The sequence below is a fragment of the Chelonoidis abingdonii genome, chromosome 20, assembly GCF_003597395.2.
Source record: "Chelonoidis abingdonii isolate Lonesome George chromosome 20, CheloAbing_2.0, whole genome shotgun sequence".
NCBI classification, from domain to species: domain Eukaryota; kingdom Metazoa; phylum Chordata; order Testudines; family Testudinidae; genus Chelonoidis; species Chelonoidis abingdonii.
Window position 1 is genome coordinate 12644985 of NC_133788.1, and position 70455 is coordinate 12715439.

Here is a 70455-nt window from a genome sequence, read left to right on the forward strand (position 1 = left end):
CTGTGCGTGGCTCGCGGGGGGTTTAGACGGGGTAGCGGGAGGGGGCTGTGCCTGCTCACGGGGGAAGCGGGGGGGCTGTGGCGTGGCCCACGGGGGTTACACGGGCCGGGGTAGGGGAGGGGGCTGTGCCCGGCTCACGGGAGGGGAGCGGTGTGTGTGTACGTGGATCACTGAGAAGGGAGTTAGACGGGGCGGGGGGGGGTAGACGAGGGACCAGCGGGGGGGCTCCCTCTGGTGGCGGGGGCGCTGTGCCCAGCAGGGCGAGGCAGCGGCCCCGGCACTGAGGTCACTGCGGTGCAATCAGGCACGGGGTGGGGGGGCCGGGCCGGCCGGTGTATTTAAACCACCCTCTGCAGCCAGGTCCCTCTCACTCGCTCGCTGCCCTCCTCCGCTGCCGCTGTGCTGGGCTCGGACCCCGCGCCCCCACGCCGTCGGACCCCCTCGCCGGACCATGGCCCCGCCGTGCCTGAGACCCCTGCTGAGGTTCAAGTCTTTCGTCGTCCTCTTCTGCACGCCACTGCTGCTGCTGGCGCTGCCCCTGCTCGTCCCCACCAAGGTAAGCGGTTGGCGGGGGCGGTCCGGATCGCTAGGAGCTGGTGCCTCGGGACCGGCCAGCCAGGGGTCTATGTGTGTCCGCGCATAGGTCACTTTTCGCTCTCCAGCTTTCTCGGGTTTCCCTCCGGGAGAGGGACCCCCCCCCCTTTGTTAATTGCACTCGCGATGCCCAAGGGGATGCTGGAGTCTAGTGCGGAACAGCTGTTTGCTCCCCCATTTCAGCTCGCTATGGGGGCTCCCCCTGGGGCTGCTCCTTGCCCATGCCCGCAAAGCCCCACAGGGCAGGCAGGGACTTCAGATCGGGCCAGGACCACGGCCCGGCTGGGGCCACGTTTTCAGAAGCGCTCAGCACCCAGCAGCAATTGAGGAGACCAATACTGCATCCCTTCCAGCACCAGCCAGGACTTCTGGCCACCTCGCCAGGGGTGTCTTCACTAAGTGGATGCCAGCTCCCAAGTTATCTCACAGTCCCTGTGTTACTGCAGCCTTTCATTCACTGGAAGAACAATGCATGGATTTCTGCCCAGAAATCTGGAGCGGAATTTGTTTAAATAAATCCAATTAGTTGACTCAAACAGTTCAAATGGAGGGAGGGAGAGGGTTGTTTTTTACCTTTTACTTCCTGAAATATAGTTCTTCTTTGGGTGATCAGGTTAGTAAATGTCAAGTTTTAAGGACTGGATTAGGATCACTTGCAGGGTAACCTTTAAACAAGAAAAGGCATTGATGTCCCAGGCTATAGCTCTGTCTAGGCAGTAAACGTTACAAAAAGACCCTCTGAAGTAGAATGAATGCAGTCACTGAAGGATTATAAGAAACCTCTCAGGGCCAGGAGTGGGTCACCCACAGACTCAAACGTGAAACACACCATTTTTGCCTCTATAGTCTTACAACTTTGATACCACAAAGACATTGTTTCAAGTTCAGGCTCATGTGTGTTGATTTTTGTCAGAAGCATCCACCTCTGCTAATGGTTAGACTCCTGGCTTTACCATTGACGTGCTGTGTTGACACCTCTGTGCCTCAGTTTCCCCATCTGTAAAATGAGCATTACACAGGCATGTTATAAGGTTTGAGATTTGTAAAGTCCTTTGAGATCCTCTCATGAAAATATCTGTAGGTGCATTATTAACTTGGTGCAGCGAGAAGTAAAACGTGCCTGATGATTCAGTGCTGTCACACCAGTTGTACCCTGATGTAATTTGATTTCAGTGGAATTATGCCAGTGCAGAGCTGGAGTAAGACCACGTAGGATCAGGCCTTTTATGTTTTTTGTCTCTTTTTGGTAAAATTTGAAACCCATGTTTGCAGCAAATATTCTAGTCTGGCATAGCTTTTAGGGTCTGTTCTAATAATAGTGTTACAACTATTCATTTGTGATTGACCTACATTGCTCGGCATATTTTAAACTCCAGAAAAACCTCAGGCATGTTTGTCAACAAAAAAAGGCACCCTTTTTGGTTTACCTGTCTAATAACAGTCCTGCCTTTTGGTCAGCTCGAGAGACTCCAGTGGAAGAGAAATTCCTATGAGTTGGGGGGGGGTGTGTGTGAGGGGGACTTCATAGATGTGGTTTAAAAATTAAAAGCTCTAGATAGATGGCAAATATTGTAGGATCAATGCCAAAGCTTGTGATGGGGCCGTGGTATGCAGGCGTAGCAATACAGACTTCAATAAATAAGTTTGTAATTATAAAATTTATAATTTAATGAGAGTCCAGTGAGGTATTTTGTATTCAGGTATCTGTATTCAGCTGAAACATTGTGTCATCTTAAAAGGAGCTTGCAGGATTGCGTAACAGTTTACTAGAATTCATTAGTGGTCACTTTCACAACTGTCCTGCAAGAGGACAGATTGTTATGTTTTTTTGTCTCTGTTCAAAGAAGCAAAATCAACATTCTGCAGTTGTTAGCGTTAATCATGACTATATTTTTCTAACCTTAGTGCTTGCTTTTCAGTTTCCTAAACCGGACTGTGCTTGAATTGCCTGTGTCTATAAGAGTTAATTTATAAGCATTGTTGTCTTCTTGAACTTTCAGTAAATTATTTACTTCACATTCTAAATAACCAGTGCTTCTATTGTGAGATTAATATTCTCCTTCAGGCCCTCAGAGCTCTTTCTATTTTTCACACAGTGGCCAAATGCAATCACATATGATAAATTCTAACACTTGGCTACTGCTGCAAAATCTAGAATCACATTATAAAGTCATAGAAACCCTAATTAAGTCTATTCCCTTGATATCTCTCCTGTACTCTAGCCTATGCAGAATTGTTCCTTACAGAGCATACTCAGTAGCTAACCTCCTTCTAAGTTGATCATTATTTCCAATTACTTGTAAATAACATTTTCTGCTCATATAAAGAGCTTCTCAGCAAAAATGAGCAACACATGCCAGCTTATAAAAACACCTTACAGCACATTTGTGAATATCAACTTCCAGCCTGTTTGTTTTGTGCCCTCCGCCCATCTTTAAGACTCTACAAACTGTTATTTTAAACAAAAGCAAATTGTGAACTATGGAGCATTTACACCTGAGCCAAAATAATGTTTGCAGTCAGTTAATAAATACTTACTTCTCATAAGAAAATTGAATTTACAAACCCTAACATCACTAGGCTATAAAAATGTCTCAGCAAGAGTTTAACTGGACATGTTTAGACATTTCTAATCCAGACAACCCTAGGGTGACCAGATAGCAATTGTGAAAAAACGGGACAGGGCATGGGGAGTAATAGGCGCTTACATAAGAAAAATCCCCAAAAACGGGACTGTCCCTTTAAAAATGGGACATCTGGTCACCCTAGACAACCTCCATGTTGAGAAAACATTATAATTTCAGAGAAACAGTTTAATACCTATAATATAATGATCCTCAGTCAGATGAAAGATTTTTTCAAGTGACTACTAGTGATTTTTGGTACCTCAATTGTCACGTGTCCAACCTGAGACACCTTAAGGAGGCCTGATGTTCAGAAAGTCAGCATCTGCCCTGTGAAAATCAGGCCCCTTTTTAAGTGTCTTAAGATAAGCACCTAAAAACAGACATCCAAAATCATGAATTGCTTCTAAACATCTTGGCTAGTAGGCATGGAAGCTCCTGCTTGAATCAAATGCCAATTGAAAGCTGAACATGTAAGTTAGCCATGTGTTTGCATTTCTATGGAAATTCTGGTTTTTCCACACCCTAAGCTTTGGCCTGAAGTCCTTGTGCATTTAAAACGCCCCTAGCTTTGCCCATGCATTGTTTTCCAGGCCGGGTTTTAGGATGTGATGTGAATGTTCACTTAAGCTAGTTTCTGAGTAACTGGTTAAGCTGTAAAGATCAAATGCCTCTTTCAGGATTTGGCTTCTTGTGGAGATGGGCCTGGATCCAATTAAATCCAATGGGGAGTTGAAGGTATTCGGCACCACTCAGGATCAGGCCCAAAATTCACTTTGGGAGTGAAATCCTGGCCCCATTGAAGTCTGTGGGAAAACTTCAATTGAGTACATTTTTACCTTTAAAATTTACCAGATTGCACCAGCTGGGTGTCTAAGAATATTTTCTTGGAGCAGAAGATAACAACATTCCTATTAAAAAACCTCTTTTCCCTCCCCTAAGAGACCACTTGATTAGAGCGCTGCTATTTATATCCTGGGATCTATTGGGGGACCCTGTGCATTCAGCACTCACTTGATTTCCTGTGCTTAAACCCTTGTTTGCTTGTATTCCAGGAGGCCAAGTGTGGCTATGTCATCATCCTTATGGCTGTGTACTGGTGCACAGAGGTCATCCCTTTGGCTATCACAGCTCTCCTGCCTGCTATATTGTTTCCTATGTTTGGAATCCTGGAGTCTAAAAAGGTAAGAATTGATTCTAGATCAGCCTCGATTTAATCATAAACTTCAGGGGCCCAGACCAGACTAGACCAGCGTACTCCAATGCACCAATGTTTCTGTGCCTATCACATTTGCTGAGTTGCTTTTCATCATGAAAGTAGCACTGATAACATCACCTTGTGTGGTTGACACTGCTGCCCCTAAATTCTGGTGCAGGTAAGGATCTGGTTAGATTTCATCTCCTTACCAGTTTTACTGAGAAGATTTGAGCTGGAGTGAGACTTTAACAGTCAAATCCTAGAAGTAAGATTTTAAAATGACATTCTAGCAATCGTATGCAGTGTAGCTGTGTTGGTCCCAGGATATTAGAGATACAAGGTGGGTGGGGTAATATCTTTTATTAGACCAACTTCTGCTGGTGAGAGAGACAAGCTTTCCAGCTAGACATGTGGCTTGAACAAGGGCGGCTCTAGGCATTTTGCCGCCCCAAGCATGGCAGGCAGGCTGGAGAAGGTCCTCAGTCCCGCGAATTCGGCGGCAGCCTGTGGGAGGTCCGCCGAAGACTCAGGACCAGCAGACCCTCCACAGGCATGCCGCCAAAGGCAGCCTGCCTGCCGCCCTCGCGGCAACCGGCAAAGCACCCTCCACAGCTTGCCGCCCCAAGCACGCGCTTGGTGTGCTGGTGCCTGGAGCTGCCCCTGGGCTTGAATGCTTGTCTCTCTAACTGACAGAAGTTGGTCCAGTAAAATATATTATCTCACCCACGTTGTGTTCTAGCTTCACTCTCTTTGGGTCTTTGGCGGCGGGTCCTTCACTCGCTCCAGGTCTTTGGTGGCATTGAAGGACCCGCCGCCGAAGACCCGAAGCAAGTGAAGGACCCATCTCCGAAGTGCCACTGAAGACCTGGTAGGGAACTGGTTGTTAAGATTTTGGCAGCTCATCACTGGCTGAAACTCCTGAGTTCAAACTTCTGAAAAGCCAAGGGATCATTTCAAAAGCAACTCCTGATCAGGGACTGATACTTTGGGAGATCTCAGATGCTTGAGACAAGATACTTTTAGCATGGCATGTATGTAACATGCTGCCAAAGAGTTTGCTGTGTCCTCCTTTAGTAGCTGATTCTCATAGAAGATAACAGCCTACTACTTTTGCCAGCTAAGGGGCATACATTTGAGCTGGAGTGGTGGAAGTCTGTGTTTTGGTTCTGAAAGTGCCAGGTTCAGTCCCTGCTGATGATCTATTAGGTGTAGGGTTATGGGGCTGATTTTTAGAGGTACTGACTGCCCATCTGGGCCTTAACATCTCTGAGAATCAGACAGCATACATGCAATACTTAGAGCTACTATACTTCAGCAGTTATTTATATTTCATAAGCATCTAGTGGCTTCAACCATTGGGGCCCCTTTGCACTAGGTGCTGTGCAAACTAGATAAGAGACAGCCCCTGCCCAAAGCAGCTCAGCATCTAAATAGACAAATGGAACTGAGAAAGTGTACAAGTCAATGGGAGTGGAAAAAGGGCCAGAGTACCTTGGTTGTTGACAAATCCAGCCACCCACTTGTGAATCAGACACTAACAGGCAGTTCCTCTCATTGCAGGTGTGTATGCAGTACTTGAAGGACACCAACATGCTGTTTGTCGGGGGGCTGGTTGTGGCAGTAGCCGTGGAACACTGGAATTTGCACAAACGCATTGCACTGAGGGTCCTACTGATCGTCGGAGTGAAACCCCCACTGTAAGAGGCCCTGTTACCCCTGCCTTCCTATTGGTCTGTGATCAGGAGCAACCAAGCTTAGCAGAAGTGTCTTCAGATGCCAGGAGACTAGGGGGATAGCGTGAGAACTGTGGCGCACAGAATGAAAGCTACAAAAGCCTCAGTTGTTTGGCTTGCTCTAGGAAGGGCATCCAGAGGTTGTGTACACCCAGAGGAATGATGCAATGTTTGAAAGGCCAGGATGGCTGCAGAGGAAGACACTCATCATTCAGCTTCCATTGAAGTCAATGGGGAGTCTTTCTGTTGAATTAATGGCAGCTTGGTTCGGTTCTGTTCTAATCTATATAGGTTCTTTTATTACACTCATCACTATAGAATCTGCTCAGGCCCTTAGTGCCTAGGTCAGTGTGAGTTTCAAGTGCCCAGTTAAGCTCCTAACGCTAAGTGTTCGTGTTTCCCATTTGGTGACATGGTGCCCTTGGATTTGAAGTTCGCTTCCTGTTTGAATCTGACTCTTTGGGGAGCCAGTGTAAAACCACCACAAGCAATAGACTAGAGGTCTCCTCTAGGCCCAACTTGGGCATGAACCAGACCCAAACCCACCTTGAGGGGGCTAAGTCATTTTCCAACCTGGCCTGACCCTTCCCACAAACCTGAGACAGTGCCACCATGGGTCAGCAGGGTGGTAGCTGCATGCACTGGTGGCTGCATGCTCTGCTCCTGCCGGCTGCCACTCGCTGCTGTGCTGACTGTGCTGCAGAGTAAGAGGTGCTGCACTCCTCAGCTCATGTGGCAGCTGAGAGGAGCAGGTCACCTAGCCACCGCCCTGCCAACCCCACAAGCAGGAGGAGAAGACCTGACCCAAGCCTGAGAGGGTCCAGGAGTTTTCCCACCTGTCCTGCCCCAGACTTGACGCTGGTAGTCAGGTCCCGGTGTGTTCAGCTGTGAAGGGCTCTAGAACAGATCTTGTAAGTGTGTGGCTGAATGCCTTGATAATCTGTTAAGGCTCAGATCCTGCCCAACTCCCACCCCCATGGCTCTGAAGTCTCACAGAATTGTTGTACAGGGGAGGCAGGCAATGGAGAGTTCACTCAGGGGAGCTGCCTTCCAAGGCAGCTCCTTCTTCATCTGCACAGAGGGGGCAGATGGCAAATGTTGAAGCCCCAGAAGGGGCAAGGACATGCCCAGTGGGACCAGGGCAGCATAGGAGGAGTGCAGGGGTAACAGCTGCTACTAAAGCCACGGGCAGTAATAATGGCTATAAAGTGGCTGTGGCAGTGCTACTCAGCCTAGGGGGTTGTGGGGATGGTTTTATTCCCCTGACACCAGCAGAGATCATCTGTGCAAATCCCCTGTGCTCAAGACACCAGGATTTGGCCCCAGTATTTAATCAGCATATCAGTGATACTGAGATTCCTGTCGCCATTTTCATGAATGCCAAAAGCCCGCACCCTGCTCCAGCCAATTATTAGCAGAGAGGAAGCCATAAGTGGCGCCCATTCTGTGGCTTATTAACTCTGGTGCTGATGTTAGTGAGGGAGCGGCCGACACCACAGCTGTTCCTTGTTAGCCAGGATCCACAGCACAAGTCGAGCTCACAATACCAGAGACTGCAATTTTCCAGATTTCCAAGAATAATCAGAAGAGAGAAAGGCAACCTCGCTTGTGGTTTGCTGTTGTGAAATGGCTTTTTTACGCTGGCTAAATGATAGGTGTTTACATGACAATGGAGTTACTCACAGGGAGTTGCATGGGGCTAACTACTCTGCTGGAGTGACTCCAATGAAAGCAATGAAGCTGCACCAGCCAAAAATTGGGCAATGGTTTCCTTTCCTGGAACAGGTAGTACACACCAGAGTGGGGCCTGCTGTACAGGGTTGCCTGAAAGTAGATTGTGCTGGCTGGAAAGCCCAGAAAAGCTTTCATGGTTATTTTTCTTCCCTTCCCTCTGTTTCTCCACGTGCAGCCTGATGCTGGGCTTTATGGGAGTCACAGCCTTCTTGTCCATGTGGATAAGCAACACAGCCACTACCGCCATGATGGTTCCTATTGTCCAGGCTGTCTTGGATCAGATGAACAGCACAGAGCAGGACCTGACGATTACGGACCAGCCTAATGGACAAGTGAATTCAGCGATCGAGCTGGAGGAGAAGAACTCAATGAGCCTGACATCAGTGCAGGGTAAGGTTCCTCCGAGCAGGCCTAATCAGAGTCTGTTTCAATTGCTGTATAAAAGCCTGATTCAGAGCCTGCTGACTTCCGTGAAAAGACTTGTATTGATGTCACTGGGCTTTGGCCCAGGCCCTAAGAAAGCCAGGAGTGTTCTTATCCAGAAAGAAACCCACTAAATACATTAAGGCCCAAATTTTCATAAAATGGCCCCAGTTCTGGGTGCCTCCCAGCTTTGGATGCTCAGCTCTCGACAGCTGGGGCTTAATTTTCAACTGTGACAAACACCTCCTTGACCTCACTGGATGTTCAGAGCCTCTGAAAATTACAACCAATGGGTAATATTTTCAAAAGCACCTAAATGACTTAGGAGTCTAAGTCCCATTTTCAAAAGTGACTTTGGCACTGTGGAGCCTAAGTGTCATTGAGAGTCAGTGGGATTTAGGCTCTTAAGTCATTGAGGCACATCTGAAAACTTTACTGCTCTCTTTTTGTTTTGTCCTTGATCAGTGGCTGTTCCTTTATCAAGCAAGTTGTGAGGGAAATGATTAAATAATAAAAAACTGGCCGAGCATCGACTGAACAGGAGCTGCAGCTGGTACCTGCACCCCCATGAAATGTATTCTCACCCTCATGGGGATTCTTTGCCTCTCCACATTTGACAGTCTCTTTCTTTGTATTTTGGGAATTTCTGAGACCCTGATCCTGCAATAGGCAGGATTTTTTCTGCGTAGGCAGAACCCTGCACCCTTACTGAGACCTAATGTCTTCGCAGGCACAGAGGACCAGCCATGCAGAGCTCATTGTAGGATGAAGACCTAAAGTGCTTTTCAGGGGAGGAAGGACGGTCTACTCTAGAGGATAGGGCACTAGACTGGGACTCAAGAAACCTGAATTTAATTAATCAGAAAGCGAATCGGCCCCAGATTCTCTATCTGACCTCGGGTAAGTCACTTAATCTCTCCTGTGCCTCAGTACTTCATCTGCAAAATGGGGTTAGTACTTCCCTGCCTCCCAGGGGAGTTGGGAGGGTAAAATCCATGAATGATTGTGAGGTGCTCAGATACTGTGATGCAGGACATGTAAATGCCTACGCAGATTTCACCTGGCGCTTTGTAATAATGCTGCCCATTTCTAACTTCAGAGCTGTTGTAGTGGCAATGGGGTTTTTTTTGGTGTTCAGTGATACACTATTAATATGGGTGCTGAATAATAATAATAAAAAAAGCTACCCCTCTACTGTGGGGTCAGTTGCTCTCTGTTTCCATGGTGATTTTATGCAGTCCAACAACATAACATGTGTTTCCAAATTAGGCCCTCCTTCAAAAGAAGCAACAAGATGGACACAGTATTACTAGAGCAAATACAGCAGACACGACTCCGTTGATCCTAGTGGTTATTCCAAGAATGAATTGGATCCTATGTTTTCTTTGGATATATTAGTTGTGAGTTTCTGCCCTGGTATTTGAATAGCACCATCACTATAATATCTGAGCACCTCCCAGATAGTAATGAATTTACCTCACAACTCCTCTCTGTGGTAGGGAAGTATTGTTACCCTCATGATACAGAGCAGGAAACTGAGGCACAGAGGGTATGTCTATATTGTATTGTAAACCAGGTCTGTGTGACCCGGGCTTGAGGGTCCACCCTGCATTGTAAGCCTAGGTTTACCATGGCTGGACCCAAGTCACACAGCCACACTAACACGTCCATTGTTCACTACACAGATCTTCTGACTTGGGTCCGCAGCTTGATCTATGTCCACGCTGTAGAATGGCAGAACTTGGACCAGAGTTGCAGTGGAACTTGGCCTTTGACCTACCCCCACTAGCAGGATCCTGGAACCTGGGTCCTGAGCACTTGCCGACCCGAGTCAGATTGATTTGTGTGTAGATGGAAGGAGCGTTTGGGCTCAAACCTGAGTCGGAGCCCAGGCTTATCATCCAGTGTAGACATACCCAGAGAGGCAAAACAACTTTCCCAAGCTCTCACAAAGTCTGTGGCAGAGCTAGGAATCAAACCCTAATCTCTAGAGTCCCAATTCAGTGCCATAGCCACAGGATCATCCTCCCTTTTCTTTGCCATATGTATTATCATAAGATGATATGAGGACATAATCAACATAGCTTGGCATTAATTAAGATAAGAGGCATAGACAAATTGCAGCACCAAGAACATTGCCCCTGTGCTGAGCTTTTGGTCTCCGCTGCAAGTTCATATTTGTTATTTTCAGTCATAGGTAATGGTGATGTTCCTGAGGAACACAAACCTCCTGGTGACAGGGAAGTGAAGAAAAGCATCAGTAAGGGGATGATGCTATGTGTGTGCTATGCTGCTAGTATTGGAGGAACCGCAACACTCACTGGAACGGGGCCAAACCTGGTTTTGAAAGGCCAGATGAATCAGTAAGTTGTTCTTGCCATTTGTCCTTCAGCCTCTTAAATGGGCTCACTCTTCTTTTTGACCAGCACAACTGAAAGTCTTAGTTGGTGGCTGCTGATGTTGGCTCGAAGAGTTACCTGTTTGTATGTCATAATGAATAATGTATATGACATGCTTTGCCTCCTCATCTTCTGCTCCAGCACTAGTCGGTAGGTAGAGCTCTAAATCAGTGTTTCACAGTCTGTCATTGTAGCCCACCAGGGCTATGTCTACATTACATCGTAAACCCAGGTCTGTGGGACCTGGGCTTGTGGACCTGGTGTTTCCAAGCCTGTGCTTGAAGTGTCCACACTGCATTGTAAAGCTGAGCTCGCAATTCGTATACTAGGTCCCACAGTTGTGCTAATGCACCCATACTGCTGTACACACACCTTCTGACTTGGGTTTGCAGCTTGAGCTGCATCCATACTGCAAAATGTCAGGGTTTGGACCCAAGTCACAGCGAGAATTGGGCTCTGATCTGCTCCCTGGCAGGGTCCTAGGACCTGGGTCCTGAGTGCTCGCTGACCCAAGTCAAACTGATTTATGTGTGGATGGAAGGGGGACTTGGGCTCAAACCTGAGTCAGAACCCAGACTTAATGTACAATGTAGACATACCCTGAGAGTCTTTGGAGTGACTGCTGGTGGACTGCAGAGAACAGATTGGTCACATGGTGCTGGCTCCTCCTTGTTTCCATCTATAAGGGAACGAAGGGAAAATGCAATGAGAAACAGGAGGCTGTCATTAACTCTTTTCATAATGGACAAAATATAAAAAAGCCAGATAAAATACAGTAAATATTTCTGTAATATGATTTCTCCTTGTAAGCAGTTGCAGTAGAAGCCACAGGCATGTTATGGAAGAGGAGAGGTGGTATCTACAAGATGCTCTTTCTCTGCTAAGATGTTGTCTTGACTATGCAATAGTTTGGGAATCCCTCATCTTAATGCTACAGTCTCTGTAGGGGAAATTCCAACAGACTCCACTGCTGTCCTTCAACTGATTTCTGCTGGAGATCCAGTAGCCCCAGCAGTCAGTAGACCAATAGGTTTCAAAAATGCTATCTGCCCCAGATGGAACCAGTAGAAAATGTACAACTGATATTGACAATAGAGTCACATCCAAAACTGACACTGAATGCAAAATTCCAGGCACAAAGTTAGAGACTGTTTTTCAAAAAGTGTCCTAACTCTTTAGAAACTGCGAGCCAAACCTCGGTCCCATCAACGTGAATGGAAGTTTTGTTACTGGTTTCAATAGAAGCAGGATCATGCCCTAAATTCCTACCTTCTTGAAGCTCCGCTTTGTTCTACAGAGTTCGGGGAAGGGAATGCTGAAAGCATAGGTGGGTGAGCAAACTTGTTGCAAGCAGAATATTTCCCCAAGTTTTTGATAGGGCACCTGTGGGTCTTTAAACTGAGCTTATGTCATATGGGTCCAAAATAGACAAACACAAGTTATTTGGGCTCAATAAATGGGTCACTGGATGAAATGTAATGGGCTATGACATGCAGGTATTCAGACTAGGTGATCTAATGGTCCATTGTAGCCTTAAGCTCTATGAATTATGAAAAATAGCAACATGGGTTTCTGTGTGCAATTAATGCAAACCATTCTGTAAAGAACAGTGGAAAGTTCAGTCAAGGCATTTAGGGTACAGTCTGAAGTCCATGGGAGCCTTCCCACTGACTTCAGTTGGCTTTGGATGAGACCCTTATGGTGAGCAATGGATGAGCCCTGAGGCTCTTATATTATTCCAATTAGCACATATAGAAGGGAGAATATACTCAAATGGTTTGACCTTGATACAGAAACCGTTGTTTTCTCTCCTCAGACTGTTCCCTGAAAATGGTGACATCTTGAATTTTGCTTCCTGGTTTGGATTTGCGTTTCCTAATATGATTCTGATGTTGATGTTATCTTGGTTTTGGCTCCAGTTTTCATTCATGGGGTTCAAGTAAGTATAAAAATATAATGTCATGGGACAGATCCTCAGCAGGTGTAAATCAGCTGTGAATCTGGCCCTCCTGGTTTGTCCTTTTATCATCAGGTACATGCCTAGGTCTACAATCTGGAAGAAAAGTACTGTGTAGACAAGGAATGACGTACATCACATAACATCATATCTTAGTAGAACTTCACATATGTAAAACCGTCTGTAGTGAGATTGAACTCTGCTTGTTACAACCACCTTTGTAATTAGTGTTTGTTTTCCAGTAGAATCTAGAGGCCACAACTGAGATTGAGGCCCTATTGTGCCAGGCACTGTACACACACCTAGTGAGAGACAGTCCCTACCGCAAAGAGCTTATAATCTAACTAGGGGAGGGGAAACAGAGGCATAGAGAGGTGAAGTGACTTGCCCAAAGTCATACAGTAGATCTGTGGCAGAGCCAAGAAAAAAATCTAACTTTTCTGACTCCCACTGCAGTGCCTGGCCCCCAGACTGCACATCTCAGCAAGAGATGGTAACCAGTGGCAGCTATGTGCAAAGGATAAGTCAGGTGTTATTCACTTTATAATATTCTGCAGCCATTCTAGGCAGTTGCTAACATAGTTCTGTGCTCCACGTGGCAAGTGTCAAAGTGGATTCACTGGTAATTTTCTCTTGCAAGCAAATATTTACAACTTTCCTCCTTTTTTTTTTTTTAAGTTTTAGGAAAATGTGGGGCTGCGGGATGGAGAGAACTGACAAAGAGAAAGCCGCTCTCAATGTGCTCAAGTCAGAACTCCGGAAACTAGGCTCCATCTCCTTTGCTGAACTCAATGTCCTCATGCTCTTCATTCTCCTGATTCTGCTGTGGTTTAGCAGAGACCCAGGCTTCATTCCTGGCTGGGCCACCTTCCTCTTCAATAAAGATGAAGAGTAAGTTTGAATCCTCCAGTGTTTTGGCTGACTTAGTAATACTTTATCTGGTTCTACTCCTGTTTGATCCTTAGGGGCCTTTCATTCAGATCCTGTCTCCAGTCACACATGGAAGTTGTTTGATTGGTCTGATTTCTAGTTCTCAACAGCGGCAGCTCCAGGCACCAGCGCTCCAAGCGCGTGCCTGGGGTGGCAAGCTGGAGGGGGTGCCCTGCCGGTCCCTGCGAGAACAGCAGTCAGGCAGCTTTCGGCAGCTTGCCTGCAGGAGGTCCACTGGTCCCGCAGCTTCGGTGGCAATTCAGCGGTGGGTACGCTGAAGCCGTGGGACCTGCAGACCTCTCGGAGGCATGCCACCAAAGGCTGCCTGCCTACCGTGCTTGGGGCAGCAAAAAAGCTAGAGCCGCCCCCTGGTTCTCATTTGTTGCACAGCACCAAACCACCAGATAATTGACAATCTCTGCTTTAAAGAGGCACAGCTGGCAAGGGTGCCGCAGCTTAAGACTGGCCCAGCCAACGTGAGGGGAATTCATGCTGTTTGTGTCTCAGTCCAATTTGTTTGGTCATTTCTATTAGCCCTTCAATTTTCTGAGTTAGGATCAGATTGAACATCATTTTAATATGCAGTAATGTCATCTGCAGAGAATCTATCCAGCACCCACAAGGAAATTGACTCAGTGATTTGAAAGGCTTCTCCATCTTCCTCCTATGCTCCTAACCTTGCACCAAAGTTTTCAATATAAGAGCATTTCCTGGCACACCCCACCTGTGCTGCAATGATTGAATTCATTTGGCTTCCTGTTGAGAAGTGTCTTTACTCATCCCACATGCACCAGTCTCACCTGCGACCTGATGTTGTTGTTGATGATGATGATGATGACTGGTCACCTGCAGTTGCTTGTTTGTTGGTTGTTCTTTTATTTATTTGTATTGAGGAAGCACGTAGGAGTCCCAGTCACTCCACTGTGCTAAGTGCTGCACAAACATAGAACAAAAAGGCTGCCCCTACCTCAAAGAACTCACTAGTGAGGTTCAAAATTCCAATCTCTAGAGACTAGTGTTTAGGATTTTTTTTTTTACACTTGAAATCTTTGCACATAAACTAACAAAGAGAAAAATGCGTCAACTGCACTAAATAAAATATATGCATAAGTGAGACTCTTTTCTTTGAAATATGAAGGAAACATGTTAAATATCTGTGCCCTGGGTGTTGTTTTGAGGACTTGGTATTTGCTACAGTATAACATTTTTAAAAGTACATGAGTTACTTTGGAGCCTAAATCCATTTTCAAAAGTGATTTAGGACCTCCCAGCTTAGAAGCCTAAGGGTAGGTCTACACTGCAGTTGGAGGTGTGATTGCACCATGGGTAGATATATGCAAGCCAACTTTAATCTAACTAGCTTGGGTACCAATAGCAGTGAAGCCAAAATAGCTTGGACTTGGGCACAGCCTAGCTGCCTGAGTAAGTACCCATGTACAACATGTGTTGCGCTCACACCTCTGATTGCAGTGTGGATGCACACTAAGTCCCACTGACTTTTGGTGAGACTTAGGGCTTGTCTGCACTTACCGTGGATTGACACTGTGGTGATCAAGCCACCGGGGTCGATTTAGAGGGTCTAGTGAAGACTTGCTAAATCGACTGCTGATTGCTCTGCCGCCGACTCCGGTACTCCACCAGAACGAGAAGCGTAAGGTAAGTGGATGGGAGAAACTTGCAATACTCTAGATACCTCAATAAATTGACCTAAGCTATGTCAACTCCAGCTACATTATTCATGTAGCTGGAGTTGTGTAACTTAGGTTGACTTAACTCGGTAGTATAGTCCTGCCCTTAAACTTGTTAGTCCCCAAGTCATTCTTGAAAATGAGACTTCAGCTCCTTAACCACTTAGTCTGTAAAGGAAATATTTTCAAAGGGCCTAAATCCAAGCAGGGTTCTGGTCCTGGCATTCATTCAACTTTTGACCTTTGGCAAGTTAATTAGCATTTCGTGCCTCAGTTTCCTCTGGATACAAGGAGGATGATAATACTTCCCTACTTAACAGAAGTATGGTAGAGAAGACACTTTGATATCTTTCAATGGAAGGCACAATGGAATTGCAAAATGATGTTAAGTAAGATGTTACAAATGTGGATATGTAGAGTTTTGCTAGTCTGGATATCAGAATCTGCAATATGAGGGTACAAAATATTGCTACATTCTTAAAGACCAAATAGAGAGATTATACACAAAGGTAAATAGGACTTATGGTTACCATGTACTGGGACAATGATGTGTTCTGGACGGATGCCATGTACTGGGACAATAGTACACATGCTGGAGGCATGCCATATGTTGAGACAAAGGTGTACCATATTCTAACTTGCCCTCTGCTCTCTCTTTTAGGTATGTTACTGATGCCAGTGTAGCTCTCTTTGTTGCACTCCTACTGTTTGTAGTTCCTGCCACTAAACCCAAATTCAACTGCTGTAGTCGAAATAGCTTTAGCCCTGAACAGAACAGAGAAGGTAATGGAAAGAAAAATTAACAATACTGATGCTTGACTTGGAGTTTTCCCCCGGCCAGTCCAGCTGTATAATTCTGTGGTGAGATCACAACTCACCGTGCTGAGATGGTGAAGCCATTTCTTAGGTCCAGCTGACGGTGCCGGAAGAAGCACTCCTTTGTGACTTAGGGCTCGTCTGCAGGAACCCTGAGCATGCGGCAGACTCGGGTGTAAATTAACCCTAGGCCAGCCTGCCCACACTGTCTGTGTGGACCCTGCTGCAGCATGCTGAAAGTTCCCTAGTGTACATGGTCCTACTCCTGTTTCAAAGCAAGGTAGATCAGAGTGCACTGCGGAACTTTTAGTGTGTGTCCGCATGGAGCCTGGGGACAGCAAGTGTGTGAAAGGGGGATGCCAGGCAGATTTACACTCCAGCTTGCTGTGAATTAAGTGTTTGTATAGACAAGCCCTTAGTGTGTACAGTTCCTGGGAACTAATCCCACTTCTTAGTTACTGCTGGCACTTGACCATAACCCATGTATATCCCTGTGCACCTGAAATGAGCAGTTTTCTCACTAGCATGCCTGTCCTGGGCTATCACATACACTGTGTGTCATTGACTTCCTTTGTACTGGGGTGGTAGCTACAGTAAGTGCACATCTGCGTGTACAGCCTTGAACGAAGTCGGTATCGTCTTTTCCTCACAGCATTCTTTGCTCTGCTTTTATCTTTTTAGCGATGGAAGAGCCCTTTTTCCCAGCCCCGTTGCTGGACTGGAAGGTAGTTCAGAGGAAAATGCCCTGGAACATCGTGCTGCTGCTAGGAGGAGGATTCGCCTTGGCCAATGGAAGCGATGTATGTCCTCACCTCTAGCTGCCATTGAATCTAAGGGTTACCTTTCTGCTCTGCTTTCTGGTCCCGTGTTAGTAGTAACAGGTCCATACCAAACCAACATCTGAATCAGTGCTTAATTTGTGCCAGTGCGGAGCCCTGGCACCTCTAGGCTTGGCAGTTCATAGTCCCAAGCACCTCTGGGCTTGCTGCCTCAATTGTGAATGTAAAAAAAATTGCTTGAGAGATGGCATTACAAATTTCATTACAAATTAAGCACTGGACAGTAACTTGAACAATTTAACAGCTCAGCCTGTTCTCTATTTACTAGCATAATTGCTCTCCGGTTAGGATGGGTGACCCTCAGGGATTGAACTCCAGGAGTTCAAGTGCTTAACTCAGGCTTCTCCAAAACACCTGAGCCTCCAGAATCTGCAATATTGACAGGAAATCTTCCTTGAGATTTCCTTAGTGCAAATAGCAGGAGAGTGGCCTTCCTTGCTGTATATTGTCTCACCCAGTTCTACTCCAGTCAACAGAAGTGCAGCAATGTATCTAAGAGTGTCAGAGCTGTTTTGGGTTTGTTTAGAAGGGATGTAAATCCTCATACTTCAGGGCATAAAGCAAACACTTACTGAAGGGGTTAAGGAAGCAACTCTATCTATGGGCAGGTTACTCCATAATCATCCACTAGGGGAGCAGTTCTCAAACTTTAGCAACCCGAGGACCCCCATTTTGATTTACATTTTTTGGGGACCTCTACCCCTCCCGCTCACCCCCAAGGCCCCCACTCCTGCCCCACCTCCTCCTGCTCCCCCACTCACTCCATCCCACCTCCCCCTATTGCTCACTCTTCCCTACCCTCACTCACTTTAACCAGGCTGGGGCAGCGGGTTGAGGTGCAGGAGGGGGTGTGGGCTCTGGGAGAGAGTTTGGGTGCAGAAGGGGGTGCATGTGCAGGCTCTGACTGGAGGGAGTTTGGGTGCAGGACAGGATGCGGGCTGTGCATTCTGGGGGGGAGTTTGGGTGTGGGAGGGGGTGCAGGGTGCACATCCTGAGAGGGAGTTTGGGTGCTGGAGGGGTTACGAGGTGTGCATTCTGGGAGGGAGTTTGGGTGTGGGAGGGGGTGCAGGGTGCACATCCTGAGAGGGAGTTTGGGTGCTGGAGGGGTTACGAGGTGTGCATTCTGGGAGGGAGTTTGGGTGTGGGAGGGGGTGCAGGGTGAGCATCCCGGGAGGGAGTTTTGGTGCTGGAGGGGATGCGGGCTCTGGCAGGGAGTTTGGGTGCGGGAGGGGGTGAGGGGTGCGGGCTCCAACTGGGCCGCACTTATTGCAGACCCTAGTTTGAGAAATGCTGCGCAAGGGGGTTTCTTGAACCTTTCTTTGAAGGGCTGGTAGTGACTAACATCAGAAATAGGACATAGGACTCACTGGACCACTTCTCTGATCCAATGTTCCTAACTTCAGAAAAGGTTCAATTCAGCTCTAGAAATAGGCAAGGATTTGCAAGAATCCTGACTCCATTAAAACTGTTTCACGCACCCCTGTTGAGATGGTCTGAGTCAGAACCCCAGATCCCCAAACTGCCAAGCTTTGAGGAAATTCACATCCATCTCCCAAACTTTGTGGCTGGGCTGTTCTTAAATGATGGGCCAAACCAAAGCCCTGGATTGGACTGTTGCCCAGACATTGGATCTGGAGGATCCAAAGTACTGTATGGTGGTTTTGGACTGCATAGCAGAAAACTTTTGTAAGCCACTGAGTTCATCTCTGATAGTATTCATGAAGGAAAACACAGTCATTCAATTCAGTACCTTCAGAAGCCTTAGCAATTCTTTCAATGATTCCTCTGAGCAATTCATTAAATGTTTGCAGTTGTGTGGCTTCCTTGGTCTCTGGTATAACTCAGTATTGAGCTTCTACTTGGCAAAAATGTAAGTACTTTCTGACCAGAATGAGAGAGAATAAATCTGACTTAATTTCCAACTGGCAAGGAATCGCCTTTGTTATTCTTATTACTATTTTTAAGGAAGATCACATTACTTGTTCTATAAATGACCTGGTTTGTTTGCTCTTGAATGATCTAATCACTAATGTCGATGGCCTGTTTTCATGTGTGTACTTGGATCTGGCAATACATTACATGCAGTATGAGCTACTATGGATGGCCTAGAGTTCGTGTCTTACTGAATTACCCCTCTTGATTTTGTCAGGCTTCTGGTCTGTCGAAATGGCTGGGTGATCAGATGACCCCACTGCACACTGTCCCACCATGGGCCATTGCAGTGATACTTTCACTTGTTATTGCTGTCTTCACCGAATGCACCAGTAATGTAGCTACGGCCACCCTCTTTCTACCCGTCTTTGCGTCCTTGGTAAGATTTTTTTTCTTATTGGGTTTTTTCACTGCTGATCTGGAAAATTGACTTAAAAAATCAAGGAAAAGGGATAAAGTCTTTAAAAATGGAGCAATACCACACTGAGTGCCATAAGCCAAGGGACTTTATATGCAAATAGGGTTACTCCAGAAAGCATCTAGCAAACAACCCATCAGATAGCAAAGCTGGCTCTAGTGCTGGGGGGAAAAGGCCAGACTTGCAGCTCTGGAGTCCTTTATTTATCCACGGGATAGGTATCAAACAGGCAGCGGTGCTGCAGAATTCCCTGGCACTGCCCTGCTACTGGCCATCAACCTTGATGGTCCAACTCCCGGAATGAGAAAGTAATTCATCCTCCTTGGCCCCCTCCTGAGATTGCCCATCAGGCCAGTTAATGCCAACTGCGATGGTGGTTTGTGTGATGTGGGCACTTGTCCACTGGAAAGTGGACTGAGCCATCAACTCATTTAAAATAGTTTACCCAACACCAGTCAGCTGGCAAAGATTTTTGGTCACTGGAGCTGTATTCAGCCAGCAGCCTGGAGGCTAAAAGTTCTATCTTGCATTTCCCCCATACGCTAGGCAGTGCCCACCAAAAACATTTCACCTCTTTAGTCTCTCATTCAGGGGAGCATCACTGAAGTCAATAGACCCTAAACACAAGCTTAAAATTAAGCACATGTGAAGTACGTAACCGTATGAATATGCTTAAGTGCCATCAAAGCCAATAGGGATAGACTTTAGCATGCTCATAAATGCTTTCCTGCCTTAGAGAAGGGCAAGTTTAGTACCGAGGGCTTGGTTTTTTTCCATTGCCTTGCACCTTGTGTGCTCATTTACCCCAGTGCAAAGTGAATACAAAATGTGTGTAAAGCCCCACCATTCTGAGTTTAACATTTTACCCCCACTTTGCACAGTGTAAATGATGACCCAAGGTGTAGGGCAATGGAGCCCTGAGCCGTGAATGTATATAGTTGGTGAAACACTTTAGGATCCCTTGGGATTACAAATGCTGTACATATGTAAAATGTTATTTTTTCGCTGCTGTGACAGTCTTCCTGCAGGGCTCTAGATTTTTGTTCTCCTTTGTTCAGATCCAGCACTCTTCATTCATTTCCTTGGATGTTTCAGCCATCTCTGTCTCTTTTGCTAGAATACCGAAGACAAGAGCATCCATATAGGGTTCATTGTGCCATTTCTGCTGAGTAAAACAGAACATTTTTAAAATCTAAGAAGACACATAAGGAAAGGAATAAAAATGGTCACAGCCTTTTTTGAGCAGAGTTGGCACCACAGCGAATAGATAGTTTTTTCTTTATTTGTAAAGAGTTTTAGTCTCTTCTTTCAAGTAAAATTATCCCGACCCAGGCTGCTTAGCTGGCAGTGACTTAAATTGACACACAAGTTCTGGGGACTGGAGAATCCCACAAAACAGGCATAATGTTTAAAAATTTTGTTCTGTGAGCCTAGTAATTATAATCAAGTCCCTGTGTCACTCTGACAAACTCTTTCAAAGTGTTGTTAGAGATCAAACAAAAGAACTCCATATAAATTTGACCAGAACCCCAAATTATACGTGCAGAGGGAAAAAAAGAACCAAGTATCATTTTTAAATGTTACTTTGCATCTGCAGTCAAAAGTGAATTGTGAAGTGAAATAAACTGGCCATGCACCAAGCCGTGTTTAGGAGAAAAAATTCCATGTGTGGGAACGTAGAAGTTAATGGAACCTATCCAGTGCTGGCAGCTCTTTAAATACAAAACTGAAGAGAATACCTAGAAGATCCAACAGAACAGAGCAGAGCTATAACTAGGAATTTTAGCATCCATATTTGTGCCCCACGTGGGGGGGTTTCTGGCATTTCTCTGCCCCCATGGCTTTGCACCCTGCGCAGCTGCCCTGCTCACCCTGCACTGAGTTATGGGCCTGGGACAGTCATTGTATATGTTTGATTTAGAAGAGGTGGTCAGTAGTAAAATAAGAATGGAAAGCCAGCATGAGAAATACTGATTCATCAAATGCATAAACAGCTTTTTAAAATACAACAGATATTAAATGGTGACTATGGAGATATTTAGTTGAATGCAATTTCAGGACAACAAGACTATACCACAGTATTTCTCAAACTGGGGCTGCCGCTTGCGTAGGGAAAGCCCCTGGCGGGCCAGGCCAGTTTGTTTACCTGCCCCATCCGCAGGTCTGGCCAATTGCGGCTCCCATGGGCTGCGGTTCACTGCTCCAGGCCAATGGGAGCTTCTGGAAGCGCCAGCCAGTACATCCCTGAGCCCTCACTGCTTCCAGCAGCTCCCATTGGTCTGGAGCAGCAAACCGCAGCCCGTGGGAGCCGCGATCAGCTGGACCTGCGGATGGGGCAGGTAAACAAACTGGCTTGGCCCGCCAGGGGCTTTCCCTACACAAGCGGTGGCCCCAGTTTGAGAAACATTGCTATACCCCGTGTGAAACCTGTCGGTACAGAATTCATATAAAATGAGAGTCAATGTATAGTGAAGTAATAATGAAATTTGGCACTCTTTGGACCAGATCCTCATCTGGCTTAAATTAAAGCATCTTAACTGAAGTCTGTGAAGCTATGCAGATTATACCAATTGAAGGTCTGGACCTCAGACCTTCTTTCCAAACTTCACAGGGAGGATGTTGAGGATAAATACATGTAAAGGGCTATGATTAAGAGGACTGTCACCAATTGTCCTCTATTTTCACTGAAGGTAGGATAAGAAGTAATGGGCTTAATCTGCAGCAAGGAAGATTTAGATTACATAGTAGGAAAAACTTTGTCAGGGTAGTCAAGATCTGGAATAGGTTTGCAAGGGAGGCTGTGGAATCCCCGTCATAGAAGGGTTTTAAGAACAAGGACAAACACCTGTCAGGGATGGTCTAGGTTTGCTTGGTCCTGCCTCAGTGCAGGGGGCTAAACTAGATGACCTCTCGAGGTCCCTTCCAGCCCTACATGTCTAAGATTCTATGACTGAGGCACTCGGATACTATGCTAATGAGGACCGTATAAGTACCTCAGATATACAGATAAATTATCTTCAAAGGGCTTTGAAAATGTTATGGAGCCAAAATTCTGCCCTCAGATATACCTGTGCAGCCACCTTTGGATTGGATCGGAATTGAGTGCCCCACTAAGGGGAAAATTTATTGTTATTGTAGTGCCTAGGAGCCCCAGTTTTGGACTAAAGCCTCAGTGATTTAGATAATGGCACTTATAAAGTTTGAGGACCATACCAAGTTGGGAGGAGTTGCAAGTGCTTCAGAGGATAGGATTAAAATTCAAAATGATCTGGACAAATTGCAGAAATTTTCTGAAGTAAATAGGATGAAATTCAATAAGGACCAATGCAAAGTACTCCTCTTAGGAAGGAACAATCAGTTGCACACACACAAAATGGGAAATAACTGCCTAGGAAGGAGTGTTGCGAAAAGGGAGCTGGGGGTCATAGTGGATCACAAGCTAAATATGACTCAACAGTGTAACGCTGTTGCAAAAAAAGCAAATATCATTCTGGGATGTATTAGCAGGAGTCTTGTAAGCAAGATATGAGAAGTCATTCTTCTGCTCTACTCTGCACTGATTAGGCCTTGACTGGAGTATTGTGTCCAGTTCTGGGCACCACATTTCAGGAAAGATGTCAACAAATTGGAGAAAGTCCAGAGAAGAGCAACAAAAATGATTAAAGATCTAGAAAACATGAGCTGTGAGGGATGATTGAAAAAATTGGTTTAATCTGGAGAAGAGAAGACTAAGAGGGGACACGATAATAGTAAATACACCTCTACCGCAATATAACACTGTCCTCACATTATAGGTGAAACTGCATTACGTTGAACTTGATTTGATCTACTGGCGTGCACACACACACACCCCCCCCTGGAGCGCAGCTTTACTGCGTTATATCCGAATTCGTGTTCTACTGGGTGGCGTTATAACAGGGTAGAGGTGTAAAAGGTTGTTACAAGGAGGAGGGAGAAAAATTGTTCTTCTTAATCTCTGAGAATAGGACAAGAAGCAATGGGCTTAAATTGCAGATTGAGCAGTTTAGGTTGGACATTAGGAAAAACTTCCTAACTGTCAGAGTGGTTAAGCACTGGAATAAATTTCCTAGGGAGATTGTGGAATCTCCACTGGGGATTTCTAAGAGCAGGTTGGACATACACCTGTCAGGGATGGTCTAGATCAGTGGTCCTCAACCTTTTCCAGGTGGCGGATGCCAGACAATGAGCCACCGAGGACCGTGGCCCGCGACAAGCATCGGCCAAAACGCTGCTGAGAAGCGGCAACGTCAAGAGGTGTCACTGCTGAAATGCTGCTGAAAAACAGCTGCATTTCGGTGGCGCTGCCTCTTGGCGACACTGCTTTTCGATGGCATTTCGGCGGATGCTTGTCCGCTGGCCAGTACGTAGGTGCACATAGATGCCCTGGTGGGTGCCATGGCACCCACGGGCACTGCATTGTGGACCACTGTTGTAGATAATACTTATCCCTGCCATGAGTGCAGAGGACTGGACTAGATGACCTCTTGTGGTCCCTTCCAGTTCTATGATTCTATGATTGTGGTAGGTGCTGTTAAAACTTATAACAAGAAAAATTAGCCCTAATCCTTTACCCTAATCCTCATAAATACCTGTGAGGTAAATAAGTGTTTATTTTACATTTTTACAGTGGTGTCCCCATTTTACAGATAGGGAACTGAGACAGAGTTCTGGAGGGCCTGATTTTTTCCAAAGGTGCTGAGCACCTAGAGCTCCCATGACTCCAGCTGAAGTGTTGGGTGCTCAGCAGGTCTGAAAATCAGGCCTTCAGGGTGGGATTTTCAGAAGAGGTCAGTACTGGCCTAGAACCACTCCCCTTGAAGTCAATGGTGAAATGCCCATTGCCTTCATTGGGAACTGAGCTAGGCCAATGCTGAGCAATTCTTTAAATCCCACTCCAAATGACTTGCCCAAGGACAGAGTCTGTGCCAGATCCAAGATTAGACCTGAAGACTTCCTATCATCTAGTCTTGTGTTCAAACCATTAACCCATGTCCCTCTCTCTGGAAATAGGATGGAAGCCTTGACCTATATCAGTAACATGCAGTGTGCAATACACAGGTCTGGTTAGAATGAACTTTCTGCTTAGAGAAGCAGTCTTTTGCTAGGAGAGGAGTCTAGTGCATCATGAATTTACGGTTCAGAAGTGACTTATATGGGGGGATGAACTGACCTGTTGTGTCTGTGGGATCTCACAGACACTTCTGCTTGCTTCTATTTCTGAACAGTACTAACACTATGTCTGTTCTCTTTTCCCCCAGTCACAATCAATCGAGGTCAATCCCTTGTACATCATGATCCCTTGTACTCTCAGTGCCTCTTTTGCTTTCATGTTACCTGTGGCAACACCTCCAAATGCAATAGTGTTTTCCTATGGTCATCTCCAGGTTTTGGACATGGTAAGATGATGATGACGATTCCCTGGCATTTTGCCTAAGCTTCCATTACCCTCTTCCATAAATATCATGGATGTAGGTTAGTTTTATGGTCCTGCATTTCCAAAGTTCCCTTGGCTGTCAATAGACACATGTAAACAACCTCAGCCTCTAATGCTACTACCCCATTTTGTGGTCACGTTGTAACAGGAACTCATACATAAAAAGCAGTGGCACTTTGCTCCAAGTAATTGCCACGCAGGACTGATTCTGCAGTCTGTCGTTTTGTCTTTTATATGTACCGGGTAAAACGTCTCACTGCAACCTCACTGTCTTCAATGGGTTTGCATCAGCATAGCAGGGGGCCGGGGCCTGATCCTGGCCCCATTGTGGACAATAGCAAAACATCCTCCTCAACATGAATAAGATTGATCCTGCAATTGATGGTGTGCCAGCAAACTGCTGCCCCATGCAGCGCCATACTGAGGTCAATGGGGCTCTCTGGAGTCCACCCATGTGCTGGATTGGCGTCTAATCTGCACCGATGCAGCTGTAAGGTCTCTAATGTAGACGCTCTAAGACAACGGGAGAGAGCTCTCCCATAGGCTTCATTACTCCAGCCCCTGCGAGTGGCAGTAGCTATGTTAGCAGGAGAAGCTCTCCTGCCAAGGTAGCACTATCCACATCCGTGCTTAAATTGGCATAAATTATGTCGCTCAGCGGGGTGGCTAATTCACACCTCTGAGCAACAGAACATGTCAACTTAAGCTGTAGTGTAGCCATGGCCTCACTGTGGCAGAATCTGGCCCTTAGCCAATAAATGCATCTTGTTTGACAGACCAGGTAGATGAGGCAATAGCTTTTATTGGACCAGCTTCTCTTGGTGAGAGAGACAAGCTTTCGAATTGATCCAATACAAGAAATTACCTCACCCATCTTGTCTCCCTAATACCCTGGGACTGACACTGCATACAACGGTGGACGCGATCTTGTTTGACAGTCTTTCAAGATTCCAAACTAATTACAGAGCTAACAGTTTGCACCATGTTCCATGGCAGTTCCATTTATGGAAGAACACAGAACAGCCAGCCCAATGGTTATCTCTCTGCTTTAATAGGAGGAGGGGTTTAAGAACACCTTCAAGTTTCTTCACTGCGTTTATGCTCATGAGTTCTGGCAGGTCTTTTGAGGCTCATTTGTCCTGGTGTTTTGTTTTTTGTTTTTCCCCTCCAGGCTAAATCTGGAATAGTGATGAACATTATTGGAGTCCTCTGCATCACTTTGGCCATCAACACCTGGGGACGTCCCATGTTCAGCTTGGACACGTTCCCATCCTGGGCCAATGCCACAGCTGGAAAGTGAGCAGTAAAGAATTTATCAGAAAACCCAAAGGAACCCTAGTACTGTTTCCTCCTGTCTAGAGCCTATCAGCACCTCAGATGCTGGGTTAGGATGAATGCAACATTCTGAGGTCTAAATTTCAGGTCAAATGCAAATCAACTCATTCCAGCCATGGCTGAGCAATAAGTGCTGCTTCCACACCCAAGTCTGAGGAGCTGTATCCGTTTCATGCCTGTGATCTCTGGGTCTCTCCAAGCAAGATGGGGATGTAGCTCAAGATTTTATTTAACTTTATTAAATGGAAGAGAGGCTGCGCTACAAAAACTGAATCGAACCTCCGTGTAACTAGTGTGCACTTGGAAATCATTAGCATCGGACACTTCATACAGTCTGAGGCCTGCTGCAGTTCCTTAATGTCCTCCAGTGTCCACCAGTCAGCAATTGCACTGAGCGTCCTGACTGTCACTTGCAGGCTAATGCAATTTAGACTGGGCTCAGCAGTGTGGTGAGAACTATTCCTTCCAAGTACAGAGACAGCAATGTTCCCTGAGGCCTTGTCATCACTCCCAAATCCACACAGTGAAGAGTTGGGTTGACTAACACCAGACTGATTGACCATGACTTGGCATCAGGATGAATCATGGTCAGCTTCATGTTGGTGCAGGTTGCACTCAGAAGTATGTGTTGTTTCAACAGGGCTAGTACTTTATTAGACAACATGGAAGTGATCAAGATAGGCAGCAAGACTTCCAGCTGTAGTTAAACCTCCGAGGTTAACCCTTTAAGTGCCTACCAGCAGAGTGCTAGTTAATTAATTCTGGGGTGAAGACAAGGCCTCAAAGACAGGCTTTTAAGTAGGAACACACTTCCAACTTGTATCAAAGTATAGCAATAACCAGAGAGTGAATTTAAAGCTATTTGTGGACTGAGTCCTGAAATCCTTACGCATGGATCCCTGTAGGACTGGGTCCCGGGGCTCCAACAGCAGTTTTGTCTGATGAAGGTCGTGTGTGTAAAGTGTTTTGTAGCACCTGGTTTATAACTGGAATAGCACTATAATTTCTCTCAGTTTTTCTGAAGCAGCTGGTGGCAGAGAGCTACAGATGTATCTGGTCATACTTCTATGCCACTGTCGTGGGGAAGGTTTTAATTTAGTATTTGGAGACTAAATTACTGGAAGCCATGGCCATGTAGTCTCGTGGAATGGCCATAGAGCTGGATGCCAGGCACCTCCTGAGTTCTCTTCCCAGACTCACTATGTGGCCTTGACCAAATCACTTCACTGCTCCGTGCCTCAGTTTCCCCAGCTGCAAAATGAGGATAATGATACTTACCTACTTCACAGGGGTGTTGTGAGGCTTAAGAGCCCATCTCCTGGAGCCCTGGGAGATCAGCCTGAATAAGGGCTTCAGGATTTGGTCCCTAATGAGTTAATGTATGTAAGATATTAAATGTTGGTGTTGTTTTGACTTTCTTTATAGAACTGGAAAAAATAATTAATTACTGCTTTGTCTTTAAAAACAAGGAAAATATTTATCTACAAAAACCTCTCGTGCGAAAGCAAGAGGCATGTCCTGAAGGGAAAACACTTTAATAATGATTTAAATTCATAGTCTAAGGGTCTGATCCTGTAAGGTGCTGAGCACCCTTAACCCCATTGACTGCAGTGAGAGTTGCATGTGGCCTCTCCAAAGGACATGTTCAGCAGCTCAGGTAGGGTTGCCAACCCTCCAGAATTGTCCTGGAGTTTCCTGGAATTAAAGATAAATCTTTAATGAAAGGCTAAGTCATGGGATGAAACCTCCAGGAATATGTCCAACCAGAACTGGCAACCCTAGGCTTAAAGAGTCTGTAGTGTGGCCAAGGCCCAATGCAACCTGAGTGGCCCTCTCCTTATAACTGCAGGGTGAGGACAAGGCAGATTAGCTGTTGGGTTCTGTGGCTGGTGAACTTCACCTAACAAGCAATATCTGTCAATCTGTTAAGGAAGATCCCAGTCCAAGCAAGAAATATTATGGTTGTGGGCGTTTGATCAACATTTGTGTAAACAGATAACGCAAACTCAATGAAATCAATGGGTGTTTGGCACTTACTTTGCTCAGGTGCTTTTGTAAATCCCACTTTGAACTTCTCTGTATCTTTTGGTGCCTAAATCCCTTTGTAAATCTGGCCCAGTGTCCCTGCCCAGAGATGCTGATTGCCCTCAGCTCACAGTGACTTCACAGGAGCTGGTCCAAGGACCTTTTTGCTGGAGAGTATTAACTCACAATTCTCATTTTTGACTGGTGAGATGAGAGCTGGGTGAGACTTTCCAGTCAACTTGGTGACACCAAAACTTGAACATTTCACCATTTTCAAAATGAAGCATTTCAAGTTTTCAGTTTGCAACAACTTTTCCTTTCCAAACTTTCCTTTCTTTTATTTAAAAAAATCAAATAAAATTCAAAAGAATTTGCAAATGGACAAAATCAAAACAAAACCTTTCCTTCCACCCAGAATATTTTTCATGACTTTTCAAAATTTGCCAATGAACTGAAAAGAATCATTTCATTCATTCCGCTGTAGCTGGGATGTAAAATCTGGTAGCACTAGAATGCTAGGGCTAGTTCTTAGTTTTCCTGTCTAAATTAACTGAATTAAAAACTTTGCTCTGAGATGTAGGTTTCTGGGAAGGGCCTTAACTTAGTCATTCCCCAGCTCTGTGTGCAGGAGTGAGCTGCGGGGAATTTTTGTAAGAAGAGGAAATGAAGTTGTTACTTGAGTTCTCATGTCAGTCAGGGCATCTTTTTCCTGTATTGCTGCAGAAGTTGAAATTAAACTTTATTTTCCTATACGGGCATACAAGACTTTTTTTTATTGGGGGGGTGGGAGGGGCAGGAGGGACAGGAGGAACATATAGATGTGAAAAGAAAGAACCTGGTTTCAAAGAGTTTGGTCCCTTTTTATTGTAATCATTGAGTCTTCTTCATACATGTCATGGCCCTTTAAATAGCAACCCTTTCTTTCTAAGGCAACTTAAATGGAAAAGTCACAGGATGTGAACTTGCCAAATAACAAGTGGGTGAACTCCATCTTCTTTCCAGCATGGCTGGTTTTCCTAGTTACCCAACACAAGGCTTGATGACATTGCATTACACTCCACTGCAGTACACTGTAAGTTGATGTCTGTGCACTGAAATCAGTGGAGGTAAATGTGGTGGAGAATCAGTTTGGGGGAAGGGAGCAGAAGCGGAATCCCAGGCCTTGCCCGGACTAGGATTTCAAGGTGTGTTAGCTAACACCTGCTAAAAAACAGTGTAGACTTCAACGCATGCTAAACTGGTCAAATTAAAGCCGAATTGCCTCAGACACATGAGTACCCTTAATTGCTGAATGCACACTTTACATGATACATATGTCAAGGCTGTCCCCTCTCCCCCAAGCGGCAAAATTAGTGGCTGATAATCCAAGTTTACACTGATCTGAGCAGCGATATGGGAAATAAATTTTTATTTAGTGCCCTTCTGGCACCCATATTTGTGTTGAGTAGTACCTTGTTCCACAAGAAGTGCCATTCATTTCAGTGAGATGACCCCATAGAGTAAGGTACTATCTAATCCAAGTATAGGTGTCAGAATCTGGCCTTGTACAATGTCTGCAATGTAATAGGCACAAACAAGCTTTTCTTCAGCATCAAGCACGAGTATCGTCTTGTTCCAGTGCCTTGAGTAAATATATACTGGCAAAGCAAGGAGAATTGCACTCTGTTTATGTCAGTGCTAGGTTATGTCTGCTGCTAGATTTCCCGGGTACAAATTGTTATAGAAATCCATGTTGGGAACATTTCTTCGTATTCCTTCTGTCAGTGTTAATGCTTTAGATCAAATACTGCAATCAGGGTTGATGGCCTTATGTTTCTGGTTGCTGTGCTGGCTAGGGAAACCAGCCTTTCCCCATGCAGCGGGCTCCTAGCCCAAAATGTTTGCCAGTTACATCAACAGAGGATTGGGAAGGAGCAGCAGTCAGATGTGGCAGCATCGGGGTTTTTAGCCTCAATGGCTTGTGCAGACAGAGAGTCAGGGCCACCCAGAGGGGTTTTTGGGGTTCCTGGAGCAGGGTCCATTGCTCGCTCCGGTGGCCCCGGAAAACTTTTGCAGGGGCCAGGCCCTCGGAGCTTCTGCTCTCAGTCTTCGCTGGCGGGGGGTCCTTCCGCTCCAGGGCAGAAGGACCCCCCACCGCTGAAATACCGCTGAAGCGGGACCCACTGCTGAACTACTGCCGAAGACCCAGCTGCACTTTGGCGGTGGGGGGCCCTGCTTTGGCGGTAATTCAGCTGTGGGGGTCCCCGCAGTGGGTCGTTGCCAAAGATCCCAGGCCCCCAGAATCCTCTGGGTGGCCCTGCAGAGAGTAGTTCTCTCACCTGGGCTAGAACACCAACCATATGCCAACAGAGCCTGGGGCTCAATGTGATGTCAGATGACAAGCTGGCACAAAACTTTTGCGATTTCCTCTCAGGAACAAATCCAGTGCTCTGTTTGAAATCCCTCTTCTAGTGCAGCCTAGGCCCTACCCTGCTTATGGAGCTGCAGTAGTTCAAGGTTCTTTTGTTGCACACTGAGCAGCTAATATTGCTTCCTACAGTCTAAAAGATCAGTGGGGTTTTTTGGTATGGAACTTCAGAATGGGGGAGGAAATCTGCAAAAGTCTCAAAGGTGCAGGACCATGGTAAATAGTTTGTCATATAGGGCTTGCTCCTACAAACAGTTATCTCTAGGTGAATAGTGCTTCCCATACAGTCCCACTGACTTCAGTCAGACTCTATGTGGGAATAACTATATATGGTATGCAGGATGGAGCCATTAGTTAGCAAATGAGCTTTCAACCCACAGGAGAATCTATGAAGGAAGAGAAAATGTCTTTCCTGGTTGGTTTCTTGTTTGTTTAAATAAATAAATCACTGTAGATTATGCACAAGTGAAGGAAAAAAGCATCCCAGTAGAAACAGATCTGAGTGTAACATGGATTCAGGGCTGAAACTGATTTCTCTCCAAAGCACAGAAGAATTCTTCTTCGACTTTAGAAATAGCAGATAGGTTTGAGCCATGAGCTTGGGATGAAATTCTGCGGCCTGTGTTATGCAGGAAGTCAGACTAAATAATCAGAACAGGCTTTTCTGGTTTTAAAAAGTATGGGCCAGCTCCTCAGCAGGTGTGAATCAGTGTAGTGCCATTGAATTCAGAGCAATGCTGATTCATGTCACTGAGGCTCTGGCCCCCAAAAGAATCTGTGAATCCAGAGCTGCATCACTCTTGGTCAAGTTTTGTTAGTTTCAGATCTTGTGTTCCAGCACAGGCTCATCTCTGCTCTAAAGAGCAAAACCTCAGAATATGGCGAAAGCATTTGCTAAAGATTTTTTTGCAACAGGGATGGGGTGTAGGAATCAGTTGCGGGGGGAAAAGCCTACTGAATTGGCTCTAGAGTCTAATGTAAATGCAAGACCAAGTCCTAAAATCAAACCAGCCAGGGTGTATCTTTTTTGTTAAAATAATGGCAGACAAATTGCATCTTTAACAGACTAACTGTTGGCTTTTGAACATTCGTGCTCACTATGGAAAGAGGTGTGCAATAGCAAATCCTTGACATTACAGCTGCATTGGCCGTTCCATAAAGGTGAGGGATTGTTTTGTAATGTACTCTAGTGTGCGTCAATAAACGTGTGACTTTCCTATATTGTTCAATCTGATCTGTGCCATTGTGGCACCTTGATGTACTAGAACAATCCAATCTCCGGCTAGTTATGGACAATGGCCACTCCTGCATCCTGCAGCTACTGGTATAATGCATTAGCAGAGCAATAAACACCAACTTGCTTGAGAGATTGAAAACTCTCCCAGAATATCAGTAGCAGCAGCACACTCTGTGCCCAACTGGTTGGCTGCTTCCTATTCAAAGTATTGTTTGAAGAAGCCTATGCAATGCACCACATGGCATCACAGTGAGAATAATTGCACAAAATAATTGGGGATTGTGTCCTGCCTTAGTTAAATTTTTCCCTATTTCAATTGTATAGTCCTGGAAACTCTACTGCCCTGTTACTTCACATGCTAATGGAATCTGATCCAGCTTGTTGTTAAAGTTCCATTTATAAAGGATTAATGAATGATTAATAAATTGTTATAGAGCCAAACAGGTCTTTAGGTTATAAAACCATAACTTAAAACCACACATAACACCTTCTACTGATGTGCTTATAACCATCTATAACACATACTACTTATGGCTGTAACATGAATATAATGTTAACTGTTTAGTAACCTTTGTATAAATGGAACCCTAATACACAATGTGACCCAGCCTCTTTCTAATATTCCTTTTGCTGCGCATCACTAATGCAAGGTGCTGTTTACTGATATCGTTTCTTTAAAATTTAGATGTATATACAAATAAAAATCAGTGACTATATCCAATTACTATATATTACTTATACGGAATCTTTTTATCCAAGATTCTTGAAATATGTTGCAATCCTTAACAAAGCCTCAGGATACCTGTGTGGTAGGTAAGTATTATTACCTCTGTTTTACTTGTGCATAGGAGAAGGTAGAGAAAGACGAAGTGATTAAGCCAAGGTTATTCAGCAAGTCAGTGGCAGAGCCAAGAATTAAATCCAGATGTCCTGGCTTCCAATCCACTGCTCTAACCACTTTCACATCACATTAGGGAGAAACACAATATTAATGAAAAGTTAGTTACTCAGTTAATTTTTTTCAATGTCTGGAAATGCAGACACTAAGAGTCCCTCAGTAACACAGCCACTCTACACATATTCAGGCATTTTATTTTCCAAATTGACTCCCGTGATTTTGCTAAAAATTTCCAAAAATATTTTAGGCAGCCATAAAGGTTTACCACTGCTGTGAAAGAAAGTTATAACCACATGAAAATGAGGGAGGCGGGGAAAGAATTATAATGGACATAACACATCTGATAAAATAAATAAAACTATCCCTAGCAATAATACTGTAACTTTTTAAAATCGAGTTGATGATTGCATCATAATTCCAGCATTAAATCTATTTTTGTTCATCTGGGTTTCTTTGCTGCAATAAGTAAATAGTGGCCATTCATTACTCAATAAGGTCCTTGTCATAAGCAGCCGACCATTTCTTTTACAAGTAAAAAGATGCTATCTTCCCCATGTCTATTCACTTTATTTAACCATGCAAAATTGCTGCCTGGCCTTTTTTGCAGTGTAGCTTTTCAATGAGTCAGACGGCAATACATTTTCAAATAATACCTCATGCCAGAAATGTGATGTGCAGCTTCCAAAGAGCAGTTATTCTATAGACAACCAGATTCTTGAAAAGTCAGGAGAGACTGAATGTTCCTTACAACAAAACAAACCCCCTGTGCTGACTATTGACCAATAATGGGTTTCAGTGACTTAATTAATAGTTAGTGAGGCTGGTTGAACATTTTCTGTCAATTTTAACTGGATGGGAAATTGAGTTTTCAGTTAAGTTATTATTATTATTTATTATTTGGTGTAGAAAGTGATTGTTTTTGTTGAACATTTCTGATTATTCATTGGAAACCAAAAACCATACTGATCTGAGCAAAAAAAGTTAGATATTTTGGTTTTTCCAGATACAAAAAACTTTAAAAAAATGAGTTTCAGGTTTTTGATTAAAAGTCAAAATTTCCAGTAGAAAACAATTATTTTCATTGTCGTTGAAATCTCCCCTCCCTGCATTTTCTAACCAGCTCTAATGTTTGTCAGTAAGAGTGGGATTTTCAAAATTGTTCACCTCTAGCTTAATCCTGTTCTTATTGAAATCAGTGGTTCATTGACATGAATTAGGCCACCACTGAGTGCTTTTGAAAATCTCACCCTAGAAGACACAAACTAGTGATCCAAATTTCAAACTGACTCAAGGTCTTTTGAAGGAAAGATGGCTATGTGGCAAGAACAAGTCAAGTAGGCAGATTATCCGGGTATGATTCTTTGCTCTGTCATTCCTGTGTGACCAAGTTGCAAAGGCCAATATTTTCAAAAGTGGCTACTGCTTTTGGATGGCTCCATTTTGACACACCTCTCAAGATCTTGCTGGCCCACAGGTGAATTTAAATCTAGCTCTGCAGAACTCCACCACAGAAATGCATCTCTATTGACCCATTTAAAAACTGGTCTGAGATTTTACAGCAGATAGTGAGGTCTGTGTAGATTGTCACCATTCTCTTCTTTTTGAGGAACACACAAAAAGTGGAAATTACAGAAGATTGATGTGAGGAAACCAAACAATAGTTTGAAATCCCATTGCTGCAGAAGGCAAAGTATCAGATGAGGTCCCTAAACAATATTGAGATACACGTCATCAACCTTTATGCCACCCTTATTTGCATTGTGTAGATGAAAATTTCTAGGTCAGTTTACTTTTAGTAAACTTTTTATAGAGCATATATAGTTGGGTCATTCTGTAACTAGCAGATTGCACAGAAATCAACTTCTTTTTGGGTCATGATGATCTTTGAATAAAGTCCATCTGCAGAGAGCCTATTACAGCCGAGGTAAGTGAATCTGGCAAATTGTTAACTCAAGATATTAAAAGGATTTGCATAGTGGTGGGGCCTCTTTATGGTAATCTTTACTGCAGTTTCCTTACTGTAAAGTCACAGCGAGAATGCAGGCTCTTCTAGATTCTGTTGCTTTGTCTGCTAGACAACACTGCCCTTCCAGAGTTGGGACGAGAACCCTGATGCCCAGTCCTGCTGCTTGAACCACCACAACCCGTGGTCTTCTCTTTTCTTACCATTTCCCAGTGCAGATATCTGCCAAAAAAATGCATGCTCCCAAAATGAAAACTGATCTCATTCTATATATGGACCTATTCCCTCTACTCTACCATTCCTAGAATAGACCCATTAAAGATTACATTTAGCTGAAACAAAAGGATCAGTTTGACATGAATACTGGTTTAAGAACAGTCCCTAATTCAAATCACTTGATGCCACTATCTAGGAATTAGAGATGGGAACAGTGCCACAGAGCTGGATGCCCCCTGGTGGTCCAGGAGAGGAGTGAGTGAACTTCATACCTACCTCTCTGCACTCTGAAGAAATTCAGACAAGTGCTGACCCAGGGGAGAGATGGGGAGAACTGAGTTTGTCCTCTCAGGGGCCTGGGAGAGAGAAGGAATCTGTTCCTTCTTGCTTATTTTAATTCTCTGGATAAGTCTTTTTCTTGTTCTTGTTTTTTCCTGTATAATAACCTACCCCCAGGAGTTAAACCCTTCCCCATGTGAATGGGTGCATACAGCATCCTTTGCTAATTTCCACCGTTATCTTTGTTGTTAGGAGGGATGGGCCCAAACCAAAAACCCAGATCCAAATATCCTGAATTTTGTAGATATTGAATATGGATCCAAATTTCCAAGAAGAACAGATTCTCTCCACCTGTCAAAAGGACAGGATTTTCTCTGCATATTTTATTTCTGCTGACTGTATTTTTATGTTGAAATTTTGGAAATAATTAGCGGAACATGGAACTTTGAGGCTGTGAAGTTAAAATCCCTCGATTGTCACCCTCTTAGTCAGTGTAGGTAAATGATATGATTTGTCATTTCCTTAGGAGAACTGCCAGCAGCTCATTACTTTAGGAAGAATCAGGTTTGGGGCGTTTTCAGTTGTTGTTGATTATTTTAACCCTGGAATAGGCCTTGATCTCTGATCAATCCCAAGGAAGCAATTGGGCCCTGCCCTCTCTGACATGCTGGAGTGCTGGGAAGAAACTGGACTTTATGTGCTGGTCCCAGTAACCTGCCTGGGCAGGGTGACAAAGGTGGGGGGGGTCAGTGTCACCAACTCCAATAGCAACCTCTACATCATGCGAGCAAATAATGAACAGATTGTGTGGTGAACATTGCTATTAAGCTTAAATATAGTAGCTGAAGTATTCCCTGCACTGAGCGCTGACCAAAGTGGTTGCTTCCCAGAGACAAGGATCAAAGATGGGGGAAGAAGGCAGGTCAAAGACCTCAGAGCTGAATTTCAATAGAAACTAGGCTTAGGGGAGCCAGTTCCAACTTTTCCTTTTGTTTTCCCAGCTGCTCGTTAAGTTGCTGTGAGGTCACTGTGAGGCAGCCAAGTGAGAGGGACTCTGTGACTTAAAAGGGCAGCTCACCCCTGAGCACTCCAGCTGGAAAGGAAGAGCTGCTCCCCCTCCTGAGACAGAGGGCTGGTGAGAGGGGTGGAAGTATTCCCTTAGTCCCACTCCAAAAGTCACGATGCAAAGGCTGAGGGAGGGTCGGGGGGGGGGGTGCTCCACAAAGGGGATGGGGGAGGCCCACAAGACAGTGGGAACCCAAGAGGGGAGAAAGCGCTCAGGGTGCTCCCATGGTCCATTCCTTAAAGGGCAACCTCAGCCTTTTCCCTTTCCTGGCTCACAGTTCTTATGGCCTTCACTGACAGGAACAGCATCATCAGCCCTGTCAATGCGACCTCCACCACCCCGTGAGTGACTTGAGATCAGGGGCTTGATTGGGCCCCAGTTCCTTGCTTGTGCTTCAGGACAGCTCTGGAGTTCCTCTGGTTCCTTGCTGTGCTCAGCTGCTTGCAGGGGCAGCCTGAAGCCATAAGATACAAGAAGCTTGCAAGTCACGCTGCCTATAAGTTCCAGAAGGAGACTGACATGAGCACACTTGACAACCCTGTCCCCTGCGTTCTATGGTCATGAGGAGGCCTCTGCCACTCAAACAGCAGCATGCTCTGAACATTTTCTCTGTGTGCAGGACGTTCTGTGTAGTGAGGCGGTCTGGCTCCCAGCTGCCCTGTAGAGGGGCGACCCTCAACCGAACCCCTCTACATACTGGCAGTTCTCACTAGGCCTCCCTTCTGTAACAACTCTAGCTGTGTTTCTTCTATACCTCATTCACCAAATACCAAACCTTGTCTCGACTGCTCAGGCTGTGTGGCTTTTGATATTTCATTGTATTTTTTTGTTCATAAATCTTATCATTCCAAACGCTGACTGCTCCATCTTCAGTCGCAGTCAGTCAAAGCGTCATGCAATCTGGATATTGACTGACTTACTCTCCAGAATCCCCAGGCTCCTTCTCCAGCTCTTTTCTGTTCCATTGCCCTAGCGCTCATCGTGAATCCTGTAGCTGGGGTGGTGACTCTGAGTCTGATCCAAAGCCCACTGAAGTAAATGGAAAGGCTCATATTGACATTAATGGGCTTTGGATTAGGCCTTTAGAGCTGTAAGGTTTGAATGTTGAGACCAAAAAAACCCCCCTCAAACGAACAAAAAACAACCCACCAAACCACTCTTGAGATTGGGACGATTTTTTTTTTGCCGGGTAAAACTGCAAGATCAGGCCAGGCACCTCAGAAATTATAATAACGGTTTCAGATTTCTCTTAGCTGTAGTACTCCATATACAACTATTTAAAACAAGTCAACAGCTATTTTTAAAATGAAGTGGTCTAGGAAAAGACAGAGGTTCAAACAGTGATGTGCTATTTTCACTCACCTAAAAAGTCCAGTAACCAAGTTGAGAGGTGTATATATTTAGAAATGCTTCCTACGGATTTCAGAGCTGCAGTCAAGATTATACAGCAATTGAGCAAATAATAAGCACCGACAGGTTGGTTAGAATGCAGTTAACGAGCGGGTTTATGCGTCCTCCCAAATATTTATTTAGGCCTCCCTGAAACAGTAACTATTTGTGCATCACCTTTGTAAGGACCAAAAATTAAAGTTATTTTCATCGTATGTGGGTGAGCTTATATATGTTTAGAACCCAACTCACTAGCAGGAAATAATCTCACTTAATCACAGCATTTTATTTACTGGTTACTATGCATTTCCAGCTAGCGCTCTCCTTCCCTTTACCTGTGACTGGCCCAACTGTTATTCCCAGAAAGATTAGATGCACTAGACAAGCTATCTGGTGAACACAGGACTGCACCAACAAATTTAAACAGTAACAGAGATGCTAGAAATGCAATGCTTTGCTTTTCCATTCGCCATGATTTGGACCATGGGATTCTCTCTGTATTTTTTATTAGATATAATTTTTAAAAGATACTTATGATAGGTGCCAGAGTGACAGACCTGGAGACTGAAGGAAAAGGTTCATAAAGCTAAAGTGTTCTGTTCCATCTTGGCGTAAGAGGAGGACTGATGTGCCTTTATTACATTTCTTATGCTAGGGCACAATAACCTCTTTCAGACTTGTTTCCAGCATTTCCCAGGACGTCTCCTTTTTCACCAGACTGCAGATGGATTCTGTATTGTCCTGTGCCCTTTGTTAATCTAGATTTCAGTCTAGCTGGTGTAAATTGTCATATCTGAACTGACTTCAGTTCCTACTCCACTTTAGACCAGCTGAAAAGCTGGCTTAGTAGCTTTAGCCAGTTCTGCCCACCATTAAAACAACTACAATACATATTCAGAGGGGTAGCCGTGTTAGTCTGGATCTGTAAAAGCAGCAAAGAGTCCTATGGCACGTTATAGACTAACAGACGTATTGGAGCATGAGCTTTCATGAGTGAAATGCATGCATCTGACAAAGTGGGTATTCCCCCACAAAAGCTCATGCTCCAAAACGTCTGTTAGTCTATAAGGTGCCACAGGATTCTTTGCTACTTTTACAATACATATTGTAATACTCTATTATTAGTAGCATTATGGTTATTCCTACAAGACACAGTTGAGTTTGGGGCCCCCATTAATTTTTATTCTTATTATTAATTTGTTTTTCACCTAGAGGCCCCAGTTAAGATCAGACTTGCAGAAATGCTTTAGATTTGTGCTTGCAGCTCTGGTTCCAGTAGTTTTGCCCATGCTTCACTGTAAGGGTGAACGAGGTGAATGGGCTGCTCCTGCTTGTCCACCATCAGCCTTCTTTCATTGGCCCATTTCACCAGTCCTCCTTCTGCATTATAAACTTTCAGGGAAGTTTTGGGGGTTTGGCCGGCTTCACTTGACAAGAACTCATTCATGCTCTGGGCAATCATGGAAGACCTGTATCCCACAGTGCAATAGCAAATGATGTTTTTATTTTTACTCTCTGAAACAGAACGGAAAAAACAAGGATGGAATTAAAAGCCATGTACAACTACAAGGTTTTTCTCATTAATCCAGTATTGCCAACTCCAATGGTAACTCAGGCCCTCATAAATCATGAGATTGGCTTAAAAATAATGAGTTTTTTTTAAAAAAATAACGAATTTAGGTCCTTTTTATTCAATGTTTAGTTTCTGAGTCTTTAGGATATACAGTGGATGGTGTCACAGTTTCAAGCTTTGCATCCGTAAGTGCTAAGAACTTTTTTTAAAGCTGAGATTCTCACATATTCACTTGACTCCAGAAGCTGGGGCTTTAAAAAACATAAGATTTTTATGAGAGTTGGCAATACTTCTAGTCTGTTATGATGATGATTATTTCAGCAATAATGACCTCAGCACCGGGCATAACCCAGCACCTTTGTCAAGCCATTTAGACACAAAATTTAGTTTCTCTTTTTATATAACAAAATCTAATATTAATGATGATTATACGTTTGTGTTTTTTAATATCATTGAAAATGGTGGTTTCAGATTGAAATGCCCTTTAGAACAACTTTACCTAGGCTCTTCAGCCCTGTGCCAGTGTATGAGAACCTGAATACAAAACTGAGTAGAAATTGCCCAGTGCAGTTATACCATCTAGGCTGAGTGCCATACAGAGAGTAAAATAGTAATAATAATCCAGAATATGTGATGAAAAGTACATTAGGTTTCTCATAATAACCCAGGTAATGCTTTTTTTTTTTTTTTAATATCAAGGCTCAGATTCTTGGCTATGGTTGAGAAATAGCTCAGGAGGGTGGTGAAAAGGTTGTCTTTGCACTTCCTCAGTTCTCAGCTGGCTATGCGCCAAGCCATTCTCCAGTTGTCTCCAGCACCCCATGGACTGAGCACTTCTGAAACTCTGGCCCCCAGTGTGCTCACTGCGCACTTTTGAAAATTCTCACCTTAAAGCAGCTTGAAAGCTATTTGCAACAACAAAGAACGAGTCCTATGGAGATCTTTTCTATACCTGGAAGGAGCTGTTTCTGCAGAAATTCTTGCAGTGTATCACTCTGAGGGTCAATGAGTATTGCTCCTGGCAGATGGCTGACTTCAAATTCAGCTGTACTCCGGGTATCCTAAGAACAGAATATTGACGAATTTTAACTCATTAAAATAAAACCTACAATATCTTAGGACTGTTTAAAATATACAGCATGATGTTTAATGTTAGATCTATTTATGCTACCTCTTAGTTGTCTGAAACTGGAATGAACCATAGGGACATGTGCTCATGTGACTATGTTCACAAAAAGCCACAAAAACTTGAGTCTTGGGGCAGCCAAACTTACGGCTTCATTAATTTCATCTGTGTCTAATAAACTTCAGATGAAGATTGTTTCTGCAAAGACTATCACAGGATGGGCTTTGGGAAATGCACATTACCTGCCAGTCCCTTGACCTCAAAAGTAAAACTCAAGCAAACAGTTAAGCCTTTAATTAAATATGTTCTAACAATCGTTTCAGTCAGCGATAACTATGATCTCGCTACTATTGAGCTACAATTATAGAGTTGGAGTAAAAAATTGCAGACTTTGTAAAGGCTTGTTATAAATATAACATAATGTGTGCCCTGTTCTCTATTATTTAACCATATTTGAAACAGGATCTTCTAGAGTCTGCACAAGTTCTTTCTGACCTACTCTGGATACAATTTTTCAAGACCTACATACAGAGATAGTGACAGGACTCCCTTCTAGGTGGGGAGAGATGTTGAAGATGCATAGGCTGGAGAAGATGACTTATATGGGCCTAAGCACTGGGTAGGAAATACTAACAATTCTTGGGACCTCTGGTTTGAATCATGGCAGTGTTGCTTCAGCCCATTATCATTCTGAGGTAAATAAACAGATTTAAATGTGCTAATAACTTGTAGATGAGATCTTAAGCAATATACTGTTTCCTCTAGGTAGAATTTGACTATCTAATGGCACTTTGTATAAGAATAAGGTTTTATCCTTGGCCAATGTATCCCTTTTTGCCAGTGTATGCTGGATGATGGGGTGCTGGCTTCACACCCCAGAACAGGCTGCATTTAGCGGTGCTATAACTATATAGCGCCAGATTCTGTCACCCTTACTGACATTATGTAGTAGCTTACTCCATGAGTAGATCCATTTTCTTCAGTGGGATTATTCACAGTCAAGTACAACTCAGCATGAGCAAAGCTGACAGAACCTGACCTATGGTTTATAATGTTCTGTATAAACTCCATGAATGCGAGGTCTGAGTGGAAAAAAGGGTTTGTAGAGAATCCTTATTACAAAATTCTCCTTATTTCGTTAGTCCCACTACTCTTCAGTGTGAAAAATGGTACAGTTGTCTCACACAGTCTGCTTTTGTAAAGCTGTAAGGCTGTTATTTCCATCTCTAATTCCTCAGAAATCCCGGGAAATGACTTTGAAAAGCACAAGCACCGTGTAAAGTTCTTAGTGTGATATTCCACCGTTCACACAGAAAGCACCTTGTTTTTAACATGAAACTTACCTACTGAGTCCTGCAGAGGAACAAGTACCTTATGTAATATCTCAGGTTTTAAAGGGAAGCCTTTTCCAATCAACAGAGAGGCTACATAAATAGACAGTATCAACTGAGTCTGAATCCATTTGTGATGGATGAAATTAGGTGGTGAAATTCTGGCCCTGTTGAAGTCAATCACAAAACACCCATTGCTTGGCTTTACGGGGGCTAGGTTTTTACCCAGGATCTGGCAAGATCTCTTAGTACCTGCTATCTTTATGTGTCACTAAACAGAATAGCTATAATAACATTGGAAGAGCTTAACTTTATTGCCACTTCCGTGCGGTGGTAATTACATACAGTGTAATTACATACACCAATGTGTCATTTTTACAACACAGCTTTCACTTACACAGGTTTTAATTTCTTTATGGCAGGGAACTCATCTTCCTATGTTCGTTAAATACAATCCACACAAATGCAATTTTATAAAAATAAAGAAGAATTTAAAGCAAATAGTACTTAGCACATCCCTTCAACGTGCTTTAGAAACAATCAGGATCTAAATTTGCAATCTTTGCTTACATGAGTCGTGCCATTGAACTCCCAGGCGAAATACTGAATCACTGGATCTCAACTAATAAACAGCCCTAGCGCTGAGATAGAGTAGGTAAGTCTATACTATCACTCCTGTTCTATAGATGAAGACAGTGAAGCAGGTTGGTTGCCATTTGCTCAAGGCCAGTGTCAGAGCTGAGAGTTCTGGGTTCATAATCAATGTTCAGGCGAATCGCATACAAACTAACTAGTTTTTTTAAAAAAATATTTCCCCAGAGAATATTCCTGGCTGTTATTTCTTATCCTCAATTTTCAATTTGCTCCTGATATTGATGGCCAAGAATTGAGATTCTTGACTTGATTTTGGCAAACCTACATGCTAATTTGATTCCTGTGAGTCAGCCTTTCCATAGGATCCTCTCCTCTGAAGTCACTATTGGGAGCAAAATCGCATTCCAGAATAGAAAAGCAGACACGTGGGATCTGATCTCTCCTTTTAGCCTCAAGTCTGTGTTTACCGGGGAGTGACTTTGTACTTTTCAATATGATAATGGTAGTATTCCACAACCACTAAGATCCTGTCTGAAAAAAGCAACCCTACTATATTAACAAAAGCTAAGAACAAGTTGTCCTTAGATGTTTTTATAACCCAATTCACAGAAAAAAAAATCTATGCTGCATGCTACTTTGTAACAGATACTTTTATTGGCAATTCCTAACTGAGACATTTTAAAATATTTTAACCTATAAAAATAGGAAAGTGCTTACAAAAAAACTCAAATTCCAGATTCTAGGTAAATCTGTAAATACCATTGTTACTGCAATGTAAAACAGTAGGAGCGGTAAAACCTAGCCAGCTTGGCAGCATTAGACCACAGAGATTTGTTTTAGTCTAGATCTGAAAGGTTGAACTAGGCAGAAATGTAACATTTGGAACAAACATGCAACATCAGAAGCGGAGTTTCTGCCCAAGGTGCTGATGCAACAATGCAGCTCTGCTCTGCTTTCAGAGAGTTCCATTTGTTAAGTGCTTTAGCTGGGACTGACCCTAGACCAAACGGTGCCCCAGGCAAGGGGCATTTTCAGTGCCTGCCCTCCATTTGTTAAACTGTTGAATACCTTACAGCACCTCGAGCCAGGCCATCACCTTGGTCGCCTGTGCCTAAATCCAGCCTGGCTCTCACTGTCACATAACTTGGATGAATGAAACTTTCACAGTAGAGCCTGATTGACCTTTATAGTTCGCGTTCCCTTAGGAAAAGGCTGAAGAGCTTGGCTGTTTTTGAAGTGGGGTTTGCAACTGATTTCAAATTAAAATTAAAACTGCCTGCCCAAGGGGTTAACAGCATAACCTGCCACAACTATAGTTTCCTTTCTTAGAGAAGCTTGTTGGCACCCCAGCTTTTCTCTCCACTCAGTTCCCACAGTTGGACTCTAGAACTTGGCAACATCTAGTGCAATATGGAGTTGTAATGATTAATGGATTGCAGATACAATTACTATATATATATATACACACACACACATACACTTCTCACCCCACCAACTGACCCACACAACTGGGGAACCAGGACTAAAACCCCAGTCCAAAAGCTCCACAAAATACAGGCCTCGTCAAACAGAGCTCTCTTACCTGGCAGCAGTTCCTTTCCAGGGGCAGAGCATGCTGCCACTAAAACATTCCTTTTTCCTGCAGCACCATGTGCATCAGTAAATCTCAAACACTAAAGCTGGGATGGTTAGGTTCTGGGTTGGGAGACTTCAGTGGAAAATGCAGGTGTTGCAAAAAGGCAGTGTTAATGATTCCCCAATGCTAGCAAGGGTAGAAGCACTAACGTAGGGTTAGATAGCACAGCTGCACAAACAACCTAACCCCAAGTACAGCGGTTCTTACTCTAGGACCAGCACCAGTGCTAAATCGGCAGCATGAAAAGTCCTAGTGTAGGTGCCCATACAGTGGGTTTAAATGAATAAATGGAACCTAACATAAGTAAATGGCTACCAGAAGCACTATAACAATGACTGTAAATAAATAATGGGATGGGAGATTTTATTTGTTTTCTTAAAGAATCCCATGTGAGATCCTGTGGTTTTCAACTTTCCTCCAGATCTTCAGTTGGTGTACATCACTTAGTGCCACGGACTTCAACAGTGCTACCTTACTTCACTGCAGCTGAAGAGCTAACCCTATGAGTGAGCTTGATTATAACTTTATTTTTATTTAATTTGTCACAGTCATGCATGCATCACAATCAGGTCAAGAAAGAATGATAAAAAGCAACTACACAGAGGACTGAGCCCAGCATGCTTTGAAATCCTTGGGTACACCAGGCTATAAAGGGGCAAAGTGTTATTAGTGTCCTCTAGTGCACCCTGCTTTATGAGACTCTACTTGTGAAATGTGGAAAGGATAAGACATGAAGGGAAAAGAGAAAAAAGAGAGGTCTGAAATAAGATCATAAGTTCAAAAAAAAATTATACCTGAACAGCCAGGTTACACTAAATACTTGTTGAACATAGAAAAATGTTACCTTCTTAAATTGGGTAGTCAGGAGACCAAGACTGATTTTAATTACAGAGTACTTGCTTTAATTCATAAGTAATAAATCACTTACAAGAATGATTAATTCCTCTGGCTTCTCTTCCATCCAGCATTGCAATGTCCCTGTGGTAATTGATTCCACATTTGGAAATGACTTCTGTACCCATTTTATAACTAAACTCATTGTTTCTTTGGGGTCACTTATATTTAAATTGTCCATCTCCTGCAGAAATTGTGTTGCCATTATCTTTGAGGTTGCAAAGAACTGTGAAGAATACGGTCTCTAAAGATTTCCTACTTTCTTATCTAAGTAATAGGTTACATGGCTAGTATTCATTTGGATAGTATTAACAGAATTTTAACCCTTATAGTCAATACATTAGGGGCAAAAAAGGAAAAACTTATAATTTCTTAGGGAAAAAACTTCAAAAATGTAGATATAAAAAAATCTTATTTGTCCTTATAATCACTACAAAACCAATATTATGTATAGCACTGTTTTTCAAAAAGCAAAGCTCACAATTTTTTGGCAAGCACCATCTGAAAAAGAGTGCAAATCAAGGCCATTGATTGCAAAGGGAGGTTACTGATACAAAACTGAACTTTGAGTCCTTTGATTCTAAAGTTTGTGCTTCAGTTTTAGCAGACCAATGCAAACTTTAAAATTACAGGCAACTATGAGTGAGCAAGGGATATGAGAGTAGGTACAAAAGGTAGGAGACATTTCCCTGCTGTTTTTATTTTGGATTTATTTTTATGTATACAGCTGCATTTGTTATTAAAATACATGAATATATTACTTCTTCCCCTTAACCAACATGGTGGACTATGGACCATTCCTGCTCCCTCCCGTTGATTTTACTGGGAGCAGTATGAAGCTTTTGATCTCCAAAATGTGGGTTCTCACCTGTGTTATTTTTTCTGTATCATGTTTTACCTTTATTTTCTGTGTTGTTTCTGAAGAGAGACCATTTTCCCTTCTGTGTGCTGTAGTTCTGCCTACTTATTGGAAACTCGTGAATAAAAAGTATCAACATTTTTTACAAAGGGTTTGTAATTTGAGGTTTTAAAAATAACGTTATTTTGTTAATCATATACATAATTTGCTTTGAGACCTATGGGTCAAAACCACTGTATACAAGATTGATTGTTATGATCATCACCATCAGAGTATTATATTAGAGAAGAGAAAGAATTCTTAGAGCACTTGATCTCGCACTTTCTCTGATACTGTAGCACACGTTTTTATGATCCAATTTTAAAAGTCCAGAGCAATGAGGTTTCACCACTTCCTTTGGGATACTATTCCAAAACCCAGTATATCTCACTGTCAGGAAGTGTTTCCTGATATTCAGCCGAAGTTATCCCTCTTAATTTCACCTAATCACTTTCAGTTATTTCCCCTTGTACCACACTGAAAATTCCTCCACTTGCTTGTTGTTTGCAAGTTGTACACAGTTATCATGTCCCATCTTAGTGTCTGATTCTGCAGCGAGTTCCATCCAGGCTGTTACTAACACAGCCTGCATTGTGATGTCACAATGCAGCACCCTTGCTTGTGATGTCACTCACAATGGGGCACCTACATAATGTGATATCCTGCACAGCATGGCACCCCAGCACTGCGGTGTCATGAACAACACACCACTGCCATAATACAGTGCCATGATCAATGCAGCAATTCCCCAGTGCGAGGTCATGAACAGCGGGCGCAGTAACCCCTTATGTTGTGATGTCATCCACTTAGTGCACTGTGATGTCATACTCGACGCTGCATTCCTCTGCTTTTATGTCAGGAGCAGCGCCGCACCTCGGGTTGTGACGTCATCCACTTGGCGCACGGTGATGTCGTGACACCGCTGCCCTGCTCGGGAGCTGAGTCCTCCCGCACTCAGGACACAAAGGGCGGAGGAGCAAATCCCTGCCCTCTCCCCCCAGCGTATTCGTTACCCTAGCAACGCCCGCACGCCGCGCTTGGCTTCCCAGAATGCACCAGTGCTGCCTTCCGGCCGGCGGGGTTCGCCGCCATCTTGTGTTCGGGGTGTCTCGGTGCGTCAGCGGGGCCGTCAGCCATGGAGACAGGTGAGAGCCGGGGGCGGCCTCCCCCCCGCTGAGCTCCCCTCGGCTCCTGGCCCCAGAGCCCCCGGCTTCCAGCCCCCGACCTCCGCCTAGTCTCCCGCTTCGCTCGGAAGGGCTCGGAGACCGTGCGGCCCTGCTGTGGCGGGAGGGATGAACGGGTGGGGAGTGAACGCCCCCTTCTCACCAGCACCTCCCCAGGCGTATCCGCGTCTCAACCTTCCCCTCCCGCTTTTCCCCCCTCGCCCTCCCGGGGGGGCTCGTTACAAGAAGCGGGGCCGCGGTGTTATAAGGCCCCCTCTGTGCCCGCTCCGCTGCACTGCAGTGTTCCCACCAAGATGACACGCTAAGCTTGAGGGTCAGGGGGTAGCCGTGTTAGGCTGTATCCACAAAAACAACGAGTCCGGGGGCACCTGAAAGACTAACAGATGTATTTGGGCAGAAGCTTTCCTGGGTAAAAACTCCACTTCTTCAGGTGCATGGAGTGAAAATGCCAGATGCCGGCATTATGAAGAGACACATGGAGAGAAGGGAGTGGGTTGCTTGCTGCACTGGGCCCCTCAGGGCTGCTGGGGAGGGACTCCTGGGCCTGGCCTTGGGAAGGAGTGCTCTCCAGCGAGGGGAGCAGGAAACAGAGTCCAGATGCTGGGGGGAGGGATGAGTATCTGGGGATTGGAGCTGGCATCTGTTCCCATCTCTTACTCAAGTCTGGGGTTCTGTTCACCTGGGTTTTCCGCTATTACTTGTCTGATATTGGATTAGCATGGCTGAGTGGTTAAGGCACTTGACTACAGTCCTGAAAGGGAGGTCGGAGCTGTGCTGTCTTTCACGCTGAAAGGCCACCTCCAGTTCAGTAAGCTGCAAACAGGGTATCTACTTTAGAATCAGAGTTGGAAGGGACCTCAGGAGGTCATCTAGTCCAACCCCTTGCTCAAAGCACAACAAATCCCCAGACAGATTTTTGCCCCAGATCCCTAAATGGCCCCCTGAAGGATTGAACTCACAACCCTGGGTTTAACAGGCCAATGCTCAAACCACTGAGCTATTCACCCCCCTCTGATCCGTTAGGTTGGGGCACTTAGAGGTGGTCAGACCTGATGGGGACCACAGAACTTGCTTGCATACCATTGGCTGTGAAACTAATTGATGTTCCTTAACCGTGTCAGCCCCATGAGTCATTGGCTCAGGAAAGCTTTAACACTTCTTTACCCTGGTTCCCCATTTTATGGGATACCCATCACCCAAAATCAGGAAAAGGCTGATATGGGATATAGTCAGTAAAAAAGGATAGTCACATAACTAATGACAGTCAACATGGCTTAATGGAAAATAGATTTTGTCAGACAAACTTTATATCATTTTTGATGTGATCATAAATTTGGTTGAGAGAGCTAATATATGTAGACTTCTATAGGCATTTGATTTAATCCCATCTGACATTTAACACCTCACGCCCCCAAATATACAAGTGCATGCACCCATATTAAATGGATTAAAAGCTTGTTAATTGATAAATCACAAAAAATATGTGTAAATGGGGAATTGTCATGGGGGGGTGAGTGGTTAGTGAGGTCCTGCTGGGATCTGTTCCTTGCAAATACTATTTAATTTCTTTGTGATCTGAAAGAAAATGTAAAATCATTGCAGATCAAATTTGCAGATGACAGACTGGTGGAGTGGTAAATAAAGACTGACCTCTCTCTTTGGTTGGGTGGGCTCATTTGAACAACACCTAAGAACAAAGAATGTAGGTCACACTTTTAAGATGCAGGGAACTGTAACCTGGAATCCAATGATATTGAAAGACTGGGGTCAGGGTAGATAACAAATTGAAGCTAAGAGGGCAGTATTATCTTTGGATGTATGAGTAGAGCAATATAGAGTAGGAAGGTCATATTACTTCTGTATTCAGTATTAGTGATGCCATTGCTAAAATCCCATATTCTTTGAGTTTGTTATTTGTGTTCAGTGTGTTGTGTTCAATTTGGTGTTGGTGCCTCAAAAAGGATGTTAAAAATTGGAAGGATTGAGAAAAGGGCAGTAAGAATGATTCAAAACCTGAAAGACACAAGTGAGAGAGTCGAGATACTCAATCTATTTAATTTACACAAGAGAAGATTAAGAGGTTACTTGATTGCAGTATCTACACGGGGAAGAGATTTCTGATAGTAATTGGCATTTTGATGGAACAGGAAATGGGATGAGATCCAGTGAGTGAAACTAGGCAAATCCAGACTAGAAATAAGGTACACATTTTTAACAGTGAAGGTAATTGATTGTTGATAGAACTGACATAGGCATGTGGTAGATTTGCCATCACTTAAAGCCTTCAAATCAAGACTGGATATCTTTCTAAAAGGCAGCATGGGTTTGGTGCTATAATATTTACTGGTGTGCCAAACATTGATTTATTTGACAAAGTATCTCAGGTTCGGTTAAGAACTATCTTGCAAAATGAATCAATATTATGCAGATTGAACCTGCTTTGAGGGGGGGGGGGGGTTGGACTAGATGACCTCCTGAGGTCCCTTCCAACCCTGATATTCTATGTTTCTATATTTCTATGATTTGATGGGGGGGATATATTGCTTTATCTCTGCTTTAACTCCAGATGGAGTGCTTCTGTCTATGTGGCTCGTATTGAGAAGCAAACCTTTTGTATTCTGTGTATTGCTCAGACCCTTATTAATGTTTTCATTTGCATAGAATGATTGGGGTTTTTTGTATTGACCTACTTTTCCCCCCAACATCAGATGATACTGGAAATCGACTTCGGTTCCAGCTGGAGTTGGAATTTGTTCAGTGTCTGGCAAACCCCAATTACCTCAACTGTAAGTACTTGAAGTGAAACATCAGGGACCTGAATAATGAATATTAGTTACAATGTTTTTTGTTTCTAGATTACTTAATATTGAGAAAGGGTCTAATACAATAAGGGGGTTTGATCATTTAAGTTATTGATATATAAAAAAATTGCTCAGTCTTAACACTGCTTGTTCGGACAAGCTTTATAGCAGGAATAGTTTTTTTTCGTTTGTTTTTAATAAGTCTTCTATTTTGTGTAATTGTTTTTATTGATGAAACTCCTTGGGTGCCAATATAAATTCCTAAATAAATAGCAGAAGCAGCTGAAGGACGTATTAAAATATTTTAAAGTTATTTAAAGGGACACCATCAATTTGAAGATTGGGCAACTAAAAACAAAAGAGAATTCAAGTAATTTTAAGTTGTTACCTCATCCTTGCCCCTCACCCTTCTTGCCAATTTTTATGATGTTACTAACACCTTGTCCTATTTTTAAAAGTCTGTTCTCTGCCTTGTTGCTGTGTGACAGACCTATACAAAAGGGGAAAGGTGACTAAGTTGCTATAAACAGAGTGCTATCATATGCAAAATAAACATACTGAAAAAAAGTATTTTTCATCTCTCAGTTATCGGAATCTTGAGAGTGATTTGTAACCATAGTTGGTTTAAAACATTTTAAAAACAGAAGTGCTCTTTAATAAAGTATACTAAGCCACAAAGAAAGAAGCTTTTATATGTGCATTTCTAAAGTTTTAAATATCATTTGATTTCCTTTATGTGCAGTTGATACTCTTTGTCTTGTTTGTTTCAGTTCTTGCACAGAGAGGGTACTTCAAAGACAAATCTTTTGTAAATTATCTTAAATATTTACTTTACTGGAAAGAACCTGAATATGCCAAATACCTAAAGTAAGTATTAAATTATTTTGTGTTCTGCATTGTAATACAGTAACTCCTCACTTAACGTTGTAGTTATGTTCCTGAAAAATGTGACTTTAAGCTAAATGATGTTAAGTGAATCCAGTTTCCCCATAAGAATTAATGTAAATGAAGCGGTTAGGTTCCAGGGAAATTTTTTTCACCAGACAAAACACTATATTATATATACACACACGTATACACAGTGTAAGGCCTGGTCTACACTACGTGTTTAAACCGAATTTATCAGCGTTAAACCGATTTAACGCTGCACCCGTCCACACAACGAGGCCCTTTATATCGATATAAAGGGCTCTTTAAACCAGTTTCTGTACTCCTCCCCAACGAGAGAAGTAGTGCTGAAATCGGTATTACCATATCAGATTAGGGTTAGTGTGGCCGCAAATCGACGGTATTGGTCTCCGGGCAGTATCCCACAGTGCACCATTGTGACAGCTCTGGACAGCAATCTGAACTCAGATGCACTGGCCAGGTAGACAGGAAGACAGGTAGACAGGAAAAGACCTGCCCTGTTAATTTCCTGTTTGCTCAGCGTGGAGCTCTGATTAGCACAGGTGGCGATGCAGTCCCAAATCCAAAAAGAGCTCCACCATGGACCATAGGGGAGATACTGGATCTGATCACTGTATGGGAAACAAATCTATTCATATCACAGCTCCGTACGATAACGAAATGACAAAGGCTATTGAAAAATTCCCAGGCGGTGATAGACAGAGCCACAGCAAGGTGCCCCTGTGTGTACAAGCGTAACGGAAAGATCAAAGAACTCCAATGGACGCTCATGGAGGAGGGTGGTAAGTACTGAGACTCACTATCCCAGTCTCGCAGTCTCACAAAGCGATTTGCATTCCTTGGCTGAGTCCAATGCTGTTAGGGTCAAACATTTGTCCGGGTGGTTCAGGGTATAGCTCGTCAATTTCGACCCCCTCTCCCTGAATGAAGAGAAAGGGAAAAAAAAGTGTTCTTGACTTTTTCCAATGTCACCCTATTGTGTACTGAATCCTGCTTGGTTAGACGCGATGCGCGGCATTGAAGAGCAGTATCTGCCCTCTCCCTCGCCAGGTGGCAGACGGTACAATCGTTGCTAACTGCTGTCATCTCAGCCCCATATGTGCTGGACTGGCTGGCCTCAGGTGAGCCGGTCTGGGGCGCTGGTAATAAAGAGGAATGATTCCCAGTCATTCCGCAGTAGAATAGTACAGAACGGCTTGTAACCGTCTTCATCATAGACTGGGGCGTGAGCTCTATCAGCCCCCTCCCTTGTCAGGTCTAAAGAAAAAGATCTGTTATGCTGGACTATCATAGCGTGGGATGCGGGGCTTCTCTCCCCTCCGCCGTTTAATGTCTGCTGGACATCATGCAGCTGGAGGCTGCCTCCGCCTCATTTTATCTCACTAAAAACTCAGTGTTTGCTTATTCCTGCATTCTTTGATTACTGATCACACAATGGGGGGGACAGCTGCCCACCGTTAGCCCAGGAAGTGGGGAGGAGGAGAAGCAATGGGTGGCGGTTGTTGCAGGGGCACCCCCCGTGAATGGCATGCAGCTTCATCATTTCTGCGGGATCTGACACGGAGCGCTGTTGCTCTCTGTTCTCTGATTACACTGGTTCTCTAGTTACACTTGCGCCATATTCTAGGCAGACTGACTCTGTTTTTACGATAAACATAAGGAGGATTGATTGAGATCGTTCCCATTCTTTGTCTTGCGGCCCGCGGCGACCTCAGCGAAGGCCAGCCAGGGAAGCACACCATCGACAGCAGCAGATGGAAGAGATGCGATAACCATCACCTCATCGCCAAAGTTACAATGACACGGCAGGACGTCAGAATGACTGATAACGGTTCGTGCCACCTGCAAAGGCAAATGAATTGCTGTGTAGCATCTGCAGTACGCCTCTGCAGCGGCATCATACAGTGACAGTGACCAAAAGGCAAAACGGGCTCCATGGTTGCCACGGCATGGCATCTGCCAGGAAGAATCCAGGGAAAAGGGCGCGACAATGACTGTCTGCTTTCATGGAGGAAGGAATAGTGACGACATTTACCCAAATCACCCGCGACACTGTTATGCACCATCATGCATTGGGATCTCAACCCATAAAAAATTCCAATGGGTGGGGGAGAACTGCAAGGAGTATGGGATGAGCTACGAAAGAGCTACCAGAGTGCAAACACTCCAGAAATCGACAGCTAGCCTCGGTACTGGACCACACCGACCGAATTATTGCTTTGGTATGGCGCGTGCACTCACTTTATTACAATCTTGTTTTACAAAACCGGTTATGTAAATACAGAAAATCCTGTAGTGTATGACATAGCCTCAGTTTTAAACAATTAACTACTTGGTAACAGTGATGATGATTGTGAAGCTTGGTTGAGGTGAGGAGTCAAAGGGTGAGATATTTCCCTTACTTGCTAAATGATTGAAGCTGGTTTCGACGTCACTTCTAACAGGCCAGCAGGAATGAGGGAGATATCACATTTCCTTACTACGCTGCCTCTTATATAGAATCAGCCTGCTGATAGGCAGCTCCTGCAGCTCCCGAGGTCCTGGTTTCCCCTGCTCCTATGGAAGAATTGAGATCAGCGGGGTGCAGGAGACAAAGCGTGGAGGGGACACCCGTGACATTACCCCTTCTAGCCCCCCCCCCCCCTGCACAGAAAGCAGGAGTCTTGGGGAGCAGCTCCAAGGCAGAGGGCAGGAGCAGCACATGGCAGTGGAGGGAAGGTCACAGCTGCTGCACAGGGAACTTAGGGGAGTGGGGAGCTGATAAGGGGCTGCTGGTTCACCCTGGTTCCAAGCCCCCACCAGCTAGCTGCTACGGCCTGCTCTTCCTGCAAGCAGTAGACAAAGCAGGTGGCTGCCAAAAGACTTTAGAAGGGAGCATTACACAACTTTAAATGAGCATGTTCCCTAATTGATCAGCAACATAACAATAAAACAAGGTTAACTGGGATGACTTTAAGTGAGGAGTTACTGTAATATAATAGGTACCTTATATTGTGCGTTCTATAACTGTATACCAGTATTTGTTTCCAGTCTGCTGATTTGTATTACAAAGTTTCGATACATACACTGTCAAGGCTTCATGAGAAGACCTTGTATTTAATGACCTAGATAAGAGGGTGGCACTTACCTTCCCTCAATTATGCAAGCAAATCGTGATTGGTAGCCTTCACAGAAGCTTTAATGTTTGCTGATAGTAAATATTTTTGAACACTCTGGTACTACAAAGCCTGAGTCAGGCACAGAAGGAATACTTGCAGTTACTTTGCAACACAGAAAAGAAATGATATAAAGTACAGCATGGTTGTGCACACTTAACTTTGCAGACCTATTTCAAATTTTGTGTAAGGAGTTTCTTCTGTTTTTTCCCCCATGAGGTTCTGAAATTGATAACTATTACAGCTGATACACAGAAGCTTTAATGGAAATCTATGACTAACTTTAGAAAAGTCACTCCAAAAGAAGGGTGAGGGGGGTATGTGTGTGTGTTTCTCAGACTGAAATTATCAGCAACACGATTGAGATCATCTGAGTACATTACTGTATATAAGAATGTTTAAATAAGTGGATAATCTAGAGAGCCTGTTAGATTTTGGGGCTGTTTTCCTGCTCTAATGTTGTCCAAGTTATCTTAAAGAATGCATTATCATAATTAATTATTTGAATTATAAGTAGCAGAGCTTCTCAACATGAATATCTTGCATATAAATATTGTAAAATAATAAACTAAGAATATGGGATTTTTAGTACAGAAAGTGGCAGTATATTTAATCTGGGTAAACCTGTAAAAGTTTGTATTCAAATGTATTCTGCTTGTTTTTAATCTAGGTATCCTCAGTGTTTGCACATGTTAGAGCTGCTCCAATATGAACACTTCCGTAAAGAACTGGTAAATGCTCAGTGTGCTAAATTTATTGATGAGCAACAGATCCTTCACTGGCAGCATTATTCACGGAAAAGAATGCGTCTCCAGCAAGCACTGGCAGAGCAGCAGCAACAGAACAATACTTCTGTAAAATGAGAATGTTTGACACAGTGGCAACACTTACTTCATGTCAATACATGTATTTGCAAGGGAAAATTTGACTTGCTTTTGTAGCTTTGGCATTAGTGATATACATAACTTCACATGCTAATGTAGACAGAGAACATTTTTGGTTTATCAAGTGACTGTTTTCCTATCAGCAAGTAGTATCCACGTTAATGGGATGTAGCTGATGTGTACTTTGTTGAACCTTCAGTGATGGTTTTGTCTTTTTCCAAAGAAAGAGTACAATCTTAAGATCACTATAGATCTTCATCCATGTTGTATCTATTTTGAAAACTAAATATGGTTATCTAAGGTCCCTATTACCTTCGTATCTAACTATGGAGTTAGCTTACTGAAAGAATTTGTAGTTGAAAAGTCTGTGTTTTGAAGGCATATTCTCTGAACTGCAATGTTTGGAGGACAGTGGCATGATATAAGGGGACTCTAAAAGCAGGCCTGGGAGCCCCCATGTGATGCAGAGCGCTATTTCTGTCAGAAGGGCAAGGTACGCACAATTGAAATGAGATCTGTTACCAAAAATCTTAATTGTGCACATGTCCATATTGAAGCAGAGCTGTCCTGTGGCTGATGCTGCACTTCCTTGTTTAAGTCTGTTAATGATTCATTGTTTACTGCCTTGCTGTAAACTTAATGCAGGTTTGCAGTTACCAACATTTGAGGCATTAACCACAGTGGTGAGAATAATAGAGGTTGCAGGATGAGGGGAGATTAATACTAACTGAACACGCTTTCAGGGGGAAATAACCAGTGCAGACACAAAACAGGACTGTGACAGTTGTACCCATTCGGTTGTCTTGCCTCTTTAGTGTCAGCAAGCTTGAGCTGTGTAAGGCTCTTGCAAAACAGTTGCTGCTAGGAAAGCTTAAAGGGAGTAGGTATATTTCAGGTAGTCATAAATGTTTTTAAGGCTTGTATGTGAATGGTCGTAGGTAGAAAAGTATTTACCTTTAACTGTTTTCTTTACAAGAAGGTGACAACCCCTACAGACACCAATTAAAGCCTTAATTAAAAAGAAATAGGGATACCCTACAACTGTGTAATAACTGTAGAAGAAAGGCAGGGATTACACTTTTTCTTCCTGGCCATTAATTGAGGTGAATGTCAGTTATAAAGAGTAAAGTTCTGACTCTAGAAGTAGAAAATGAAGTGGCTTTTATTTTTTCATGGACTCTGATGTTACTTTTCAGCAGGACTGTGGCTGTTGTTGAAACTATATTTAATAAAAAATAACAAAGCTTTGTCCTGCCTGAAGTTTTAATGGGCTCATGCCCTGTAGAACTAATGTAGCAGTCTTCTAAAAGGGTTAAACTTAGACTACCTTCTACAGTGGAAAATAGCCAATTTGTAAGCAGTTGGCCAGACTAACACTTATGCTTTTAGAAAAATACCTTGAATGTAACAAGTGCTTATAAGAGCATAGCAAATATTGCCAGCTAGCTTTTGAATTAGGTATGTAGACTGAAAGATGGAATTGTTTCTATATTGTGTGTGCAATATTGCATCTTCCTTCTGCTAAGGATTTCTAGGATAACTCTGGTAGGTTGACTTCTGAAAAATCAAAACTGATACATCTGAATTTCATCCTCACATCCGCAGTGCTTAACTCTACTTCATGTAGTGCTCCCTTTATTCCACACCAAGGACTATATCTAATCTTTCAAAAGAGTAGGAAGGGTTAGAGACTGCTGCTGGAGTGACCCTACCCTCTACAAATTGTTGGCCTTTAAGTTAATGCTTAAAATCTATACACAGTTTGTGTATCAATCTTTCTCTGTACACATGCTTATGAGGAGTGAATGAGCAAGACAAGTTTTCTAAAAGATGAGTCACCAGTTAGTAGGCCACCTATCTGCAAAGCACTGCATTACAGCAGTGAACTGTGAGACAGGAAGAGTAGAGAGAGATGATCATGACAGTTGGTACTCTGAGTTAAGCATATCTCCTTTAATTCTCTACCACATTTTATTTCCAGGGGAATTCTGCACAATTTGCACAAAAAAACCATTTCTGCAAGACTTTGCTTTTCCCCAGCAGAACTAGGGTGTAATGCTGCTGGCTGCCACTAGCAGCCATTGAACGAGGCAGAGCTGAGCTCACACCTACTGAAAACACTACTAGGGGAGGGTTCGCAGCAGCTGCAGTTCCCCACATGCCCTGAGGGAAGGAAGCAGTGGTACAGAGGAAAATCCACTCAAGCCTGGTCTACAGATCTAGCTGTTTCATTGTGTGGATCCCTAGAGTCAGGGGAGACATGACTGAGCTTGTAGGGAAGGGGTGTGGGTATCTGGGCTGGGCAGCCCAACAGTTGGGCCCTGGAGGAGAAGGGGTGCAAGCATCTCAGGTACGAGCAAGGGTAGGTATGGCTAGGCTCTTAGGGATATGGGATTCAGGTATATTGGCTGGGGAGGAGGTATGGATGTTGTTCTCCCCAAGCTGGGCAGGGAAAGGGGAAGAGAAACAGGAACTGAGCTATCATAAAAGTTTAACTCTCTATTAGTGGGGGGATGTGTGTGTCTGTTTTTACAGACATACTTGTTGACAGGTATTTTGAAATAAATTACCAAAATAATTGAATGTAGCATTTTTACATAAAATTTGAAAAGTTTTAAAATATTGTGTGCAACGTTTTTTAGCACAGAATTTCACCACATGTAACGTTTAGAGCAGAAGGTTACAATCAAAGTTTACTTATTTTAGTATTGAATCTCTACCTAAATGAAACAGCTATCACTAAACTCTAAGTAAAATCTACTAAAGAGTGAAATTAGAAATAAGACTAGAAGGGATTTATATTGTACTCCTTGCACCTAAGTCATCAATGGATTGAGTCTCTGGTGGTTCTTCCACTTTTAATTAAAATCTACAGGTGGGGTAGGTGTTCTAAGAAGCAGGACAGTTAAGGGAGACTGGTAAAGGGGTCATTCTAGCTAGAGTAAAAAGACTTTGCAAAGGTTGGGTTTGCACTATTTCCCCATGAATAGTCCACTAGACATTCTGACTACATTCCTGTCTAGAGAGACTGTCATTCCTGTAAGCAGAGAATCAAAAGAGGATGTTGTAATGTGGTGCATAAAGTAATGAATCACCACCTATTGGGGTTAAAAAACAGTCTGTCCTTATTCCTACTTGAAGGAAAGAGACATTTTTACTTCACAGTAAAAGGTAGTGTTGAGCTACAGCTATGAACCTTTATTTCTACAGGATAGTTAGCTTATATTTAAGAAGCAAGTATTTTCTTGCAAGTAGCCTTACCCATCCAATGATTAAGGAACAGGCAGACTCAAACACTTCACTTCCTCTGTTGATCAATAGAGGATGTTCAGCCTGTTGAAAAGATTGCTCAACACAATTTGTTGGAAGTAGGAGTTTAATTCAGCATAAGGGTAAGTTACAGTTTTCTAGTGTTGCAAGACCCCTTCCCATGTTCTGTACAGCAGTTTCATGGCATTTATTTTCGTCACTCAGCCAATGCTCTTGACAGTTTAAAGTCTGAATGGAGATAAGGCAATACATGATCACTCCTTTAAATGAAAATGGCCAGCAACTTGAAGATAATGGGTATCTACTTTCTAGATAAATGATTGACTGAAGAGAGAAAACTTAATCTTCAGTAAACAACATGTGCACAAGCTCTCTGTTAAGACATTCTTCTTCTACCAACTTCTGAGGCTGAAAGAAAGAAAAAAAAGTGGTTTCAAGAAAAGAGTTCAAAGTGTCAAGTCTTTTTACAGAGTTCCTTGCTCAGCATAATGGTACTGAATTCTTAACAAGAGAGAGCCAACTTATGTCTCTACTTTGTAGGTTTTTCTAGATGTCCTATACAAGTGAAATAGGTGTTTGAAACTGCTGCAGAAATTTAGGATATCCAGTTCAGAAGATTAATTTATTCTACCCCCTTCCTCATCCCCCAGCTTTCTTGCTCACCTTTTCCCAAATAGTAGTACAACAGCATAAAGTACAAAGGTTAAGAACGCCAATTATGTTTTTGTGGCCTTGTTCCATTTTCAACACAGCCTCCAATGGTTTGTGTCTTTAGAGTTTCCAGAATGGAATTGCCTGGCTAGTGTAGGTCAGGAATAAATTTTCCTGAATCCTTCAGCAGAGCAGTGGAGTGCAGGGCATCTGGTTCACTCTGCCAGGCTCAAGCTTGTTTTTCATCTCACTTTAGTGTATACAAATTCAAATAATAAAATACTCACTGTCCCATATTTAAGTAGTGTTGGCACTGCAGTTAGTTTCAGATTCTTTCTGAACTCATTGTTGGGGTCTTTCCAGCTGTTTTGAAAGAGTTGATTAGTTAAATTTATGCAAAAAGTTCTACATTCTGTTTGGAGGATAAGATAACTTTTACTATTTCTTGCATAATCACTACTATTGAAAGCCCATGGGAAATTGGATTCTGTATTCTTAATGCATACAGCTACCACCAAACTAAGTAGAAATATAAACTGCAAAGAATTCTAGATCACATCAGTATTAACTGCTGCAACATTAGCCATGAGGTGTTCTGCAACTTTCAGATGGCTAATTCTCTGTATTCTAAATACCACTTGAAGTCCAAACTTTGAATTTAAAGTATTTTGTTTAACAAGCACAAAATGGCTGCACTTAGGTTAGGAGGCTTAAATGTTCAGTTCAACTGTTATACTACTGTGAGGAGGGATGATCCTAGGCCTAAAGGTAACAAGTTTTTACAAGTCTTCTGGATGAGGATAAGGGTAATTAGACTTACAGACTAGTTTAGACATTTGAGGTGGATATGGTTTCCCACTGTCTGGACCAGCTCACTGAGAATAGTTTGAACATATGACTTAAGATTGTTTATGGGACAGTATTTATGTATATTAGAACTAAAGAATTATTTAAACAAGATGAGCACAAGAAGCCATTAAAACATAACTTTTTTAGCACTTACTAGGCTCGGTCTCCGACTTGGCAGTATATGAATACAGCTTCATCAGGCAGGCTATTTAATTCACTCCGCACCACTGGTTCAGCTAAAGAGTACAGAATTTTCTAGTTAAGTTTACATAACAGTATTAATATTTTACAGTTGTGGCATCTTATGCTGTCACCTCTGCTACTCATTTGTCTGCTTCATGCACCAGTCACCATGCTTTCCTCTACGCATCCTCCTGTGTATGGTACAACTTACTTGAACTCACTCAGCACCTACTTAAGTTGCTTCTGAAGTCCTGCTTGTTTTTCCCAAGGCTTTGTCTCCTTGTCCGTATGTCCTGGGATTACAAACTCCTCCAAGCAGCATCATACTTAGCTCAGTAAGTACTACTAGACATACATCAAGTGTACATGATGCTGAAGAATTCATAGGGAAATATGAGCCCATAACTCCCATCAAGCCAGGTTGGTTTCTACTGCTAAGGAATCCTATGTGAAATCACTATTTTGCAATGCCTTGGTATATTAGCAATAAACTAACTGCTCACAAACCAACATCTGGCCAAGTTCAAGTGCCAGGGTAGGCAGCTTAAGCAGCCCACACTGCAGGGCAAGTTTACTAACTAAATTCCATTCACGGGTATGTAATCTAAGGAGCAGAGTTTCATCATTCAAGAAGAAGATTTGACATGAGGATGTGTAATACTGCTGGCAGTAATAACTCGTGGTTGGGCACCAAAGCTGGAGCACTGATCGGAGGTAGGCACTGGAGAGAGCGAGCAGCAGTGTCTTGTATAGACTACATAAACAAGTGGGCAAGGGCCCTTTGTGTGTCGAATGAATGAACTTTGCCCGAGAATCTCTCCCCCTCATCCCAAAGTTATGGGCAACAACTACAGATCGACTTCAGAGACCACACTGAGTGAGAAACAGAAAAAGGGGGTCAGGCACTCCGAGGCACACAGGTATGCTATACAGCTGCCGGATACCCATGAGGAAAGGGGAGGGGAGTGGAACAGATGGGAAGGAGTTAGCGACGGTGGGGCAGAAGAGAAGGGAGCCTGAGGGATGCGGGAGAAGAGGAGGAGGAGGCTGGAGGACACGGCTCGGTATAGAGAAGGGAGCAGGGGCCCAGACCAGGCCCTACGAAGGCGGGAGGGTTCCCTCCCGAACTCACCAGTGATGCAGTCCGGGCACCAGCTCCGGCCCTGGGCATCCTTGTCCCCGCAGAACAAGGCGAAGACGGGCCGGCCGCGGCTCTGCTGGGCCGCCTGCACGAACTCGCTGTAGCCGCGCACCGCCCTTTCCTCCCAGCCCATGACTCCGCTACAGCTCCAACGTGCTGGTGCTAGTCGCTTCCGGGACGGCAGCGCACCTCCGCGCTAAGTACCACCTCCCGGGGCGGGGCTTGAAGGGGGACAGACCCGCCTACGGCGGCCGTGAAAGGACACATGCGGTTAGGTTTGGCTAGCCCGGGCACCCTTACCTTTCCCGGCGACCCCCGCGGTAGCGGCAGCGGTTGTCATGGGGCGAGTTTGAACAGCAGTGCTTCACTAAGTCCCCCGCTGCGGTGGGTGTCCGGCCCCGCCCCCCACTGTGGGAAGCTGGGGTCCGCGGTGCCCTGGGCCATCCCGCGCCTGGGCCCGGAGCGGGGCGGCAGGGAGCCCCTGGGTCTCCTCCCTGGCCAACGCCCCGGGACTTCCGCTCCCTCCTTTCCTTTCAGAGTGGCGGGTCCCTGTGCCCTGTCTCCCCCCTGCTTCCCTCAGCACCCAGGCCCCCTGTCCTCGCCTTTGCTTTGGGCCAGGGCTCCTGCCCCGCAGCCCCCCACGTGTCGTGCGCTCTCACCCCCTTCGCGCGGCTGCTCCTCTACTACAGGGACAGCCCTCGGAGCCGCCTGGTCGCCCCGAAACTGCGGCCTCCAAGCCCCAGTGGGTCCCGCGCCTTCCATAGCTGAGGTGTGGCCCCTATAGCCGGGACGCTTCCTAGCACCTGTGCGTCTTCCGGAGTTGTGGGAAGCTCTCCAAGGGTAATGGGTGGTGCGAAAGGACGGCGCGTTGGGAGTAGGGGGAAGGAGGCAGAGAACAATGAGGAGAAAATAGGGACTAGGAGGGGTTGGCGTGTAGAAGCTGAGGGGCTAGACTAGATGACATCTCCAGGTCCCTTCCAGCCCAGGATTGCTGTGAAATGGAGCAGGGTGGAATTGTACAGGGCTTTGAAATAGAGAAGGAAGGAAATTGAAGTTGATTCAGAAGTGGAGTCTTTATTTTTACAGTAGTTTGGTTATAAATGGTAGTAAAGGTAGAGTGGAATTAACTGTTACGGGCAAGGAAGAAATATTTGTTTTCACACGTTATATGGAGGAATATAAAAATTCAGGTGAGCAGAGTAACCCTGGCAGGAGCTGCAGAGGAACTGGCACTTGCTCCAACAGTGGGCAGCATGGTTGGAAGAAATAGAGAAGAAGTAATGTCCAGAGAAGCTGGGGAGCAGAGTAATGGAGTCTGTGATTTAGGCTGGAGGGAAGAAGACAAAGTAATTATACCTGATCTTGAAATTATTTGAATTTAGGGGACCCTCAGGAGACCTCAGCTCCAGCTGGAAGTAATTGCAGGTGAGTTTATACATCAGGGCTTCATGATCCAGTATATTTATTTTATTTCCCTTTTCACTGAAGGAAATGTAAGATATCCAGATGTGTGCTATCCATTGGTCTACCTGCTTCAGACAACAGTATATTCTGTACTTTATGCCATCTCTGTCTTATGGTTAAAAATTTGGGGCAAATTTGAGAAAACGAAGAGTTTTTTTCCCACCCACCTCTTTTCCGTAGACTACAGTTTCCTTGTTCTAGTAATAACAACTGCAAAAGTTCTACCTTAACCTTGTATTCTCCTTATGGCTGCTAATGTGAGCATTCCCTTCACAGTTTCTGTAATGTTCCTTTACAGCCAGTTGCTTGGGAGTGTGAAAGAAGAATGTAAGCTGTACCTAGTACATCAGAAAATGTGAATATATCCCCCACTTTGCTTCCAGCCTGTACCACTACAAAGAGCATGTTCTCAAAATTACTTCCACAAGTAAGTGTTTTGCCTTTTAAGGCCTGACAATGTAATAGCTTGTCTTATTTTTAAACACAAAACCCCACACCCAAACATCTTGTCTACTTGTATAATTTTAGCAGAGGCCAGTTTACAGGTGACTGTGGATTATATTCTATTCAATGTCATGGGACCAAGCAAACCAGCCACATCCTATGATCCATTTGCATCCAGTATCCAAGCAAAAAAGAATGAAGCAAGGACCCTCCAGACACAGGTATTGTTTGACTTCTGGAGTGAAGACTTCTCTGGGTTGGGTTTGTCATCCTATTTTATAATATGATAAGCTTAACCTACTTCCTGATGCTGGTTCTGTGCAATGCTGTAGTGTCAAGTTTCCCTGATTACTTTCATGTATCACCAGCATCATTGGTGATATTTACCCTTCTTTTGTAAAGTGCTTTGAAATCTACAGATGAAAATGAATAACTGTAAATATCTGTCTGCACCCCTTCCTTCTCACTTGTAAGTACTGCCTGTGATGATTTTGCTTTTATAATGTTTTAAATATTTATATATTTATTATGACAGTGTCCTGTGCCAAAGCTCTTTGGGCTAGATTTTTAAAGGTTTCTTTTGATTTCAGTTGGAACTAGGCAGCTACATGCTTTTGAATACCTTACTAGACACCTAAAGATGCAGCTAGATGCCTAACAACCTTTAACTATTTGGCCCTTTGTTTGAGTGGGAAGGATGCTTTAGGACTAAAGTAGCTATTATCTGCGTGGTGATATGATAAATTGTAATGTGAAGGGAGTTACATTTGTCCTTATTATTTTATGTTCGAGGTGCATCATCTGTGAAATATTCTACATAATGTGGGCTTTTTGTTTAATCTGTGGAACAGCTCCAGTTTAATAGGAACGTTCCGGCGGCTCCAGAGAACTTGGCTGTCAGATTCTCCAGCCCTCGTCCAATTATAATAGAAAAGCTGAAGCCCCCTGATGATCAGCGAGATCTTGGTAGTGGTGATGATACCAATTTAAGAAGTTCTGTCACATTTTCAGTCATATCTGAAGAGAAGCTAAAATTGGCCATCCAGTTAGCCAAAAGGGATGTAAAACGAAGACACCTGGAAGAACAAGTGAAAGAAGCTGAAAATAAATCTGTGTTCCCCCAGACATCTGAGCAGTGTAAAAGTGAAGTATCTGAAAATCCTGCAGACAGGACTGCATCAAAGTCTCGGACATGCTTGAAATATCTTCAGCAACTTGGTCAACCCTCCAAAATGGGGATTACCAACTCTGGTGCAAGAGTGTATGTCTACACTCCAAATCGGGGCAAGTTAAAGCCCCCTGTTTCAGATTCTCCACCCATCCGTGATCCAGGACCAGGGCCCAAGCCAAGCCTGAAAAAAATTGAAGATAAAAGTACACAAGAAGTCAGACGACTGCAAAAAGAACTGAGATGTTGCATCCAGAAAATTGAAGAACTGGCTAAAAAAGGTGAAAGACACAACAATTATTTTTTATGTAGAGTTACTATAGCTTGTTTCTCTGTTCTTCTCCCATTTTTATGCTTTTACTTGAATTTGTGTTTATTTCTGTACGTGTGTGTTTGCATGCATGTATTTTTTAAAAAAATTTTTAAGACAAAATTAAATCGATGATCCGTTCAGGGTATTAGTAAGGTGGTATGGATACTTTCACCTTTATAACATGGCTTCAAATCCAAGGCATGTTGATAGTAAATAAAACACTGTTGCCATTTAATGGCTTCTGTGAAATGCATTTGTGATGCTCTTAGTCATGTTCCTATTGGATAGATCTTCAGATTATAAAAACCACATCACAGCTAGAACCATTGTTAGCAGTTACAGGAAAGAGACCAATGGTTGTCAGAACTGTTGCTTGTTAGAAGTGACTCACGTACAGCAGGGTTGAGACACATGGGACATGGAGTGTTAAATTTTTTTTAGTTTTAACACTATTTTGACTCATTTGTAATCTTTAACAAGAGGTTGTCAAGACCTATAACTCTGCATTTTTTGCAAAAATAACACTTTTCAGAGAGACATGAAGAAATCTTGGATCCTGATGAAGAGCGACGAGTTCACATTAGGAGGCAGGAGCAAGCTGCGCGGTCTGCTCGGATGCTGTATGTCCTCCAGCAACAGGTAGGAAGAGATCATTTTTTAAAAGGATGTATATAAAATATGGTGTATTCTGTATGCAGTAGAACTGGCCTGAAACAAAAGCCTTTGAACTTTAGGGAAGTTCTAATTTGGATCTGCATTTCCTGGCTGGGCCCTACCATTATAATGGGATGAACCAAAATGCCATCGAAACACCTCTGAATTGGAAAGTTGGGATCCAGACCTAAACTTTACAACACAGGCTTGTCTTTAATCTATACACACACACACAGCTGGTTCTGACTATGATTTTTGTTTTCTGAATAAATAGGTAAAAGAAATTCAGGAAGACTTGGAGAAGCTGAGTCCTCATAAAATCAAACACACGAAGAAGGTAAGATGTATTGAACTTGGATTGAATCTTTCTGAAAACAAGTGTTTTGGATCGTGAATGATCTTTTGGTTAATTCAGTCTCTAGGTATCAGTTACAAAGGCTCTTTAAGTGCAACATTATTGGATAAGTGTTCTGAGACTTTAAACGTTCCCATCAACCTTCCATCTTGGATTTATATCTATAACTCAGCTGCTTTAGTTCAGGCTAGCATAATATTTGGTATATTGACTGTATAACTTTGATTAATAAAAAACTAAAGGCAGATGATGTAATTGATGCAAGTCAACATGGGTTTTTGGAAAATAGGTCCTGTCAAACTAACTTAACTTGATTATCCTATCTATATCTATAGATTTTAATCAGTTTACAAGCTTGGTTGATAAAGGTAATAGTGTTGACATAATATACTTAGACTTCTGTAAAGTGTTTGACTTGTTGCCATAGGACATTTTAATTTAAAAAACTGGAATGGTATAAAATTAACATCGTGGTATGCAGAGTAGTTTTAGCCTTGTTGGTTCCAGGATATTAGAGAGACAAAGTGGGTGAGGTAATATATTTTATTGGAACTCTGTGTAAGCTTGAAAGCTTGTCTCTTTCACCAACAGAAGCTCATCCAATAAAAGATATTACCTCACTCATCTTGTCTGTCTAATAAAATTAACATGGCAGACATTAAATGGATTAAAGACTGGCTAATCGGTCTAAAAATGTAACTGTAAACCAGGAATCATTCTTGAATGAATGTTTCCAGTAGGGTCCTACAGGGATCGGTTCTTGGCCCTATGCTATTAATATCCTTATCAATGACCTAGAAGAAAATGTAAAGTAATCACTGATAAAGTTACAGATGACACAAAATATTAGGGACTGGTTAATAACAATGAGGACAGGTCACTGATTCACAGTAATCTGGATTGCTTGGTAAACGGGCAGCAAACAAATGATATGCATTTTAATACAGCTAAATGTAAATGTGTACATCTATGAACAAAGAATGTAGGCCAAACTTACAGGATGGGGGACTTTATCCTGGGAAGCAGTGATTCTGGAAAAGATTTGGGTGTTTCAGTGGATAATCAGCTCCCAGTGTGATATTGTGGCCAAAAGAGCTAATGTAATCCTAGGATGCATAACCAGAGGAACCTGGAGTTGGAGTAGAAAGATTATTTTACTTTACGTTTGGCCCTGGCGGGACTGCTGCTTGGAATACTGTGTCCAGTTTTGGTGCCCACAATTCAAGAGAGTTCAGAGAGCCATAAGAATGATTCAAGGATTAGAAAACATGCCTTTACAGCAAGGGTCGGCAACCTTTCACACGTGATGTGCCGAGTCTTTATTTATTCACTCTTAATTTAGGGTTTTGTGTGCCAGTAATACATTTTAACGTTTTTAGAAGATCTCTTCCTGTAAGTCTGTAATATATAACTAAACTATTGTTTGTAAAGTAAATAAGGTTTTTAAAGTGTTTAAGAAACTTCATTTAAAATTAAATTAAAATGCAGAGACCCCCTGAGTGGTGACCAGGACCTGGGCAGTGTGAGTGCCACTGAAAATCAGCTCGCGTGCCGCCTTTGGCACCTGTGCCATAGGTGGCCTACCCCTGCTTTACAGTGATAGACTCAAGGAGCACAATCTATTTAGTTTAACAAAGAGAAGGTTCAGGGCTGACTTGATTACAGTGTATCAGTATATGCATGGGGAACAAATATTTAATAATGGGCTCTTCAATCTAGCAGAGAAATTCAACGACTGAAAGTTGAAAATTCAGACTGGAAATAAGACATAAATTTTTAATGGTGGGAGTTATTAATCATTGGGACAGTTTACCAAGGATAATGTTGGAGTCTCTGTCACTGACCATTTTTAAATCAAAATTGATTGTTTTTCTAAAATCTGCTCTAGGAATTACTATGGGGAAGTTCTATGCTGTGTGTTATACAGGAGGTCAGACTAGATGATCACATGGTCCCTTCTGGCCTTAGAATCTATGAACCTTTTCTGCACTGCCTAAGCAGCTGCCAGATTTCATCACAAGGGTGGATACGTCTCCATCACAATTAACTGAGAGCAAAATATAGTTAGTTAAATGATCAGTGAAATTCTTCTAATGGATTCTCTGAATAACGTCACTTGAAAAGTGCTGCATATTTAATCACCCATGTCTTTCCTTTGTGCCACAGTCTCGAGCCATGTCCAGAGTGGCAGCCGCCCACAGAGGAGCCATTCGTGCCTTGCAGGTGTTTGCCTCTCAATTTACCGATCAATCAGAGCAGCTGATTCCTGCCCATTACAAGGAGTTGGGCAATCTCATTCGACAACTCTCTCTCTGTTCTGCCAAATTAGAAATGGATTCTTCTGTTCCTGACATCATCATAGACATTCTGCTACAAATTGAGGTGTGGAAAGTGCTTAATTTTTTTTCAGAGATGATGTAGAAGAGACTAGATGAAATATTTAAGTTCTGGGTGCAAACTGTATCACACATGGCGAGGGATAAAATAATACCAGTAAAATAGGGCTTAATAAGTGCATGTTGCAGTTGCCAGGGTTTGTGGCTATATGGCTTTCAGATGCTGCTGTAATGGTTGTAGTATAAGAACCTAGCTAGCAGATAAAGATATAGCTGCAAAATTTACTTCATCATTATGTTCCATAACCACTTTGTTTGGAGATATTTCTGCCATGTATATGATTATCAAGTAGAAGATCGCTGGGAGTGTGTATGGTGGGAAAACAGCAGCTCTAAATTTTTTAAATACTCATTTGTTCCGGTTGATACAATACAGAAACTCTCAGAATCAGCCTTACTGTTGTAACCTTTAACCCCAACTGATTTTTTTTTTAAACTGATCAAGATTCTGTGGGCCACATTTAAAAAGTGGATTATTTGTTGTTGCTTATTTTAGGTGTTGAACTGACACGGCAGCCATGAGAGAGTTTTAGAAAATATCTTAACCACCTTAATGTATTATTATGATTACAATGTCTGTAATTTTATTTAAAGTCCTATAAACTGCCTACAGAAAGCAGTGATAATCATTGTTGCTTCGGGTGGGGGAAAAATGGTAGGCTGCTTATGACATCATGCTAGAAAAAGTCTTTCTTCTTTCCCTCTGGAAGGAAGGTGATGGCTTTTGATCTGTTGCCCACAGGTCTGCTTTTTAAGAGTGATTTTTAAATCAACTAACCTATAGGGAGATTATTTGTTAGGTAGATTCTAGATGAATATCAAATTGTCTGTGAAGGGCCAATTTCAGGTCCTAAGTGCTTTTAGCAAGGACGTACGTATCAAGTCTGGTTCTGGGAAGAATAATCTATACCAGAGGTGTAGTGGCCTGGTTATGGGGAATGTCTGTTTAAAACCATATCTCCTGATGCCAAGCCTCATTCTGGAATGCCCCTATGTGCCTTCAGCACAGAAGACTTCTGAAGCATGAGTTGCAGGTTCTGAGAAAACCAAGAAAAAGGCACAGAAGTTTTATCCTGTGGTTTTCCTCACAATCATGGATGTTTGTTTTTTGCCTGTGTTCAATTTGAGACCAGAGAAGTCTAACTGATAGACCATTTCAGTACTTATTACAGATGAGTTACGCAAGCAAGGGATATGTTGAGCTAGGAATATACTATTTGTCAAATACTCTGAGTATTTGCATGGCTCCATCACCGTAGTATCTGAGCACCAGTACTATGTGTCTGTAAATGTCACAAATACTTAACCTGTTGGAGGCTACCTTGTTGATTGATCAGATAAGGATTTTATAATGTTCGAACATTTTTGAAATGATTTCTGGACACTCAAAATAAGAACTGATGGTGCCCATCGAAATGGTCAGAGCTCCTTGTTAGGAGGTAAGCAAGAAAATCACCTGACCTGTCAGAAGCTTCTCAGAGCCTTCTCAGGTTTAAAGACCCCACTTGGTTAATTTAGCTTCTGAAGGTGATTGAGGCAGTGTGAAAATGGACTTCACCAAATTCATTATTTTATTGTTAGTGAAAGGTGCTGGCTTGACCTCCTTGGGGACTTTATTCTCTTTTCTTCAGCAACAAAATGGGTACAGCATGGCAGTACAAGCTTCCCTGTGCTATTTTCCCATATGGCCCTAGAAAGTCTACCTGTAGTAGCAAGAGTAATTCAGTCTCCATGCCCCATTCAATACTTGCCAACAAAGGTGTCAGTTAATGACAATTGTGGTGGTGTGTTTTTGTGATATTAACTGGTGTCCATGTGGACTGACCATCAAACACTGAGTAGTTGTTTTAGGATTATACATCTGGGTGCAGTTTTTAGGACTTGTCTGCTTTTTAAAATCCAATAAAATACTTTTCTTTTCACAATGGCGCGCTAATATCTGTTGTGCAAACTAGTTTATATTCTTCAAATGTTTATTACATTTAAATGCTCTATTTAGTCAGTAAAAATGATGTAAATGATACAGACATTTTCACATATGATTATTACGTTAATTATAATTCCAAAGCTTTTTGAGTGATGATTTTAAAAAAATCAGTACCCTTGAGCTTTGCATCTCATCAGTCTGCCAACATTAACAAAGTAAGTTTAATGAGAGATTAACTTAAATGAAAAAAATTGTGGCAGGATTTGGATTCTCTGCTGGAGAAGAAACGATCACCCAAAAAAGTGAAGAAATGTCTCTCGGCATCTCAAGGTAAATCTCCAGTGAGCAGCGAGATGTTTCCAGCCAGAGAGCAGGTTGCATCTCCAAAGAAAGAGAGGAAACCACCCATCTCAAAGGAGCGACTTGGACAAGAACAGAAAAAACCTTTAGTAGCTAGGAAACTCCTGACTGGTATGTGTTCTAAATACTTAATTAAAAAGATAGTGATCAGCAATGACTTGTCATAGTAAATTTTTTGTCTGAGGAGCAGAATGGCCCATTCATGGTACAAGAGTGTCGTCTTGCTCATGGTGTGCTTGCCAGAACCCTGCAGCTTTGGTACACAATTCCTTCAATGCTTCATTTGAAATGACAACTTGTTGCCATAAGAGGGTTCTCCAGCTTCATGTACCAACTTAAACCTCATTATTTAACTTCCTTTTAAAAAATATCTTTGTCACAGTTTTAAACTTTTTTATTTTTGCTTTGAGTACAGTTGGATTTCCTTCTAAAGAAACCCTCAAACGTTTATATTGCAGTATATATCTGAGGTGATTCTCTACTAGTTGATTCTAATGATGTGTATATAAAATAGATCTAACTATCTACACAGCTATTTATGAAATACATTCTAGTGGAATATAAGATTACCCACTGTTGGGGAATCTGTACCATAGATGCATCAATGTCTGTACACAGTTGGATTGAATGAAAGGTGGTGTCAAAGCTCAGAATTTCCTTGGTTTTGTGTGGGTTTTTTGTCTCTCTCTCTCAAGCACAAAAACCTAAGAACCTATCTTTCAATTCTAGACTTTTTCCCC

The 70455-nt window shown here is 43.3% G+C and overlaps 4 protein-coding genes across 10 annotated transcripts in view; 3 read left to right on the plus strand and 1 right to left on the minus strand.

The window, feature by feature from the left end:
* Positions 1-298: 298 nt before the first annotated feature.
* SLC13A5 (solute carrier family 13 member 5) lies at positions 299-26536 on the plus strand. Of its 2 annotated transcripts, XM_032774457.2 has the most exons (12): positions 299-556; positions 4274-4402; positions 5977-6113; positions 8059-8273; positions 10498-10669; positions 12522-12644; positions 13341-13553; positions 15942-16063; positions 16778-16896; positions 19085-19246; positions 24565-24702; positions 25912-26536. In XM_032774457.2, the coding sequence occupies exons 1-12, from the start codon at positions 452-454 to the stop codon at positions 26038-26040; spliced, it is 1764 nt and encodes a 587-aa protein (XP_032630348.1). In that variant the 5' UTR covers positions 299-451; the 3' UTR covers positions 26041-26536. The 2 variants fall into 2 exon arrangements, with proteins under 2 accessions (XP_032630348.1, XP_032630349.1); XM_032774458.2 differs by lacking the exon at positions 5977-6113 and having other exon boundaries at positions 468-556.
* Positions 26537-46653: 20117 nt separating this feature from the next.
* Positions 46654-55788, plus strand: MED31 (mediator complex subunit 31). The gene is made up of 4 exons (XM_032774475.2): positions 46654-46752; positions 49500-49577; positions 50363-50459; positions 54327-55788. Exons 1-4 carry the CDS (start codon positions 46743-46745, stop codon positions 54517-54519), a joined length of 378 nt encoding a protein of 125 aa, XP_032630366.1. The 5' UTR covers positions 46654-46742; the 3' UTR covers positions 54520-55788.
* Positions 55789-58104: 2316 nt separating this feature from the next.
* Positions 58105-60797, minus strand: TXNDC17 (thioredoxin domain containing 17). The gene is made up of 4 exons (XM_032774481.2): positions 60626-60797; positions 59465-59546; positions 58749-58824; positions 58105-58218 (listed from the first exon to the last, which is right to left on the minus strand). The coding sequence occupies exons 1-4, from the start codon at positions 60765-60767 to the stop codon at positions 58150-58152; spliced, it is 369 nt and encodes a 122-aa protein (XP_032630372.1). The 5' UTR covers positions 60768-60797; the 3' UTR covers positions 58105-58149.
* A 113-nt stretch (positions 60798-60910) lies between these two features.
* KIAA0753 (KIAA0753 ortholog) overlaps positions 60911-70455 on the plus strand; it is a 32740-nt gene continuing 23195 nt past the window's right edge. For 3 of the 6 annotated variants that reach the window (XM_032774476.2, XM_032774479.2, XM_032774480.2), the window contains exons 1-9: positions 60911-61018; positions 62017-62059; positions 62397-62525; positions 62627-62763; positions 63394-63991; positions 64556-64662; positions 64952-65014; positions 67199-67414; positions 69616-69826. In XM_032774476.2, the coding sequence (XP_032630367.1) occupies positions 62674-62763; positions 63394-63991; positions 64556-64662; positions 64952-65014; positions 67199-67414; positions 69616-69826 (1285 nt within the window). In that variant the 5' untranslated portion in view covers positions 60911-61018; positions 62017-62059; positions 62397-62525; positions 62627-62673. Of the gene's footprint in view, positions 61019-61361; positions 61404-62016; positions 62060-62396; positions 62526-62626; positions 62764-63334; positions 63992-64555; positions 64663-64951; positions 65015-67198; positions 67415-69615; positions 69827-70455 lie in introns of those variants that run through there. The other 3 variants (XM_075074011.1, XM_032774477.2, XM_032774478.2) reach the window with 3 other exon arrangements.

Bases quoted from the DNA above. Each gene is read 5' to 3' on its own strand.
- SLC13A5 (XM_032774457.2), top strand. From the start codon at position 452: ATGGCCCCGCCGTGCCTGAGACCCCTGCTGAGGTTCAAGTCTTTCGTC. The intron at 16,064-16,777 runs GTAATGGAAAGA...TTATCTTTTTAG, and splicing joins CCCTGAACAGAACAGAGAAG to CGATGGAAGAGCCCTTTTTC. The intron at 16,897-19,084 runs GTATGTCCTCAC...TGATTTTGTCAG, and splicing joins CCTTGGCCAATGGAAGCGAT to GCTTCTGGTCTGTCGAAATG.
- MED31 (XM_032774475.2), top strand. The intron at 49,578-50,362 runs GTAAGTACTTGA...TGTTTGTTTCAG, and splicing joins AAACCCCAATTACCTCAACT to TTCTTGCACAGAGAGGGTAC. The intron at 50,460-54,326 runs GTAAGTATTAAA...TTTTTAATCTAG, and splicing joins GAATATGCCAAATACCTAAA to GTATCCTCAGTGTTTGCACA.
- TXNDC17 (XM_032774481.2), bottom strand. From the start codon at position 60,767: ATGGGCTGGGAGGAAAGGGCGGTGCGCGGCTACAGCGAGTTCGTGCAG. The intron at 59,547-60,625 runs GTGAGTTCGGGA...TGTACTCTTTAG, and splicing joins GTGCCCGGACTGCATCACTG to CTGAACCAGTGGTGCGGAGT. The intron at 58,825-59,464 runs GTAAGTGCTAAA...CTTTCAAAACAG, and splicing joins CAAGTCGGAGACCGAGCCTA to CTGGAAAGACCCCAACAATG.